The sequence below is a fragment of the Oryza sativa genome, chromosome 10 (assembly GCF_034140825.1).
Source record: "Oryza sativa Japonica Group chromosome 10, ASM3414082v1".
Taxonomy (NCBI): domain Eukaryota; kingdom Viridiplantae; phylum Streptophyta; class Magnoliopsida; order Poales; family Poaceae; genus Oryza; species Oryza sativa.
The window spans coordinates 6,970,587-7,042,675 of record NC_089044.1 but is presented as its reverse complement, the minus strand read 5'-3'; the positions used below and the strand labels follow the sequence as shown (position 1 = coordinate 7,042,675).

General features: G+C 43.1%; 2 protein-coding genes and 2 long non-coding RNA genes across 7 annotated transcripts; 2 read left to right on the top strand and 2 right to left on the bottom strand.

The window, feature by feature from the left end:
- Positions 1-15,969: 15,969 nt before the first annotated feature.
- LOC4348255 (uncharacterized) lies at positions 15,970-25,798 on the bottom strand. Its single transcript, XM_015759370.3, has 6 exons — positions 25,244-25,798; positions 24,893-24,945; positions 23,571-23,608; positions 18,255-18,573; positions 17,706-18,016; positions 15,970-17,099 (listed from the first exon to the last, which is right to left on the bottom strand). Exons 1-6 carry the CDS (start codon positions 25,605-25,607, stop codon positions 16,490-16,492), a joined length of 1,695 nt encoding a protein of 564 aa, XP_015614856.1. The 5' UTR covers positions 25,608-25,798; the 3' UTR covers positions 15,970-16,489.
- Positions 25,799-27,887: 2,089 nt separating this feature from the next.
- LOC107278478 (uncharacterized) lies at positions 27,888-29,767 on the bottom strand. Its single transcript, XR_001540425.3, has 2 exons — positions 29,309-29,767; positions 27,888-29,216 (listed from the first exon to the last, which is right to left on the bottom strand). It is a non-coding gene; the product is annotated as an uncharacterized lncRNA (long non-coding RNA).
- A 17,696-nt stretch (positions 29,768-47,463) lies between these two features.
- Positions 47,464-49,212, top strand: LOC112936684 (uncharacterized). Its single transcript, XR_010737065.1, has 2 exons — positions 47,464-48,151; positions 48,594-49,212. It is a non-coding gene; the product is annotated as an uncharacterized lncRNA (long non-coding RNA).
- A 5,154-nt stretch (positions 49,213-54,366) lies between these two features.
- On the top strand, positions 54,367-58,001 carry LOC4348253 (uncharacterized). 4 transcript variants are annotated; one of them, XR_010737243.1, is made up of 6 exons: positions 54,407-54,510; positions 55,899-55,935; positions 56,015-56,227; positions 56,331-56,603; positions 56,675-56,835; positions 57,698-58,001. XR_010737243.1 is itself a non-coding variant. In XM_015757675.3 (5 exons), the coding sequence occupies exons 1-5, from the start codon at positions 54,385-54,387 to the stop codon at positions 57,705-57,707; spliced, it is 783 nt and encodes a 260-aa protein (XP_015613161.1). In that variant the 5' UTR covers positions 54,367-54,384; the 3' UTR covers positions 57,708-58,001. The 4 variants fall into 4 exon arrangements, 3 of the variants coding, with proteins under 3 accessions (XP_015613161.1, XP_025876363.1, XP_066161133.1); XM_015757675.3 differs by lacking the exon at positions 55,899-55,935 and having other exon boundaries at positions 54,367-54,510; XM_026020578.2 differs by lacking the exon at positions 55,899-55,935 and having other exon boundaries at positions 54,367-54,510; positions 56,675-56,850.
- Positions 58,002-72,089: the final 14,088 nt, after the last annotated feature.

Sequence of the window (72,089 nt, the reverse complement as noted above, 5' to 3'; positions counted from 1 at the left end):
TTGTTATCACTCCGCCACCATCACGAGACCCACCGCCTGCTACCGTCTCCGATTGGGCCTTTCCCCGAATGGGTGTACCTAAGAACTGTTGGAGTCCGGACAACTTTAATTTGTTAGGCCTCGGCCAACTCCACCTGGACCGGATTGTTATCACTCCGCCACCATCACGAGACCCACCGCCTGCTACCAACACCACGGCACTGATGACACCTCCGCCGCCTCGTCGCTTGCCCTTGTATGCCACCCACCGTTAGTCCACCACCTCTCAGGCTATCCCTTTAAACCCGATCCCCCATTCCCCCTCCTGGTGCCACCCTCCCCCGACCCTGCCCAAAAACCATTAACCCTAACTTATCACCGCGCGGCCGGGAACCGCACACGACTTCTCTCCCTAACACGAGCACGCTAATTAGGATTCCTACTCGACAACTGGCCAGGTGGTTGTTAGCTGAGTCATTATTGCACACATCTAAAAGTAAGAAGTAGTAAGGCTTAAGCAGGACTACGCAAGCGGATATTCGTGGCCAAAATACAGCTGCGTGTATAGTGATACGGTTCTCGCTCGGAAAAAATATTGTATCCATATGGATCTAATTGATCACACGTGTGCCGCAAAGACTTGTTTCTTCTTTGCCCAGACGTGTGCTCTTTTTGTTAGGTGTTCTTTTTATAACCGTATTTTTATTAGGTGTCTATGAGAAAAACATGCGTGTGTGACTTAAAGGATGGCAGAGAACAGCCATCTCACATACTCACGTACGTAAGGATTGGTTTCCATGAGTTGGGACTTTGTTGGTTACGTGTTCTTTTATGAAGATTGAACAGAATATGTTGAACATACGCGTGGACTACCTACAATTCCGGTGATTTATTGATGAGTAAATTTCACAAAACTATAGATACTTTGATCAAATTATCACAAAACTACAGATTTAAGAATGTATTTCACAAAACTACAAAACTACAGATTTAGAGTTAAATTTATTATGGAACTACAGATTTAAGGTATTATATCACAAAACTATTGATTTAACAACTATTTTATTACAAAACTACACATTTAAAAACTATTTTTTATCACAAAACTACAAATTTTATAACTTTAAATAAATAATAGTGCTATGATCTAAACTCTAGAATATGTAGTTCTTTAATAACTTAATCACTAAATCTGTAGTTTTATGATATGGTGCATTAAATCTATAGTTCCATGAAAAGTTTAACACTAAATCTGTAGTTTTGTGATATACATTCTTAAATCTGTAGTTTTGTAATAATTTGACACAAGTATCTGTAGTTTCGTGAAATTTACTCTTTATTGATTCCGGGTTGTGGTAATTTCTGAGATGACGGTGATAACTGAAGGACCATGAAATATCACTGGTGGAGAAATCCTTTATACTCCCGGTTCGTAACCCCCCTTTAGTCCCGGTTATCCAACCGGAACTACGAATCCGGGACTAAAGATCACCACTATCTTTAGTCCCGGATGAAATAACCGGGACTAGAGATGATCTTTAGTCTCGGTTGGTAACACCAACCGGGACTAAAGAGAGGGTAGCGGCAGTCTCATTAGGTCTCCTTTTCTTTTTTTTTCATTATTTTTTAGCCAGAGTTTAATCCCTATATTTTCTCCCAAATCAAGTGGGATGCATATTCCCAAATCAAACCCCAAATCAAAGTAACATCCAAAACATTCACATCACAAATCTTAAATTACCTGTACACACAAATCAAATACATCACAAATCTTAAAAAAATTACACACAAACCAAATGCATCACATATTATACATCTCAGATCCATACAATAAATCACAAAATTATACATCTAAGTGAATCACAAATTGTAAAAAAAAAAAAAAGAATGGATGCGGTAGCGCCGCTTGCCGCCGTTCGCTACTCGGCCTGCGTGCGGCCCCGCCGGGCGCGGCCCTGCCTGATGCGTGCGGGAAGGGAGGAGGGGGAGGAGGCGGCCCTCGCTGGGCATCGGATGGGAAGGGAGGAGGGGGAGGAGAGAGGGCCGGGATGGGAGGAGGAAGGGGAGGAAGGGGAGGAGGAGAGGGAGATGGATCTGACGAGAGGAGAGGCCGGTTGTTGAGGAGATTGAGGCCGGTAGTGGGGGAGAGAATAGGTAATAGGGATTATATACTACTACGCGTGATTTTAGTCCCGGTTGGTAATACCAACCGGGACTAAAGTGGTGATCTTTAGTCTGGTTTGTGACACCAACCGGGACTAAAGATCCTCGCCCCTCTGACAAGGGACTGACAGGGGATGAACCGGGACTAAAGATGATCTTTAGTCCCGGTTGGTGTTACCAACTGGGACTAAAGATCGTAGAATGGCTATGGGGTTTTAAACCGGGACTAAAAATCATCTGTAGTCCGGGTTCTTTTTATAACCGCGACTATTGTGGTTTTGGGGCGACCGAGGAAAGATCGGTTTTCCAGTAGTGTATGTATGGTACTCTACACTAATCACTCAGTTGTTATCTCAGTTTCAGTTTCCATTCATCTAATATATAGTTAACAATCGAGTCACTTAAATAATCTTGCTTTTTTAATAATAGATATTAAACCCGGGCTTTGCTTCAATTGAAGCTACAGCCACTTATTACTAAGTTATTAGCACGAAGCCCAAATACAACAAAAATAAAAAAAAGGAAGATGAAAAGCAGACACAACCACACCAGCCAAAGAAAAATAGCAACTTATTCAAAGTTCAAGTCTATTACTAAATCTTCATCCATAAGTTAACGAAAACTAGCATGACTAATGACTCTAAATTCTGGCATGCGGCACATATGACTTCCATTTACTCTTTACACCTTTAAACACTACTACGAAAACCATTCTGCCGTGCAGTCCAAAAGAGGTTTTCGCGTGCGGCATGGCAACCCGCACGCGCCAAATGGTCTGCGAAAATCGCTATTTTTCATGCTGGTGGCACACCCGCACGCGAAAAATCTAATTTTCACGTGCGGGTGCTTATGTCGCCCGCACGCAAAAATAAAAAAGGAAAAAAATAAATCCAAAAAATAAAAAACCCTAACCCAAGAAGCCGCCGCTGCCGCCCTAGTGGTCGCTGTCATCCTCGTCTTCGCTGTCGCCGGGTCTACCCGCTCCTGTCACCGTCGCCGGGTCTACCCTCTCCCGTCACCGTCGCCGGATCCGCCGCCGCCACGCCTCCCCACCGCCCACCGGCCACCGCGCCAGCCCGCCTGCCCGATCGGAGGAGAGGAGAGGAAAGGAGAGAAAGAGAGAGAGGGGAGCGAAAATAAAAGGAAAGGAAGAGAGATGAGGTGAAAAATTTGAAGCGAGCGAGTGAGAGGGAAAAAAGAGAGAGGTATTTTTGCGTGTGGTCCACTTAAGAGCTCTGCCTGCGAAAATAGGCTCATTTTGGAGTGCGGTCCACTTAAAAGGCCCGCACGGAAATCGATTTTTCCATGCGGTCCTCTCAAGAAGCTGCACACGAAAATGGAGGATGATTTTCACAGACGCGAAAGAGGTACTTATGCATATCGATTTTGTAGTAGTGAAAGCTGGCCCCAGAACCAAAGCCAATAAGTTGCTCTAAATAATACCTGTACATAAGATTTATTTGGAGTCTTATCAAAAACCATATCATTTCTATCCAATATAGAGTAGATGCTTCTATCAAAATATATCAAAATATATTGGCAAAATTTGCCCTGGGACACCTAGAAATTGTGTAATTGGCTGGGGGACACCCGAAAGGCGTGAATTTGCCTGAGGACACTCTAAAAGTGTGGTAATTTGCCACAGGACACTGGGCACATTAAAATATAATATCCACTGAATTGATGAGAGAGAAACCGCGTAAAATGACAGTTTTGCCCCTTCTCTTCTTCCCCTTCCGCTCGGCGCTTCCATCGACGGCACGCCCGCCGCCGCCACCAGCGCAAGCACCAACACCAACCACGGCTCCATCCTGTGTTGCATGTGATCTGAAATTGTTCTCCGCGCGCATAAATAAAGCTAGCCAAAACACTGTCTGATGATCTCCAAATCTCCACCATGTAGCTGGTTACAGGAACAGCAAGCACACTGCCAACAGCTTAGCTCCGTGGCATACCTGTGCTCCGCCCGTGCTGTGCCTGCGCCTCGCCGCCGCGCGTGTGCCACACCGCCATGCCTGCACTGCACCCTCGTGCGAGCACCACGCCACCGCGCTGCACAGCGCCTGCGCTGCCCTTTACCACGCCGACTGCGCAGCTAGGGTTGGGATGGGAAATTTTTCACGAGAGAGAGAGATGGGGAGGAAGGGAAGGGGCTCCTCCACAATCTCCGGTCAAGCAGAGCACAAGCGTGCTAGCTCTCCCGGTGGCTTGCCTCGCCGGCGGCGGAGACGGCGACGGTGCGGCGCAGGATGGAGCCGCGGGTGGTGTTGGTGCTTGCGCTGGTGGCGGTGGCGGCGGCGGGCGTGCCGTCAATGGAAGCGCCAAGCGGAAGGGGAAGAAAAGAAGGGGCAAAACTGTCATTTTACGCGGTTTCTCTCTCATCAATTCAGTGGATATTATATTTTAATGCGCCCAGTGTCCTGTGGCAAATTACCACACTTTTAGAGTGTCCTCAGGCAAATTCACGTTTTTCGGGTGTCCCCCAGCTAATTACATAACTTTTGAGTGTCCTGTAGCAAATTTTGCCAAATAAATTTCTTAGCTTTAAAATTCATGACTATCAGCCAATCCCCAAACATTTGAGAAAAATTATGTGGTTTTTGCAAGAGAAAATCACTTCTATACCCCTGAAATTTAAGCTAATACCTTCTATGCCCCTGAATTTTGCTTACTTTCTTGTATACCTCCAAAATTTGAGTTTTGATCCCTTCCATATCCATCACATCTGTTGACCGTTAGTTGACCGTCTAATTTCTATAAAAATGACCATTTACCCTTTGGATGAACATAGAAATTCATGAATTGCATTATTAAAAATGTAAAAGTTTGTCGTAGGAGATTATTATAGTTATCAGTTTGTTGTGCGCTGCATTATTTATCATAAAATTATTTTTTAGATAAAGAAATAAAAAATGTATTTATTTTTTAAAAACGTCATAAAAATGATGAGCATTCATACAAAGATAGGACTACCAATGCTCACAATAATTTTTTTATGAATACTCCCAATCAAAAATATCCATTGTCCTATTAAAATTTCAAATAAAAAATTTAATTTATTACATTTGTTTTATTTTGTAAATTTATGTCAAAATTTTCTGCACTAATTATAATTAGTCTCATTAGTTTCATAAAATGCACATATTGTGCACTTAAACAAAATTTTCAATCATTTTTTAAGCTTATATTCAAACCTAGAGCATCAAGAGCAAAAAAGATATTTGCAACCAAACATAATATAATATAATATAATAGTGAAATGAAGGTAAATGTAACGATAGGGGCATGGAAGGGATCAAGTTGAAATTTCAGGGGCATAGAAGGGATCGGGTAAATTTCAGGGATATGAAAAAAATTGAGTGAGTTTTCAGGGGTACACAGAGATTACTCTTTTTCAACCCAAGAGAAATAAAGACGATTCTCCAAACAAATTTAGCAACATGGCTTTCAAATAATAGATATTGGACAGTCTCTTCATGCAAACAAAAGCAACACTTTGTACTACTATTATTCTAATTCCTTTTATTAAATTATATTTGGTTAACACTACCCCTTTAAGCAAATATCATATAAAAATCTTTATTTTGATAGACATCTTTAATTTGTACATGACTGAAGTAGAAGAAAACAACCGGAGGTTTAAAAAACTGTCTCAGAAGCAGTTGAGATACACAATATACAACCAAGCATTAGCAAGATTTCAGGAGGGATATAGATCAGTAGTAGTAGCTAGGGAGAGCAGAAGAAGGATGTCAAAGCTCTACAAGTACTACCAATTAAAAGGGGTTGTACATGTAAAGTACAATTTCCTTAATCATCTGAAAGTATGCAAGAAAAATCCGGAGGCTACTACAAATACACATAATTTCCCAAAAAAAAAGGCTGGTTCAGTTAACCACAGGTGAAACGTTAATTCGTACATGGTAAAAAAAAGCAATTGAAACATTATTTTTTTAAACACAGTGAAATATATGCTGAAATATTTTGCTATCACATATGAAACATTAAATTTTAACGGTTGAAACACATTTTTTCTGTGATCAGTATATAATCAAATATAACGGAGTAATCGATCGTAAATCGAATAATAATTTAAGAAAAAAATAGTTTAATGTTTGACAATAAGATGGTTAATATATGAGAAGGAAAGAGAGACACATGCAGTGCTTTCATATGGAGTACGTACATAGAGGTAGTAGGAAGGGCTCCCAAAAGTCCTTTAGCAACATACATTCTAGTCATCATTTAATTAATTATCAGTTGAAATTTTGATCTTGGAACTTCAAAAAATCCTTCCACGAATAATAGTAGAGAATAAGCTCATTTTTTTTCTTGTTTGAACTTCAAGGGTTTAGAAAGTTTATGGCCAACGCTTGCCCACATTTCATCATGCTTTTTATTCGTGCTCTACGACTACAAGTATCAACGATGAAACGTGCCAAAAGGCAGCAAAAGGAAGATCAATCCTCTATTAACTTTTCTTCAGCAAAAGGATTAACGACATTGTATTTATTATGTAGCTCATCCAGACATATTGATGCAAAAGCTTTCCTTTACTTAACTCTTCTTATTTTCACGTGATCTTCCTTCTCTAGTCTCCACATGTCGTGCTACTGCTTTGCTCTCTAGCTTCTTTTGACCTTCACAGTCATAGCTAGGTTTCTAAACTCTCTCTGGTACCTTTATTTTCTCCTACTTCAATCATCTACAAGACAATTTAATTGACTTAGCAACTGCTCCATCTGTTTCATATTATAAGTAGCTTTAAACTTTTTCTTACTCAACTTTTTGTAAGTTTAACTAAGTTTATTAAAAAAATAGCAACATTTAAAATACCAAATTAGTTTTGTTACAACTAAATTTTAATATATTTTGATAATATGTCTATTTTGTATTAAAATATTGTTATATTTTTCTATAAACTTAGTCAAATTTAAAAATATTTAACTAAAAAAAGTCAACTTATAATATGAAACGAATGGAGTACTACTTTGATGAATGCAAAACTGGGGTAACTAGAGACGTGTTCGGTAGTACGTGTTGGGAACTTCTCTCCCTTCGTACAGAGAACATGGTGACTCATTAAAGCGTGACTAATTAAGTATTAGCTAAAAAAATCTTGAAAATATATTAATATGATTTTTTTCCAAACAACCTTCACATAGAAAATTTTTGCAATAAACAAGGCACTATGTATCTATATGGCGCCATATTTTTCATCAAAAAATAGTCAGAATGTATTTCCATTGTAAGTCCCTAAAATTACATATGTAATTTTAATGTATTTACATTGTAAGTCTCAAAATTACATATGTAAGTTCTAAAATTACATATGTAAATAGTATGTAATTATAGTGTAAGTAGGGAGTAATTATATAACACTAACTATTTTATCCCTCTCTCGTTACGTGTTCTCATTTATACGGTCTCTTACTTTGACCAATGTGCAACTGTGTACGAGCATGTAGCAGTACCCAATGTAACACATCTGCTCGGTGAAGTTATCGTATTTCTGGTGGTTATGTACAAGAGCACGAATCTCGGCGTCAATCGTGTCGGTCAAAGAATCGACTGAAATCAAGGTAAAATTGTGGCGCCACAAATTTAGCAGAACCGTAAAACAATCCATTTAACAGTCCAGGAAGCGTGTGCGTAAAAAACGAGGGAGTAGAAGTTGTGAAAGGAGAGAAACAAACTCAGCCTAAGGCTATGTTTGAGAGAAAAAGATTAGAGAAGATTGAGAAGATACCTAAAACGAGATGAGCCACTAGCTATAATTAATTGAGTATTAATTATTTTAAACTTGTGCAACTGAATTAATATGATTCTTAAAGCATCTTAACTTTAGAAATTTTTCTAACTAGCTAAATGCCCGTGCATTACAACGGGTGAATACAAATATTTGAAATTTTATATACGATATGACTGAGTCAAATTTTTAAGATTCTATCCATCTGTAATTTCTGGAATACTTACTTTAAAACACAACAACAGGTCACTGGTGATAACTTAAAAGTTTGACCGAATCTTGGTCTAAATGTGAAAGAATTCGTCATTGACACAAGCTACTATCGCTATGTGTCCATCACCAACTGAACTATGAGACCTTGTGTGTATAGTCGAGAATTGTGAAGGAAAGTTAGCATCATTTGTACATGTTGTTCAGTTCATTACTAAAAGCCATGCATAAAAAATATGACATATTAGTAGAGAGGTTAAAACCAAAAGAGAACTGAACTGCTCTCTATATGAACTACGCAAAATAACAATCTATAAAAGATGTTGAATAGACTCATTTTTCATTAAAAAACAGCACCTCAAGCTGCCATTCCAATTCCGCCTCGCCAAATTATCCTTAGTTAACACAACCCCTTTAAGCAAGTAACACATGAATATCTTAATCTTAAGTGGCATCTTAAGCTTCCAAATGCACCTATTCCTCTCGATACAGCCATTATTGATTAAAGCTAGGTACATTGGCCTTACCGAGAACATACCATTCTGATGAAAATTCCATCTAAAGATATCAGAAGAAATATTCAACTAGATATGTACAATAGAAGCACACGACTCATGCCAATAAACAAGATTCTGACCAACTAAAGATCTTCTAAAAGAAGCATTAAGCAGAACAGAACCCATGACAGTGGCAATAGAAAACGATTTCCTTCGGACAATAGCGTATAAAGATGGATATTTATCCTTGAAGGCCAAGTTGCCTAACCATTTATCTTCTCAAAATCTAATTTATTTCCCATTGTTGACAATCCAAGAATCCATATTTAAGAAAGTACTTTTTACATTCATAGGTCCAACCAAAAATGGGAGTTACCGTTTCTTGCCAACTTGGGTTATAGACTCATTATAAAGATATTTTATCTTCAATAAGTCTTGCCAAACTCATTCCTCATTAATTAGCTTAATCAACCATTTACTTAAAAGACATTTATTATGTATTTCCAAATTATGTATCCCAAGACCCCCCGGGTCATTGGGTTGGCAAACAATATCCCACCTAGTCCTAGTGAGTCAATACTTTTTCTTATGATCATCCCTTGCCAAAAGAACCACGATGTATAATAATCAATTTTTCGAAGAACCCCTTTCGGTATCTAAAAAAAATCATAAACATGGCTAAACTCAAAAGTACAGCATTAATCAAAACCAATCTACCACCAATAGACATATGCTTGCCTTTCCAACTATTAAACTTTTTTTCTCAATTCTTTCTTCAATAACTTTCCAATCTTTATTAGAAAGCTTCCTAAAATGCATTGGAATTCCTAGATATTTAATAGGAAAAGAACCTATCAGACAGCCAAAGATATTAGAATATTGATCATAACATTCCTTCGCCTGACCAAAACAAAATAATTTACTCTTGTAAAAATTTATTTTTAAGCTAGATAACTTTTCAAATACAGGTAAAGTCAATTTCAGATTCTTTGCCTGTTGCAAGTCATGCTCCAAAAAGATGATGGTATCATCAGCATATTGCAAAAGACAAACCATCATCAACAAGATGACCGTAACTAATCGCATCTACAAAAATCAACCATCCATTTTCCCATACCGTTCCTTAAGAGGAGCGCAAGCAAAAACTATTTTCGCAGGTATGCAAAAATGAGTCTATTTTCGCAGCCGGGCATCTTAAGGAGCATTTTCGCAAGTGGGCCTCTTAAGTGGTCCGCATGCAAAAATACCCCTCTTATACATAGATTTTTTTTCTCCCCTCCACTGTCCTTTCCCTCTCACCAATTCAAATTTTTTTTCAACTCCTATCCCCTCTCTCTCTTCCTCTCCTCTTATTATTCTCTCCTCTCTCTCTCTCATTCTCTATCCCCTCTCTCTCTCTTCCTCTCCTCTTATTATTCTCTCCTCTCTCTCTCTCATTCTCTCCCCTAGTCTCCTCTCTCACTCTCTCCTCTCACTCTCTCTCTCTCTTCATCTCCAAGCATGAGTGGACGCTGACGAGGAGGCGGGTGGCGGTAGGGAGCGACCGCGATGGCTGGCGGCGGATCCGGTGGCGCCGCCCTCGGAACCGGTTGCAGTTGTGGTGACGATAGGCAGCGACGGCGGGCAGCGAGGGCAGTGGATCGGGTAGCGCCGCCCTCGGGAGGTCCAGATCCGGTGTCGACGGGCTCGGCCTCCAACCCCACAAACCTCACCGCCTCTCCTCACTCTCTCTCCCTCGTCTTCTTCTATCCCAGTGGCCGAAGGTTGCGGGATGGTGGATATGTCAGCCATGGATTCGACTGACGACAGGAACATCGGTGGCGGCTGCGGCGAGCTCGAGCCATGGTGGGGCTTTTTTTCTGGAATTTTATTTTTTTCGTGATTTTTTTTGTTTCCGCATGCGGTCGGCTTAAGCGCCCACATGCGAAAATCAGATCATTGGCATGCGGTTGCGCCGTCCGCATGCACAAATCATCTTTAACATACGTTTGGATGCATGCAGGCTATCCGTCCGCAAGCAAAAATTGATTTTGGCCACATGGGAAAACCAAATCTGTAGTACTAGTTACGAAATAGATTCTTTCATACAATAGTGTGTGCGCTTGTATTGAATAACATGGGTCTTGATGCGAACACACTCGCGAGGGGTGGCTTGATCTTCACGGCAGTAGGTTCAAGATAGAGAGTGCCAGTGTAAACCGAAACACAAGAGGGTAACTAGCTGTGAGCAGCAAGAAGATAACTAGCTTTATACCTGCCAAGGTCGGATACGACCAAGTGGTGAGGGTGAGAACGATCTGAAGCCTCCTGGATTCCGACCCGTCACACTGAGCAATCACAGAACCACGATCCGAAATAACTAGCTTTAAACCTGCCAAGGTTGGATGCGACCAAGTGGTGAGGGTGAGCACGATCCGAAGCCTCTTGGACTCCGACTTGTCAAATTGAGCAATCATAGAACCGCAATCCGGGACTAATCCACACAATACGGTGCAAGCTGAACTGGAAGCCGTAGAGCACAAACTAGGGGGCACCAGAGGAGCCTTCTTACAAGTCCAAAAGAACTCACAAGAACAAAGGGGTAAGGCATTTATGCAATCTTCAGCAATCTCTTATATATGAGATTTTCAGTTGAACAAAAGTTGTCTAATGGATGGAGTAGAGGAGTATTTATACTAGGAACATCCCTCCTAACTGAGTGTGAACATAAGAAGACACGTTCTGGTCATCAAGGCTAACATAAATGAGAATGCAAAGAGTTTTCTTGGGTTCGTGCACAGCCCTTCAGCTCCTGCGCGGTCTTCAGTAAAAATGGCATAAATTCTTATTGGAAAATGATATTGAGGTGATATTTGATGCATTGGAAACTAGACTTTTCCCTCTTTCCAACCATGTATGCCATGCACCCGGTCTCTCGACTGGCTGGGTCGTACAAGCCTTGAAATTTGAGCCTTTGCACCATAAACCATCTTCTTGTTGGCGTAAACAGCTGCTGGTTGGGCATGGGTTGATTCCTCCTCGATGTTACCCTTGTCGTCCTCAACGTAACTCATCCTTCTTGGCATAGTGATGATGTCCTTGGGCGTAAACCTTGGTAATACAAAGATAGAGCATTTAGGTAGTATAAAATTCTCACTAAAATTTGGGTTAAGTTGAGCAAAGAGCGAGTTCAACTCTTGTTGTATTATCCTAGTACAGCTGCGCATGATTGGACCATGATATGCTTGATCGTTCTTGCGGAGATGTGATCCATCAACTTGGTTTACGTCATCTTCATTTTCTTCATGTGATGTATGACGTAAACCATCACCCTTGTTTACGTCAAGTGTAGCTGGGATGTCCTCATCAGGTCTTGTAACGAAAAAACTTTTCTTACTATGGTTATTTGTTCTATTTGTGTAGAGATTCGAAGCTAACATTGATCAATACAGCAAGGATTGGGTATGTAAAGAGCAGAGACGTGGCACACGTGCATTGCATGAAAGAATTGATGTATGAGTATGTAAGTCAATATATGCATGAGTCCTACAAATCGCAACAAGAAAATTATAAAGAGGAGAGGAGATCGAATTAAAATTATAGATGTCACCGTGAATTTTCTTTTTCACGAGGAAACTGCATGCTTCAGAGCGCCAGGGCTATCCAGCCAAGGTGGCCCCATGGGGCATGACCAGTGAGATAGTAAGTGGCCTAGCTAGAGAAGCAAGCCCAATTGGTGGCGATGAGCTGAATGAAGGCCGAGCCGGTTAAGGAAGGAGCAATATGTGACCATGGCTACTATTGATATAACCATTGTTTATATCATAACTTAACTGGGAGACATTAAGATCAAGTTATGAAATCCAATTCAGCCACTAGCAGCAGTGCTGACGTCAAACGGTCACCAAATATGCATACGAGATATGTTTTGGGTCCATGAGTACTTAATGGAAAGCTCTCGGAGTCTTCTTTCCAACGGTTCCAACTTCATCTCGAAATTCCATCTCGGTTGACCGCAATCACATAAACAAAATGTTGCATCACCTATAATGGACTTATGGGATTGTAACTTCATCTGGCGCCCCATCCTAGTGGAGCATGATCCTAAAGGCCCTAGGTCATTCTCCCATCTCCTTAAATAGTTAGGTACCCCTTTAGGGTTTCTCGAATTTTGTTTAGATTAAAGTTTAGACATTGCTACGTACTTACGCGTGTCGGCTAGACCGTGTAATTACTTGTCTTCGAGAACCCCAATTTACCATTTGTAGTCAATTCCTATTTGTAATATCATATTGTTTTTATCTTATTTTTACTTGTTTCTTCTATTTGCTTGTAGGAATAAGGATAATTTGCACCAGAAAGATCAATAACCTATGCAGAGGTGTATCGATCGCTAAGGTACAACACAACACTGTCTCGTACGGTTGTAGTCGCATCATCAACGTTTCTCTCAAATCGTAGTTATCATCAACTTACCGAAAGATCGGGCAAACTAGAACTGTGAGCATATCAAGTGAAGCTCTTCGTGTGACCTAGGTATGAGACCGAATCGATCACGGAGGTGATGGATGAAAAAATTCGGCAGAAACATAGCGAAGAAAATACTATGTATCAAGCACAGCGCGATGTACGAAAGGATTGGCAAAAATATCTTTAATTTTTATAATAGTGGAGAAAATCACACGGTATAAGTAGTTCAGGAATGTGCGCAGGAGCTATCTCACAATAGAGTGATTAGGAACACATATTTTACCGTCCTTCACACTGGTGGAGAAATCGTTTTAACTCCCGGTTGGTAACCCCCTGTAGTCCCGGTTTTCCAACCGGGACTACTAATCCGGGATTAAAGATCGCTATTTTTAGTCCCGGGTGAAATAACCGGGAGTAAAAATCCATTTTAAGTCCCGGTTGGACTAAAGATGAAGCCTTTTTAGTCCCGATTGGTAACACAAACCGCGACCAAAGATGGAGCCAGGGTAGGCCACGGTTGCTCCTTTATTTTTTTATTGTTTTTAATATATTGATTTCACTTCATCCCCCATCCCCGAATCATGAAATCCCAAATCGATTATCTCCTCCAAATCCTCAAATCGATCATCTCTAAATACATCACAAAATCTTAAAAAAGAAATTACATCACAAGTTCTACGAAATTCATCACAAATACATCACATATTCACGTCACACACAAATCAAATCAAATACATATCAGATCCGAATCAAAAATTCTCAAAAAAAATTAACCCAAATCCAGCAGCCGCCGTGCCGCCCACTGCCGCGCCAGCCGCCGCCGCGTGAGGCCGCCACCTGTCGCGCCGGCCGCCGCTTCGCCGCCGCGAGGCCGCCAGCCGCCAGCCGCCGCCGCGCCGGCCACCCGGCCCTCCGCCGCGCGCCCCCGCCGCACGAGGCCGCCACCTACCGTGCGGCCATACCGCCGCGCAGACCGCCGCCTTCCGCCGGCCGCGCCCGGCCCTCCGCTATCCGGCAGCCACCGCCGCGAGGCCGCTAGCCGCCACCGCGTGCCGCCGCCGCGTGCAGAGAAGTGGGAGAAGTGGGGATAAGGGGGGAGGGGGAGAAGGAGAGGAAGAGATAGCATGAGTGAGGAGAGGAGGAGGAGATAGAACCGGGAGGGAGGAGGAATCTCGATCCGATCCGCGCGCACGCCTCGATCTCCGTGTATGCCGATCTTTTTTCCCGGTTGGTGTTACCAACCGAGACTAAAGAAAATATAGGGGTCTGACACTGCCTACCCTTTTTTAATTGGAATTAAAAATGATCTTTAGTCTAAGTTAATAACATCAACCGGGACTAAAGATCAAAAAGTACCCCTAAGCTTTTAAACTAGGACTAAAGATATTTTTTTAGTCCCGGTTTTTAATAGAACTTTGACTATTGTGAAATTTGGCCGACCGACCAAAGATGGTTTCTCCAGTAGCGTCAGTTCTCACCGTGGTTTCGGAATAACCGCTACCCATATCAATAGATAACCAGATAGTTACTCAATACAGTCCACCGATCTGTTCAAAATTCAGTCCACCGATCTGTTCAAAATTCAGTCCACTCTTCAAGGAAAAAAAATGGTAATCTACGTTTAGTGCAACGCATGGAAAAGCATGTGTTTGGCAAATAGGTTATGAGAGGTGAAATTGAAAAAAGAAAATAGATAAATAGCTAGGATTAAATGAGGTGTGAAAAATACATAATTATGATACAATATTACCCTTTGAAAAGTAGGATATTATTTTCTTATCTCATTTATCAAACAAAGCCTACGCTAGGTTCTCAACCTGTCGATGCCACCGTGCCAGGGTGAGCCTGCCGCTTCCGATGCTGGCGAGCCAGCTCCTCTGGTGCCAACGAGCCCCCCAAATACATCCTCCCCCATGTGATGTGATGGTAGATGTGTAGTGGAACAGGACAGACTTCCGCCTTGTCATTTAGATTATACTTGTTATAAGCTGAACGGCTTATGAGTGATTAATAAATAATTTGTAAATAAAATTTGTATACATATCCTTACGATTTAAAGGCAAATGATGAGAAATAAACTATGATACAACAATACCAAAATAACTCTAAAATTAAGTCTTAAAATTTAAATTTTCACGGCTGCTTAAACTGAAGGGGAAACGATAAGAGCAAGACATTTTGCTTATCTACTTCCTTTAGGCCGGGCTTTGATTCTTTGGTTGTGGAAGGAGCATGTCATATACGTGAGTTGATACTGTAGAACTCGGGCTCGATTTGTTTCAGCTTAAAATTATTATAATATAGATTATTAAGTCAGATTACAATAAATTGGATTAAGATTAGTTATTTGCTAGCTGTTAGCCACTCAATAATCTAGGAGGTTGTTTAGATGGGGCTAAAACTGTTTAGTCCCTATCACATTGGATGTTTGGATGCTAATTTGGAGTATTAAACATAGACTAATAAAAAAACTAATTTCATAAATGAGAGCTAATCCGCGAGACGAATTTTTTAAGCCTAATTAATCTATAATTATCAAAAGTTTACTGCAACATCACATTATCAAATCATAACGTAATTAGGCTCAAAAGATTCGTCTCGTGAATTAGTCCAAGAATATGGAATGGGTTTTGTAATTAGTCTATATTTAATACTAATTCAAACATCCGATGTGATAGAGACTTAAAGTAAGTCCCTGTTTCCCAAACAGCTCCTTAAAAAAAAGCACGTGGATTACCAGATTAGAGTAATATAGCTTATAGATTATAATAATCTTATCATAATAAGCTATCTGTTTATTTATTTCAGCTTGCTTCTAATAATTCAGATTATAATAATGCTAAGCTGAATTAAACAGGGCCTAAGTTAGGCTCAAATTAGCACAGACATTGAGTAGATGTGTTGCCGATGGCACAAAGCAGAAAGCCAGAAACAGTAGTTCTCTCGATACAAGTTCACAAATGAACTCAGGTACAAGATAACCTAGAAAAAAAATGATAGCTACAGAATATCTTACAAGACGACCTCGTATGATTTGACTTATCTTACAAGACAACCTCGTATGATTTGACTTAATGAAATCTGTGTTAGGGCTATCCGTAGGACCTCAATCTGACAGCTACAAAATGTTCTAATACAAGATAAATGCATCCACCACACCGTGATTTTAGGATTTCAGTTTGGCTAACCTGACTACATTCAAGAAGAGGAAAATATCTAAAGTTGGCAACTACTAATTACAAGCATCTCACCTCAGAATATAATAGGCTCTGTCATGGCGTATTCCCGACTAATTCCCATGGTTGAATGCACCATGAATACGTGCCAAGATCAGCAATCATTTCCCATTTTGGTCCATACCAACAGTAATCAAAGCAGAAGCGGAATGCAAGATAATGATATCTTGAACAGTTTAGTCAACCAATATAATTCTGGTAACTGTTTATTCTTCCACTTCAACTAGTCGCCCACGTACCCACCTCATTTTAGACTTCTGCACAGGTAGCGTGTCATCCTCCTGTGGCTCGTCAGGATAAATTTCTGCTACTTCAGATGCAATTTGGTCAATTGTTATTGATTCATCATTAACCATTAATTGATGTGCGTTAAAATCTTTCATCCTGTGATTTTCGTTCACGTCTTGAATAGCTGAAGAAGCGGAAGGAAGCAGATAGGCTCTTTCCATAGAATTTTCTATTCTCTGATAATCTCTAAGGTGATCTGTTTCAGTGAGAGTCGACACGTCAAAATAGAAATCTCTGCCATTAACATTGCTTGGAGGAAGCTCCATCCCATTGACTGGTTTATTCTCTTGCTTGATCACGTCATTTTGATTTGCCATGTCGTGATTGTGCAAATCAGACGCACCTGAGTCTTGTGATGCATCATCAGAAGCACTATCTGCAGGCCCTTCATCATCAACGTGTTGAAGTGATAATCTAGCCTCTGTAACAAGCTTTCTAGCTTCTATAAGTGATGCTTGAGCAAAAGGGCTTGTGGAAGCAACAGTCTCCAGAGCATTTGCAGCCTTCTCAGCTTCTGCAATCAGTGACCTAATGACAAGGAATATAATCAGAAGCCACTTGAGTGACAGAATTAAATGTTTTAAGTGCAACCCAACAAGTGCAAACTTCAGGCATTATTTCTTAAAAAACATATCCCTGGATGTACAGATAGCATGTATAGTTTTTCTGCTCAGCAAACAGTACCAAATAACTGAAACAGGAAATCAAGTGCATAGTGCACTAAAATATATTCAAGTCATAATGATCTGTAGTTTTACATGTTTTAAGATATTTAGGTGTTCATATTAGAGCTTTTGAATTTTTTTTCCCATAAGTACTTATTATGCGTGTACATCTCTGTTTTTCATCTGCAAAACTATAATAGTCAATGTATCGAACAAGATGAACAAACAAAAGAAAATACCCTTGGTATGAACAACTTTTTACGTGAGAATAGTAAGCATCAATTTTCAGGGAAATATGCCTTTTGACTGACATTTCACAAAATTATTAAGAACAATCCAATCCAGTTAGAAGAACTTGTAAGCGCGAGGAGAAAATTTGCAATATAAAAAAAAATATGTTGCCAAAAAATCACCAGTAGTGGAAAAATGTTGATCCCACCCAATTGAACTATGGAATAAGCAGACATACCTAGCCCTTTTAATAGCTTCTTTCTTTTCTATTTCTAGGGCTGCCCTTTGAGCTCGAATCTTTGTTATCATCTCTAGTTTTTCACCAGCCATTGGATCTTTGTAAGGAGTTGCACTTTTCTTTCTCTTAACTGTGGGAGTCGTTCCACATGCATCCTCCAATCCAGCTGATCTGGATTGAATAGGTTTCTTTTTCACAGTATCTCTCTTTGAACCAGGTTCTCTGGCAGATCTTGGCTTTCGTGGTACTTTAGTTCCAGAAGATGTTCCATGGTAGCTAGCAATTCCACTGCATACACGTTCACGGTATTCCTACAAGAAAACAGATAAGGCACTCATAAAACTAGATATTTCTCCTTTATGCCAATTTCCATATAGATTGCTGGTGTGTGATCCATATACTCCTAGCTATATGGAGTATTGGAGTTAAGACTATTTAATCCATGTAACAAAGCTACAAGGAATGGTGTAAGATCAGTTCAGAGCTTGGGTATAATATTCAAATGAAAATGAGAAACATGTAAGAGGAAGGTATTGCTATTCTCTTTACCTTATCTAGCCACTTCGCAGCAATGGCTTCTGCAATTTTTCTCCGCTGCTCTGGAGATTTTGGTGCTCGTCGATTACCTGTTGGCCGAGGCATTGATCTTCTTTTCTGGACTTTTTCCAACCACTCCTGCCGCATCTGCTCAGTCAAGATTTTATATGAATTCCATTGTAGGGATATTCCACCAGCAAAGCCCTTCCTAGCAGCATCTGCTATCATGTCTCTCCACTCCACAAAGCAACCATCCTGGATCATTAATTTCTGTAAACGCAAGTTCCATCCTCGCCTCACTCCCATGGATATCTTTATTCTTGTCTCTTCGCTATATTAAGAAGAAATACCTATCATTAGGATTGGTTCTATGACCCCCTGGAGCTATCACATTTACAGCTTGACATACGCAAATGGACCAACAAGTTTTGGGTTAATCAAACCATAATGAGCAAGCAGATTTACTAAAAGCTCAGTTGAGATCAAAATTTGTCCCTCCCATATAATCGGAGGGATATCTCTAGACCTCTGAATGTGGTTGAAGGTAACCCATTAGAGTATTAAGATAATGATTAATATTCACATAGTGATGCATATCTCCTTTAAATTTTATGTACCTTATGGCAAAGTGACCAGTACCTAAATGCCAAGGTTCATCTGATATGATTTTGGTGTGACCAATATGCACGTGTGGAGCTGCTTTTGGATCATTTCGAAGAATACATATCATCTATAAGGTGAGTAGGTCACACATTTAATATTTTAGAACGAGTGATTTTACAGTCCTTGATAAGGTACTGGAGGTAGCATTAACACTATTTGAATGCAACCTGGTACCTCCTATAACAAAACACAATATTAGCTCCTGTTACGCCAATATTAGCGAGGTACCTTTCGAAACCTCCTTAGGGCATGTAAAATGGGACAGATTTATGTAGCTGCCTAATGAGAGAAAGATCTCTCCGTAGGAGCCTTAATCTGGAACAGAGGCAGCTATTCTTTAGGCGCCTGCCTCCTCAGGTTTGCTTTCCATGCATTTGGCCGGACGGTGATGCATCCAATGCATGCTCAAGCAGCAACACACACACCCTTGGGAATCGCCCCTAATCTCCATGGTGGCAAAAAAAGAAAAATAAACTTCATCCATGCGCCCGGCAAAGAGTCGTGCTATACATGACCTTATGCACCATGAAAAATCTTAGACCAATCCAGTTCCCATGTAATATGTTTCTAACTTAACACTGTGCACGTTCAATAACCTATTGGAATGCTAATGTAGGTTCTCCACCAAGGATGAATACATGCCAATATGCACCAAAGAACCATACCAATCGCCAAAACACTGTCAACCACCTAGGCATGTCCAGCATACAATAATACTTAGGCTTCCTCCCTTAGCTTGCATAAGAGTAAAATTAGCTTCTATGGCCACCAAGGTTTATCTGGAACTCTAAAGTATCAAAACTAGACTATAAGGCATTGCCAAGGGTGGACATCCCATTATGGCAGGCTAGGGTAGTTACTCACCGAAAGCGGGAACCACCTCCATAGTGGATTAATGGCCTCCACCATGCAGCATGGACCTCGAGAGTGGGATTCTGTTGCGTAAGATGAAGGAGAACTCCACCTGAGCTATGCTCTAGAATATGAGCTGAGTTGCAGGCCAAAGTAATTACACAGAGGCGACACTACAAACAAGAAGCAGGAGGTGCAGCCTCCAGGACCCAGCACCAAGTTTAGGAGGCCGAATAAAAGATAAGAGTATAACTGAGTTATTCGGTGGGAGAAGGTACCTGTTAAAGCAGGTACAATAGTACTATATCAGCAAGCTATACAAATGCCACATCAGATTTTTGCGTGAGCTGGAAGAGAGAGGAGAGGAAAGAGAATAGGACTGGGTGACTAAATTAGCATGAACTGCAGCACAAGCTAAGCTACGATGAAGGGGTAGACCCCAGGGGCGGGCCCACCATGATTCATGGGTATTCAGTTGAATACCCAAGATTTTTGACAAAAAAATTCATATATGTAATATATATTTCATATGTATATGAAAAAAATATGTAAAATAGACTTGTTTCTTCAGAGAGGCCCGACTTAGCACCATCCTATCCCACCTCCGTCCTCTCCTCGGCTGGTCGGCCCATTGGCCCAATAGCCCATATCAGCAAAAGGGAATAATGAAACCCTAACCTCTCCTTCCCAATCGATCTTCTCCCTGGCGGCCTCCCGACCCTGATTCCCGACTCCCGACGGCGCACGGGCACAGCGACAGCGGACTAGCGGAGGCGCGTCGGGGTCGCAGCATCGCCTCCCAACCCCGACGGCGGCGGTGCCCAGCTGGCTGCCAAGCTGCTGCAGCTTCACGGCTACCCAGTGGCCACGCCTGCGCCCCAGGGGCGGGCCCACCATGATTCATGGGTATTCAGTTGAATACCCAAGATTTTTGACAAAAAAATTCATATATGTAATATATATTTCATATGTATATGAAAAAAATATGTAAAATAGACTTGTTTCTTCAGAGAAGCCCGACTTAGCACCATCCCATCCCACCTCCGTCCTCTCCTCGGCTGGTCGGCCCATTGGCCCAATAGCCCATATCAGCAAAAGGGAATAATGAAACCCTAACCTCTCCTTCCCAATCGATCTTCTCCCTGGCGGCCTCCCGACCCTGATTCCCGACTCCTGACGGCGCACGGGCACAGCGACAGCGGACTAGCGGAGGCGCATCGGGGTCGCAGCATCGCCTCCCAACCCCGACGGCGGTGGTTCCCAGCTGGCTGCCAAGCTGCTGCAGCTTCACGGCTACCCAGTGGCCACGCCTGCGCCCCCGGGCTGCCGCTTGCCGCGAAGGGCGCCATCCGCCCATCCCCTATGGCGCCCACGCGCCGCCGCCCCTGTGGACTGTGGCGCCCAGGTGCCCGCGCAGCCACGCTTGTGCTCCGGCCTCCTCTGTCGTCTCCACCACTCCACCGCGCCAAACGCCCAGACGGCAGGACCCAGACGAAGGTAAAACTGGTTAGGAACATTTTGGTAATTAGGTTCGAATAGGATTTAGGAATTTCGGATTTATAGTTCCTAGTTGAATCCAGGATGGTTCATTTTATTTAGGATTTGAATCCAGCCATACAGGGATGGTTCATGGTTTATGGATGAACAATTGAACTTTGAAACTTGTGATTCACTGATTTGTGAAGCTTTGTAGCAGAGTCAGTGCACATATTTAGCAGAGTTAGCATGGTTAATACTTAAATTAGAAGACCATAGTGTTGTTTTGTAGGTTTGAAACATGAAGAGGAAAGTGAAGGATAAAGACATCGTCACTTATTTTCAAAATATCAAGAAACGAAAAGTTTCTCTCTAAATTGTAAGATTTCTTATCATTTTTTCCATTTTCTATGCTTTATAAATCTGACATGTTTTGTCAATTAATACTTTAGTACTGTACTTTAAAATATGCTTAACATATTTAATTTATGGTCAATTCTATGAATCTATGACTTTACGACGTCATGCTTATACCGTTATATATTATACAACTATTAGACTTTGTGTTGGAAAAAATTATCTCTTCCAATTTCGAATACCCAAGTTGAAAATCCTGGGCCCGCCCCTGGTCGACCCCACCTTCCTCCTCCCCAATCGATAGCTGAAACAAGGTCATGGTGGGCCTAAATTGATCAATAAAATAAAGAATGTGGCTGTAGAATAGAGCTCATCTATTGCACCAGCTATCTACTATGTGATCAATAGATGACGTAGATATAATTGGAACTAGAAACTTCCTTTCTTATTAAACTTGCTCTTAGTTGGTTTCTAACCTACCCCCCCCCCCCCAAACACGCACACACACACTCATCAGCAGACTGTAAAAATGGCACATCAGATTTTGGTTAATGAATCACAAGCAAGCAATGTAGCAGGTGGCGCTAGCACTGGTACGGCAGTGACCAGCGGAGACAGGAGGCCAGATCCATACATGAGTGCATGTGAAGCCATGATGGGTATATTCCTCATTGTTGTCTACACCAATGAGATCCTAGCATTTAACGTGAGTTATCTGGATGCATCACATTAGTGCAATTTGACATGTGCTCTATTTTCTCTTTGCATGTTATATGCTGCCAATAGAGTCGTCAAAGGCTAGACAGTTTTAAAGAATCTCAAAAATGTGTTGGTCATGATCTATAAGTAACTGTCAAATAAATTTGATTATGTCTGATTACAATGTAGCCAAGGCATAACGGTAATGGAAATATCAAATTATCAATTGTAATTAATGTTTAACTTCTGTTGAAGTGTGGTGAAAGCTTCAATAGTGAGGAATTCTTCTACATACTGCCTTCAGCACATGTTTGCATACAGACTACAGTTGTTCATCCCAATTAGTTCCATGTGGTAATGTGCTTGTAATACAAATACATGTTCATTTTCAGATGCTTTTATGGTGGTGGATTGTGGGTAATACACTTTGTTTCATTGTTGTCAAGTCGTAAAGTTGAGTCGAGGTACCCCCTACACCGACTTGGCTACTGAGTCGACAAGTACACAACTAGTCCATGATTTGGTCGTGCGAAAACAGAGGATGGACTATATAGTCTTTACAACTGTGCTAGCCCAATATATGATAGAAACTATGGAATATGGAATAGCCAGCAATAACATAAGTCCTAAAGTACTAAACACAATAGGCCAATTAGCATGGTGAATTGGTGTTTTGGGGAAAGGCTAGTTCCAGGCTTGCAGCACCAGCAATTTGGAAGAAGTGGGAGCCAGGGAGATGGAAGAGCAGAGGAGATCAGAGCACCAGCATTGGAGGAGAGGCTGAGAGCAGGGGAGGAGGAGGTTGGTTGGTGACGCTCCTCTCACCCCTGGTGCACTCCTCTCTGCTTGATGTTGGCTAGGGGAAGTGGAGGCTAGGGTTTACCTCCCAGTTGCTATAGTATCCCTTCCCGTAAAGCAATAATGGACTAGCCGCCTAGGCCCATCCATGTTTTCACTGCCGACCTAACCCAAGGCCCAACACTCTATCTGCGAACACATTGCCCACCTAAACCGACTTTATGACTAATCGTCTGATTTGATAACAATTGCTTTGTTTATGCTGGCAAATCAGCCATACCTAAAACCTAGTGCTGGGTTCACCACTGGGAGTTGCTACCAAGTAGAACACGTGCCAAGTAATGCAGTCATACTTAGAGAAGAATAGTGAATCCTTTACATTTGTACGTGGATGTGTATAAAATACCTTCTTCAGTTCAACTGTAATCATAGCTTTTCAAATTAAAATGCACGCATATAACTTAAGAGCAAATAGTATCCTACCTCTGTGCATGTCCCAGATGCATCAACTTTTTCTTAACCTGCACAAAAAACACTTTAGGCAAGCTACACCATTGATTAAATAGTTTATCATATGAACTATAGTCAAATATAATAGATATGAAAAAAATGATAACAGCGATCCCAACAAATAATCATATAGATAAGCATGGTTCAAAACTGAACACAGGACTGTTGCTGGTGCACTCATGCATTGCACCACTGGGAACTAGTTTGGTGTGATCCTTTGCAGTTGGAATATTTAAGTTACTTTTGGGATTGAAGTTGCTTATAATAACCTCAATTGGGTGGATCACATTTCGATATATTCTGTCTGGGTACTCAACTAGCTACACTTTCTTAAGAAATTGGAAATGATTGTCTTTTTACATTAAAAAACTATGATGCAAATTGTGGTATGGCAATCTTCATAATAAAATATAATCTAACTAACTTTGCTCTGATTAACTAAACCAAATAAGAGACTATTTCCTACTTTTCACATGAACTATAAAAATAACTGCAGCACAATAACCATTGTGCTTAAACTGTTGGTCTGATATGTTAATTACCACATGCCCTTAATGTGGCATTGTATCTTAATTTTATGCAACATAAGTCGCTTAGCATGGTTGTAAAACATGGGACAACGGATGGCGGAAAGAGATGGGGACATGAATAGTCTAATTTAAACTGCCTTCGTCTTGATTGTAATAAACATGATGAAATGAAATGTTACTACTATAATATTGAAGTGTAAGTATGGTAGTCATGTACAGTTTTGGCAGCATTTATATAAAATCACCAATAGCAATGCAAAACCAAAGCATTTGAAAATTTTAACAGATGGAATTATAACTTTCAGATATGATATATTCCACTAAGCCATCAGAAATTTAGTGGTGCTTTTGCACCACAAGCCTAATAGCTATACACAAGTCCAGCAGCAACACTTGTTACACCACAATGTGAGATAAACTCAACCATAAGATGATAAGAGTAGAGATGCTATGCTTATCTAACAAATAACATGGTAGACTACATTAGTCACTAAAATTTGGCCCTGCCAACAACACTGAGAGATGCAAACTTACAGCTAGAGACCTAACTTTCTTTCGGATGGAATTATGTCCCCATATTTGATCATATGATGCTAATACTATGTGCTTATAGAAATCTAGTCTTGTTCAGGCAGACTCTTTTTTAATATTATCATCAGGACTCCTAGATCTATGGAACTTTGCACAATTTCTAAGGCAAGTCAACTATCCAGTAAATGCATGACACTACTAAATAACAACAATAAAAATCTTACATGACTTCACCTTGGGATCCTGCATCGCAATCCTGGTTCTCTCCCGAATCCTCTGCAGCGTCTCTGTATACGAAATTGAATTCAATAACCCAGTATAATTTCTTCAGTTGTGAATCATTGTCCTTGCAGTTATTTAGTTTTCTTTCTTTTTCGAAAAGGAGTGTCATTGTGAGTCTTCATCCTTGCAGTTATTTAGTTTTCTTTCTACGATAGTGAATCCTGAGATACTCAGCCATGAAGGACGTTTAAGACATCATGCGGCTAATATACAGATTCCAACTAGTCCGTTCTCAGCTCATCAACAATTGAATCAAGCATTTCTCACAAAAGAAGGTCAGGGAGATAAAACAACAGCTCTTACCTGGGGTGTGCTTCCTGCCCTTGTTCCACGGCGTGTTCCCCTTGTTCGCCTTCGAGATCCGCATCCGCCTCAACCTCTCCCTCTCATCCACTGCATCCTCCTCCTCCTCCCGCTGCTGCTGCTGGCCCGGAACCCCCTCCACATCCCCCGGAAACCGCACGTCCGCCTCCTCCGCGACGCGGTCTATTGCCAGGGCCGGGCCAGCCTCCGCGACCACCCGGACCGCACCGGCGCAGCGGCGCCGCGGCGGCAGGAGGCGCAGCACCCGCCGCCGCTGCGCGTGGGAGGCGCAGGGCCACGGGGGCAGCCGCGGGAGCCGGGGCCAGGACGAGACCGCGTAGCAGCCCTGCAGCTGCGGCGCCATCAGAGGGGAGGAGCTCGCCGCCGCTTCCCGCCGGCCCGGCCGCCTGGGCCTACGCGGAAGGGCTAGACGGCGGCGGCGCGGCGAGGCGAAGGCGAAGTGGAGGCGGGGGCGTGAAATGGTGGAATCTGGGTGGGGAGAGTAGCGTGGCTCTGTGCGTGTGGGGCGCAGGTGGAGCGGAGCGGGGATAAGACGGGGAGCGGCGAGAGGGGGACTGCGAGGGTTTAACGCACTGGCTAATGGCTATTGGTCTAGTAGGCTGTATTTATCTGGGTGTGAAGTTTCAGCGTGTCACATCGAATATACATACACATATTTAAAGTATTAAACGTAGTCTAAAAATAAAATAAATTACAGAATCCGTCTGTAAACTGCGAGACAAATTTATTAAGCCTAATTAATCCATTATTAGCAAATTTGTCAAATGTTTACTGTAGCACTACATTGTCAAATCATGGCGCAATTAGGTTTAAATGATTCGTCTCGTAATTTACATACAATCTATGTAATTAGTTATCTTTTTGGTTTATATTTAATACTTCATACATATATCCAAACATTCGATGTGACAGGATGTAAAATTTTGCCATGGGATCTAAACAGGCCCCTAGTAGTGGCTAAAATCGACTCACTTTTACACGGAATATATACGAGAGAAAATTTTATAAAACGATAAATGTTTGGTATAATTATTAGAAAATTATAAATCAATCATATAACTATAAACTTATGGTAAAAAGAGTTAGAGGTAATATAATTTGCAGCGTTATCCTAATGAGGAGTTTTAAAAGGTAAAATACATGACTGCTGGTTCTTAAACTTTAGAACGCGTTATTATTTAGATCCATAATATCATAAACCACGTATCTAGGTACATAATATTAGTTTAACTTGTCACCTATAATCGAAACTATTTTCACTTGGTATGGAACTACGACATGACTATCCAATCTAACTAAAATTTTGCATTCGGCCCCCTCCGAAGCCTCCGTAAAAAAAAAGTGCATTTATTCCCGGCATACATATCATCACCACCCACCTCCCTATAGCAACAAATATATTCCCCCGAGCCTGTTGTGGTTTCAATAGTTAGAGGCTCCGCTAGCGGAGAAAGACAACGTGGGTGGGAGAGGTGATCCTCCAAATCTATTGTGGTGTCGTTATTGTTGAGAAGGTGGGTGATGGATCTCAACTTCTAGTAGATGACTCGGAATCGCCGCCTATTTATCGTGAGTTTTATTCACCCATATATACGTAGAAGATGCTTTATAGTAACGTTGGTTTTTTTCCATTTTTGCAACTGAGTCGTAATCTAGTTGCATTTATCAGCCAAGCTACACTATTTATGGTGTTATCTTCTGCCAATTTGAAGACGTTGAATTGCTTGGAGAAGACGGTGATGCCAAGCTGTAGTTTTCTTCATAAAATAGGTGTCAAATCAGTTTATACACGTAGGGCCTATCCAGATTATAGCCAAAATAAACCTTACCAAATTCTGGCAATGCCAAAATTTTAGCAAGTTGGCAATATTGCCAAATATCTAGTAGAATTTGTTATGTATTTACTAAATTTGGAAAAAAAAAATTAAGCGTAGATAATTTTTTTTGATAATTTTTATAAAAAATGGTATAACTAAAAATAGCATAAATCTAAACAGCCCCGTAGTGATTGAATCAATACAAACATGTAGTTTTGGACCCTTGTTAACTAGATCCATAGCTTTGTGATAACATTTCAAAATATATGTTTATTTTGAAAAGAGGTAATATCCTTTGGGTATGACTTTGTGTCTTTTTAATAGTATATGTTCCATTGGAGTATATAATATTTTTTGCTAGGGAATGGTATATGTTTTTTTATCTTGTAGAAGTATATACTACTTTTTTTTCTTTCTTGTAGAAATACATACTACTTTATCTCGTAGAAGTATGTACTACTTAATTTGTATGCTCTTCTTCAGGTATTTACTACTTTTTCTCTAGCTGTATATACTTAATCCATCGTACATGATTTTTTAAGTTTTCAGTATATACTAAATCGATCGGTTAAAGAGTATGTACTGATTTTTCAAGTATCCAGTGTGTATTAAATCGATCGGTTAAGGATTATATACTGAATTTTCAAGTATGCAGTATATATTAAATCGATCGGTTAGGGAGTAGTATGTACTGTTTTTACAAGTATATATCCAGTACACTGAATCCCTTGTTGAACCAGTATATGCTACTTTTCTTACGGGATCTGGTATGTAGTACAGCCATCGTTGATACAGTAGAATGTATATACAGGAAACTTAGGCCTCTCACAGTGCAGCTTACCATCATTCTATTTCATACAGGATGAAGATCTGGATCAAGTTTTTTATTCCCACAGTGCAAATAGCCTCACGAGTGACTTACTTCTTCTTTCAACCCTTGTAACTTTCCATTTCAGCCCTCACGTGTTTATCAATTTACAAAGAAATCCAAATTTTATAGTAACCACCCTAAAATCGAGAGAAGAATATAAATCTCCACCCATACTACTTTACCCAAATCCCCCAACTACTCCTCCCTCACGGTCACGCCGGCTCTCTCCCCTCTTCTCTCCGCCGGCGCTGGCTCCCCTCCTCCCTCCGCCGGCACCAGCTCTCCTCTCCTCCGGCGAAGGACGGCGACGAACTCGGCGAAGAACAGGGAGACTAAGCAGGAGACTACACCTTATTAACTTATTAACTCAGTAGGCAGAGCATCAAAGCATGCATTCATCGGCCATTGGACTGTCGACCTTTTGGGAACTCCAAGAGTATAATATTATCCTTCCTCAATTCATATCCATGCAAACAACAAAGATCTCAATTCTTCAGTTCATATCCATGCAAACAACAAAGATCGCAATTTTAATGAAATGGTTAGCTGCTTGCTCACCTTGTTACTGCAAATGTTTACGAAGTTCATCCCATTATGTCCGGGGAGAGGCATTAGAAAATATACAAAATGTACTTCAAGGTATTGCTTTAGATCGATTGAAGCACTAAAACACATAAAACTGATGTTGCTTCAATGACAACAGTGGTGCAATATTAGACAGTACTGATGCTCCCTGTCTATACCAAAGAAGCTCCCTGTGTCATCCATTGAATTAGGATGCAGAGAACTCGTTCGCGAAAAAAAAACGTCCGCGATGCAGAGAACAGAAGATTGACCTAAATTGCAATTAAGATGATCGTGCTCAAGAAAATAGAGGTGGGAAAGGGGTAGTAAAGGGTGCTTGGGAAAATCACAGAAATGCACACGTTGAAACAAAAACAGCTATCAAGTGAGTGTCAGAATAATCACAGCATATATATCAATGTAAATATTAGACATCTAAATATCTAAACCCCATAACAAATGTTGGTAATTCAGCATCAAGAAAAATTGAGTGCACATAAGAAATCCACTTGCAAAGACAAATCTTCTTGGGGAATAAGAATGACTAACCAGCATTGCATCAAACACCCTCTTGGACCGGAGTATTAATGATCATTTTGTCCCTAGTAATCCTCAAAATAGATTGACTGGGAGGCACTAGGCATGTAAATTGATCGGCTCGTAACTCGATGTCTTGCTTCTGTTCTGGATCAGGATGAAACTACGAAACAAAAAGGGACAAAACAGATCCACATTATTTGCACTCCACATTCAGAAATTGACTTCAGGAAAGGGGATAAATTGATTTTGTACCTTCACTGCTGAGAGAGAGGAGAGATCGACCAGCCCCATCGGCGGCGACAGCGGCGGATGGGGCCGAGGTCAGCTCCAACCGCGGCGGTGGGGAAGAAGCAGGCTCCGGCGGCGGCAGAAGAAGATGTCGGCGTGGGCAGCGGCTCTAGCGAGGATGTGGCGGCAGTCCACGTGGAGAAGGGGAGGACTCCGTCATCGCCGCCGCCGTGCCGGCGCAGGGCCAGGTGGTGGCCGCCTCCGCCTCCGATTCATTAGGGTTCGCGGCGTGGGAGGATTGGGAAAGTTTTTCTTTTTTCCTCCGAGGTGGTGTTCGGCGGCGGCATCGCGGCAGGGAGGTGAGGAGCGAGGAGTAGCGAGGAGCGCGCGTGGAGCCGTGGAGTGCGTGGCGGAGTCGGCTCCATCGGGGGCAGGCCACGGCGGGAGTCATTGCGCGGGGGCGAGGAGGAATACGGTGGAGTCATCGTGCGGCTTAGGTGGGACTGTGGGTCATTGCGTTGGGATGGGATGCACGGATGAGATGAGATGACCAGGCAAATGGACGAATGAGATGAGTTAGGATGATTTGGTCTGTAGGATTGGAGGGGTGCAACTTCTCCTTTTTATATTAGTATAGATATAGATATATATGTTCATATTAAGCTCAATTCAATTAACATGCTCATCCCTTGCTCCGCGTTATGCTCACACACTCTAAGTTACTCCCAGATATACATACATATGTTATATTCTATTGTTCTTAGGTTTGCCATGGCCACAACCATATGTTGCTGCTGAGTCACGTAAAAAACGCAAGGCAACTATATATGATTCGCAAGAGAGAAGAAAGTAAGATAGATTATTCTACATTGACAGACTTTTATAGCAACTTCCTTTTTGTTGATTTTGTACAGCTTTTGTTGGTGTTGCAGAGCTATATGCTGCTATTTACTCCCCTTCATCTCGATCTGTTCGGCGTCGCATAATCCCAAATGATAATGCTGTACACCAATGCAACAATGTCATACACAACTACCACAACAGAATCTGTCATCGGCTTCTCACCAAGGTGACGATGGTAACTAATTGATTTATTTTCAGTTTTCTGTGATCCACTCCGATGACATAGAACTGTTTCCTCAATTCTTCTGGGTGTCTTTTTCTTGCCACCAGATCTTAGGCAACCATTTCCCGGTCGACACCACCGTAAGTTTTATTATTTTATCAATCTTTATGTTGTAATATCCATTATTTTTTTTAGCACATGAGGAACATACATGATATGTGTGTTTCTAATATGTCTAGGGGATATATCTCCTCATTTTGCCTCAAACTCATAGTTGGTTTTACTCGCCAGCATTCACCTACAGACGTCATGCTTTTCAACTCCGCGGTTCTCTCTTGATGTTTGCTCTATGATCACTCTAGTGCTTGAGAAAGAGGTTTCGTCATAATGATAATTGCCACGGCTCAGCTGATTCATGCCAATGATCGCCTATGTATGGTGATGAGAACATACCATATTGTTCATTAGGTTGCCACATATTTTTATCTATCTTACTTTTTTATTTATGCATTTTCCACTCAGGCACTATTTTTTCACCTTTACACCTTGGAGGACCTAACCAGACATGCAAGTATTGTGGTGCTCTCTTTTGGTATAAGGAGCATGTGTGTGGTCAAGGATAGGCAGCTTCACGTGTGTACAACAAATGCTGTAGGGGAGGAAGTGTTCACTTATCGCCATACATATACCGCCTCCAGAACCATTGCTTAGTTTGTTGACTGGACAAAACCCTGCATTTTCTACCCACTTCTTTGATAATATTAGGCGTTATAACTCTATTTTTGCTATGACAACTATGGACGTGAACATCATACGGTCTATTAATGATGGAGGAGGACCTTATGTTTTCAAGATTAGTGGGCAGCTATGTCATTGGATTTGATCTCAAGAGATGGTGCTAGGCCAAAATATTGTCCGCTATACATTTTTGATACTGAAAATGAGATCCAGAATAGGATGTCGGTTCCATGCATAAGTGGTGGTTTTAAACCAAATGAAAATGTCATTTCATCTTTGATGAGGATATTTGATAATCACAACCCGATTGTGAGTGTTCCGAACTGCTCGGGATAGATTGGCTAACCAATCTGAAGACAAGTATTATGTCAAGCTATTTGTTGTGCCCAATCAACATGGTGGTGTGTATAGTGCCCCTGTTCCATCTAAGGTTGTTGGGTTGGTGGTTAATGATTTAATGAAGGCCATGATTTAATAATATTTCTCATCTACAAAGGATAAAAGAATCTCATTGCAAGTTTATGGCTATGCAATACCCTCTGTTGTTTCCGTATGGGGAAGATGGCTTCTACAAAGATCTCAAGTACCGTCAATGCCAATGATCAGGGGCTATTAAGAGGAAAAATGTCACCAAGGTAGAGTATATTGCATATAGACTACATGATAGAGCTGATGACTTTAATACTCCTTTACGGTGCAAGATACTGACTCAAGCCTATGTTGTTGATGGTTTTGTTGCGTCGAGGATGGTTGCTTGAGCCATTACAGGAATGAGTCATTTCAGAAGAAATTTAGAGCTAGCCCATACAATTATTTGGTTCATGCTGTTAGCATTGGCATTACAGAAGGATCAGCAGCAGAACAAAAAATTGTTTTGCCAGCTTCATTTACTGGAAGCCCACGTTATTATTATCAAAACTACCAAGATTGTGTTGCACTTTGTCGTAGGGTTTGGGTGCCCACATCTTTTCACCACTTTCACATGCAACGCTTCATGGCCAGAAATAACACAAGCTTTAGCACTCATTCCAAGGCAGCACTCCTCTGATTGACCTGATATTGTTGACCGTGTTTTCCAAATGAAGCTAAGAATATTTATGGATGACATAACAAAATACCAGTTTTTCAGTCCTATATCTGGAAGTAATTTCCATAAATCCTTAATTTTGTCCACAATTTCTCATTTAACATGCCAGTTTTTTAAGATTTATTTTATTTGCCCAGTTTTCCCCTTCACTGCTTCTTATTTGCTTCTCCTTTTTTTCCTTTTTGTAGTTCTCTAGACAATTGAGTTCCAAAAACGTGGATTATCCCATGTCCATGTAATCATATGGCTTGAAAATAATGGACCTCTTGATGTTGATTGGATTGATGCCTTTGTACCTGCATAGCTACCGGACCCATCTGTTGATCATATTGGTTATGAAGCTGTCTCCAAGTTTATGATACATGGCCCTTGTGGCAGTTCAAACAAATCGTCTACTTGCATGAATGATGGAAAATGCAGTAAGTTTTATCCTAAAGAATTTACAGAAAAAAACTATGGTGTTGTCGGGCGTGTTATATATGCTCGGCCAAAAAACAATATTACCACAGAGAAAGGTGGTGTAGATGTCGATAACAGGTATGTTGTGGCCCATAATGTTGATCTCTTGGTTAAGTACCAAGCACACATCAATGTTGAGATTGTTAATCGTGATGGAATGGAGAAGTACCTATTCAAATACACAACCAAAGGTCCTGATTGTGCTAAGGTTGGGATACGGGATGGAGGCAATGAAATACAACAATATCTTGATTGTAGGTGTGTAACACCTTGTGAAGCTGCATGGCGCCTACTGCAATTTGACATCCACCACACTGATCCATCTATGGAGCGCTTACCTGTGCATCTCCCACTCGAAAATAGTGTGGTATTTTCTGAAGATGACCATCTGGACCAGGTCATTGAAAATCCACGTAGCACCATCACCAAATTGACTGCATGGTTTGATGCTAATAGGATATACCCACAAGCTCGCCAACACATGTATGTGGAATTTCCTGAGTTTTGGACATGGCATGGTGATGGTAAATATTGGAAACAACGCTCTCAGAGCCATAAGGGCAAGGTTGGTCGCATTGCCAATGTTGGACCTAACCAAGGTGAGCAGTTTTACTTGCGTATATTACTGCATGTTGTCAAAGGCGCTCAATCCTTTTCTGATGTACGCACTGTTAGTGGCATTCAATACCCAACTTTTCAATCTGCATGTGAAGAAATGGGGTTACTTGGCGATGATCGTGAATGGTCTCATGCTATCACTGATGCAGCACAGTGGGCGCTTCCATATCAACTTCGACAATTATTTGTCATGATGCTTCTATTTTACCAAGTATCAGACCCAGCCAAGTTGTTTGACAATAATGTTCAACTAATGGGTGAGGATTTTGCGTATCGTGTGTGCCAGCAGACACCTAGGATACATCAAAATATCCTTCAAGAGCATATCAGATTATCCACCCTAGCTGAATTGGATAGATTACTAAGAGATGTAGGATACAGCTTGGATCACTTTCAGTTACCGCGGCTAAGCCATCTTGCTTTTCCACCATTGGAGAGTAGGCTTATAATGGATGAACTTGCTTATGGAACAACTGAGGTGAATGAACAGCTCAATTAATTAAATCCCAATCAGATGCGTGTTTGCAATGCCATAGAATGCTCAGTTTTGAATAATTCTGGACAAATATTTTTTTTATTTATGGATATGGTGGAACAGGGAAGACATTTCTATGGAATGCTCTGTTGGGCAGCATTAGAAACAAAGGGAAAATAGCCTTGGCAGTGGCATCCTCTGGTATAGCAGCTTTATTACTTCCAGGAGGCCGTACACCACATTCATGCTTTAGAATTCCTCTAGACATCCAAGATGATTCTATGTGTGCTATTAAGAAGAACACCCATCTTGCTGAATTGATTCAACAATCATCTCTCATTATATGGGATGAAGCACCTGTCAACCATAAACATTGCTTTGAAACATTTGATCGCACCCTTAGAGATATCATGTCATCGATCAACCAGGATTCAGTGAGCATGCAATTTGGTGGTATAACAGTTGTCTTAGGTGGAGACTTTAGGAAAACTCTACCAATTATTCCTAATGCAAGAAAGCAACAAATCCTGAATGCCTCGATCACTCGCTCCCACTTATGGAAAATTGTGTGGTGCTTCAATTAACTGAAAACATGAGGCTCAATTGTCCAACCTTTTCTTGTCCAACCTTTTCTCATCAAGACAGGTCTGAGCTTGAGTTGTTTGCAACATGGCTTCTATCTTTGGGTGATGGTGCTGTCCATGATAGTGCACCCGCTGATCGACCGGACACCAGCTAGGTGGAAATTCCATCATATCTCTTACTACCGGCTGAAGAAAGGAACTTTGCAGGTTTGATTTCTTTTGTGTATGGTTCAATACCACATGTATCGTAGCTACCAAGCTACTTATGTGAGCGTGCGATTTTGGCACCAACAAATGAGATTGCTGCTGCTATAAATGCACAAATTATTAACCAGATAGCCACTTAAGAAATGTCCTACTATAGCTTTGATAGCATTGATGATGCCACACCAAACTACTGCAATGTGTAGTCTCTTTATCCTCCAGAATTCCTTAATACAGTACACATGAGTGGTTTGCCGGATCATCATTTACAACTTAAGATTAGTGTCTCCATGATGCTTCTTAGGAATCTAGATCCACCAAAGGGCTTATGTAATGGAACCCGCCTCATTGTTACACAACTGACTCATCCTATAATTGAGGCTCAAATAATTACAGGAAAATGTAAAGGATCAAAAACTTATATCTATCTATTATATACTAAAAGTCCATTAAACTTCCTAAAAACGCTCTCAAGCCGCCACGTGGCTTTCTAAAATGTTCTCAAGCTGCCATGTGGCACAACAAAAGAAGACGAGGACCCACAAGTGCATGTTTTTTTTTCCTACGGTAGTTACAAGTGGCCATGTGGCACAACAAATATTGATAGTCTATGTGCATCCTAGCTATGCAGAGGCCGAGGGTGGTCTTAGAAAAATTGTATCCTCTCGATGTAATTGTTTAAGATCAATAAAACTCTCTTTATCTAAAAAAAAGTTAAAAGATACACCGATGGTAAGATAGTTTCTAACAAAACTGATTCATCTAGACCACTAGATCTAACCAAAAACAAAAATCCGAAATCCTCTCCCTGGGCTCCCGCATGTACACATGCACCTTTCCTTCCCCTGCTTTTTTTTATTTTGTAGTTAGAAGATATTTAGTGCACTTTTATGGTAATAAAGAATTTTTTGCATGTTCCATACACACATTCTCAAATACGAATTGATCTTTGTAGTCTTTATAAATAAATAAGCAAACTTTAAATGATTATATATTATATATCCAATATATGATCTGTTTAAACCATTGTATATTTTAAGAAAATCAAATTCATTCATATTGACTATTTTCAAGAAAAAATTGAAAATATACATTAACTTTAGCGTTTTTACAGTTATATACATGCTTTTGAAAAAAAATTGCAAAAATATACGTGTGCCGTGGAATGGAAATGCGGGACTGGTTGTTTGGCACAGCGCGAAGGTGCGGGACTATTAGGCGGAATAATCCTGCATTGTGGATGAATAGTACCGCGTCGGTCCCACGGGTCAGCCAAGCGGCACCGCGAGACGGCTGCACGCGACCGAGCCTCATGCATGCACGTTGTATTTCTTTGCATCTTGGCCAGTGTCGCATTGCCAGCCCGCGGAATTGTGCGGTACCGCGTAGCCAGCCCGCAGGACCGACTTAGTGCCATCGGTCCCACATATTTCCACCGCGTCAAACACTCGACCACACGTTTTTAGCCTACGGCATGTATATAATTAAAAAACATGTAAGGGTATATTTTTGCAATTCTTCTGAAAACATGTATACAATTAAAAAAATAGAAATATTGTATAAAGTTATTACATGTTGGACCCACCAGTCATAGCCTCCGCAGAATTAAAGGAAATAGAAAACATCTCATTGAAAATCAAATGCCAAACCATATTTTTATTATTTAAATTGTTGTACACATTACTATTACTCTATACAGTTACTGTTAGACACCTAATAGCTTTACAAACTTAATTAATTATCTAATTAGTTGAAGAAATTAATTAGTGGCGGTTTACTTTTTGCCGTTTCTTATGAAGTGAGGATGACCTTGAGGCTATATATCCAGGGGAACCAACTAGCGTGTTACACGTAGTGTCTTGTGAATTGTGACAAATTCTTGGCGTGGATCTTCATGCTATTATAAATAAACAATCATATATGGTCATAGCATATAGGTTTACTTAAACGTCGTGGGAACGCTAGAAGATTAGGGGCGCCACGTCATCGATTTTTGCAAAAAAACCCTTCCCCATTCGGTTAATTATGCACCGGTCCCCGCTGCTATCCACCGTCCGATCTCGCCGTAGGGTCGATCTGGCCGTCCACGTGTCCCGCTATGCCGGCCCTTCCACGCCCGTGCGATCGTTGGATTGTGGACGGACGGCCTGGATTTCGCGAACCGGTACAAACCCTAGCCGCCCGTCCTCTCCTCTCCCCACGCGCGTCGGTTCGTCCGCCTCTCCCCTCGCGTGCGCCGTCGCCGCTTCCTCCTCTCGCGTGCGCCGTCGCCGCCGCAGCTCCCTCTCCTCTACCGTGCTGCCGCCGCCGCTCCATCCCAATGAGCCGCCGGATCTCCCAGTGAGGAGGCCGGGGCCGCCGGATCCGGTGACCCCGGTCTCCTCGCTGGCGGATCCGGCGCCCAGACGCCCACCTCCTCCGCTCGCAAGCGCCATCGCCGTCACCGCCGCAGCCTCCCTTCTCCTCTACCGTGCTGCTCCGGCCGCTGCCGTGTCCCTCTGCGGCCGCCGCACTTGCTCCCGATGCCACATGACAAAAGTGGTGGCTCCTTCGCCTTGGCCTCCTCCGCTCTGTTCCTCTCCTCTCTCCAGCTCTCCTCGCCCTCTTCTCCTCACTTCTTTACACCTTCAACGTGGGCTCGCCCCGCCCTGCCCTCTCACGCTCTCCGTCACCGCCGCCGCCACCGCTCTCTATTCTGCCGCCGTCGCTGCCCTCTCCTCCGATGCCGATCCCGATGCCGCCGCTGTCACGTCCTGATAAATTCATCCCGAAATAAAAATCATTCGCTAAAAGGAATAATAGAATTAATTAAAATTCGAAAAGAAATTGGAAAACACTAAAATACATACAAGAAAAATTCAAATGTGGCCCGGAGAATTTTTGTTAAATTCCCCTTGGTCAAAAAGGAGCCCTCAAATTTTAGTGGAATTTTCAGAGCACAAATAATAATTGAAAAGAAATAAACAAAGTTGAAAAGGTTTATAAAAAGAAAAACCCTAAAAGAAGTCTTTTTCCCCCCCCTTTTTCCTTCTTGGGCCGGCTCGGCCCAACTCTCCCTCCCTCTCTCTCCTCTCCCCCGCGGCCCATCGGCTCCTCCCTGCGCGCGCGCCGCTGACAGGCGGGCCCGCCCGCCACCCTCGCTGACGGGTGGGGCCCACCTGTCATCGCCTTCCTCCCGCCGCTCCCGCCGCTCGCCCGTGCCCTAGCGCCGCCGCCGCCGCGAATCTCGCCGCCTCCCGCCGTCCCCGCGCGCCATAAAGAGGGGGAAAATATTCCCCGTGATTCCCTCTCCGCTTTCCCCCGCTTTTCCCTCTCTCTCTCCCTCGGATCCGTTTGAAATCGTTCCCGTAATCGTCGCCGGCGTCATCAATGGCGGCCGAGATCTCCGCGGCCGATTCCTCTCTCTCCGGCCGCGTTCTCCCCCTCCCGTTGCTATATATTCGTTCCCCGAGCTCCGCTCTTCCGTTTCCGCCGCTCGCCGCTCGCTCTCGCCGTCGGATTCGTGCTCGCGCCGTCCTCCTCTCTCTCCGCCGTCACCGCCGAGCTCCGGTTCGCCGCCGTCGTCGCTCCGGACTTCCTCCCGACTCGGCGTCGCCTCCTTCGGCTTCGCCGCGTCGTCGCCGACCCCGTCCGCTCCTCCATTTCGCTCGCCGACCGCCGGAACGCCGTCGTCCTCGTCGTCCCGAGCCGCGCCGCCGCCTTCCTCCGTTTCGGTCGCCGTTCCCGTCGTCGCCGTCGACCGGGGTGAGCCGTGGACCGCTCCGTTCGCTTCCCCCTTCCCTCCTCTCTCTCGGGTGCCGCTCCGCCGCGCCGTTGGTCGCCGGCGGCGACCATCGGGGCGCGGGTGCGCCGCCTCCCGTCGGCCGTGCCGGCGAGGCCGCCTTCGGGCGCGCCCCGCGGCTGCCAGGTGGGGCCCGGCCGTCAGCCGCCCGCGCCCGCGGGTGCGGCTGACGCGTGGGACCCACGGCGCCGACCGCCGCCAGCCGCGTGCTCCCGGTCCACCGTGGACCGAGAGGCTGACGCGTGGGCCCCACTCCCGTGGACCCGGTCCGCGCGCCCTCTCCCCTCGGCTGACGCAATAATTCGATTTTAAATTAAAATTTAAATGAAGAAATTCGTAAATATCCATTTAAAGAGCATATAAACTTCAAATGGCCATAACTTGGCCATTTGAACTCGGAATTGGACCGTTCAAGTCTCTAATTTTTCCTTAAGAAGTCAAGAACCCATTTTTGTGCTTTGTTTCTGCTGTTATGTGGAGTTCATTAGAGTAAAAGCCTTTTTCTTTTCCGTTGGTCGTGTAGACGCTGCAGCTTCGGAAGATCCGCTCTTCGTGGAAGTCGAAGCCGTCGGTTGGGAAAGCGAGCAAGGCAAGTCACATCATCCTTGAACATGTTGAATCCCAGTTTATAAAATTATTTTGATTTAAATTATTGCATTATCGCTTTATTTAAATTCCCGCGTGATCACTGTTTTATTTAGCCATGCCTATTTACCTTTGTTATGACCTTAATATTATTGTTATTGATATTATTACCTTGTTCACCCTAGATTAAACAAAACCCCAACTAGTGGGTATTCTATTCATGGTTCCACTAGTATGAATTTAGGTAGATGCTTCGCTGATTAATAGGACAACATTAGGTGGTTTTTATAACTTTAGACTTTGGGAATTCTCATATCATTTGGACACTATGGAATGGTTGGCTTATGTTGGAATTGGACACACACCTCCCCCTCTATTCAAAACCCCCAAAATGGTTTTAGGCTGGGCTCGAGGTGCGTGGTTGGGTTTTGTTAGTCGTACCTCGAGTACTATAAGGATTAAGCTCGGGCCTCTGTTGCAAAGCACTACCGTACTTCCACATGTCTAGTGGGTAAGGCTTAGTTTGTGGCTCAGTCTGGTTATAAACAAAAGTACACGGATTGGAGATGGATGAAGTCGGGGGTCGATGGACATTCTCCAGGGCAAATGAAGGCTACACGAGCTGCGGCCCGGTAGTCGAGATGTCATTGCAGAGGGTTGGTGCCCTGCTGCTAGGGGGCTCGATCCTGCCTACCTGTCCCGGAGGTTCCGGCCGTAGGGGGGTTGGGTCGGTACTCTTGTTTATGGCTAAGATGGGTTGGGAACTATGTCACGTCTTCCGTCCGTATACCGTGGTGGTATGTGGCACGTGGTTGCACGTGAGGAAGATGTGTCTTGTGGGTAAAGATGTACACCTCTGATCAGAGTATAATCTATTCGAATAGCCGCGCCCTCGGTTATGGGCAAGCCGAGCAATGTACCCAAGTCAGTGTTTTAATTCTTAAAATTTGCTCAACAACTAAAATGTGGAATGGTTGGCCTGGGTTGGCTTGGGACGAGCTGGGACCCAGGGTCGGGTTGCCAGTTCGGTCTGAATCATCGTAGGCCTTGGGTTAAGGCAGGTTCGTGAGGGTTCACGGCCTTGTTTAATAATACTGTGTAGCTCTAGGATCGTCTTTATAAAATGGCTTTGGGCAACTAAGTGACTTTTAAATGCTGCTTTTCTGCAAAACTTAACCCCTATATTATTACCCCTTGTACCCCTTTGCATTAATCATGCATCTGCCGGTGTGGCTTGCTGAGTACTGTGGTTGTACTCATTCTTGCTCAATCCTTCCCCTCTTCAGTAAGAGAAGCTTTGGAGAAGAAGTCTTAGGTGGAGTCTTGGCTTATACCCCAGTTGAGCGCCTGTGAAGATGGAGCCGTAGGCCCGCTAGTCCGCTGCTGTTTATTTTTGATTGTCAGGCCTTAAGTGCCTTTGTAATAATGTAAATATTATCGATATAATAAAGATGTGTCTTTTATATCATGTTTGTATGGTGTACCCCGGCTTTTCCTGGGACGGGGATTAATACACTAGCGTTCGGGAAAATGCAATTTTCCCGGTCGCGACAGCCGCCTCCGTCCAAACTGCCTTGACTGTGTGCCAGGCGTCGGCACAAGCCACCGGTGGTACTTGCCGCCGTCGATCCGCAACCCTACTCTTCCCCTCCACAGGTTAGTCCTAAACTCCATTGCTCCCCATCCTCCATGTCCCTCTTCTCTCTTTTCCCTTGGAGGTAGGTGCAAGGAGCATTTGTTTTTGTTTTTTTCTCTTCACAATTTTGTAACCTAGAAGATAGGATTACTAAACCATTGTGGATCCCATAATATTAAACATGCCAGTTCTATTGTACTTTTTATATCTTGATGAATGTGTATGATGATTTACTTGATACTACTTTGATCAAACACACATATTGCTGTCATGGTCTTCTTGGATGCTATATTGCTATTGGCCAACTTAAGATGCTTCAATTAGGTCTTTTTAAGACTTCATCAGAATAGTTGCAACTAACAAAGTAAAAACCAGCAACTTAGATGGTCCCTAATTCGTCACATTAAATCTGAATGCAATAAAATTTGTGAAGAGAACTTGTGGATTCAGGAAGTTGCGCTTCCTTTTGATTCACTATCGTGGCCTACCCACTCATGAGTGGACTATATATATGTGTACATGATCTATTTTATTATCCTTGTGATGGTCTGCTGTCATTGTGCTCCATATGGATAACACAAAAACACACACACACAAAATATAGAAGCATCGCCTTGCAGTTGCACTTGCCAATTATTGTTTCTATTTGGAGGTTTCGATGCTCTTTTGTTGTAAATGTTTAATACTATGTTGCCAAATATTGTAGCTTCTATTTGGATGTTTGGACAACGAGGTCGACGCTGGCAAGGCCGTGCTCGCGGCGTCGCTTCCTGGTACCTCCAATTTCTTCTCTAGCCCTTACATCATCTCTTTTGCCAAAGATTTCCTTCCAATCGGCAACCCTTCTTTTGCAGTGCCAACAAGGACGCCCCCATGTGGTTCCCTGATTGCAGTTGGGGCTTTCCTGCATTTAATCAAGCCTAGGATACCTTTCAAATGTATGCAATGATTCTCTTTGCTTGCCAAGGTAAAGTTCCTTTTTAGACTGCTTTGAGATTAATATTTATGCTTATTTCTTGCCTGCATAAGATGTACACTTAGAAACATAAATAGTGTGGATCCATCTCAAAGCCTTTAGGATCATAGTATAAATGCCCTACTGTTTTTTATTACTGCTTTTTAAGCTTCAGGTATCCCCCCACTGCATATGAAGTGTAACATGTCTATATGAGTTCTGTTTTTTCTCCATAAGAATCAATTACTTTTTAAAACAATATATAAAATTATAAAGTCATCATGACCTATTTAGAACTGAAATTTTAGCTATCATTGACCTATGTTGAAGCCATGGGACTTTTTTTGGTTTACACCACCTTGCATGAGGTGCATATTAAAGTTTGTGTACCTTAATTTGGTTCTTCCTCTTAGCTAGAGGTATAGTAAGACATACTAGCTAGGAGGGCCTACGATCCATTGATAATGTCTCACTTAATGCAAATTAAAAGAGTCTTAAGCGTCTACAGATGTCTCCAGATTTTAACTACATTGTGCTAGGGTAGAATGAATCAGACTTGACCCTGTTAAATCATTTTTTTGCTCACAGGTTTACCTTGAAATAATTGTTTTCTTTCAATCTTTATTGAATAAATGTTTATGGTTTTACCTTGAATTGTTTTTTAATCTTTCATTAAATAAATGTTTATGTTGCAAATATCCAGTGTCAGGTGATGGTTCGGCTATAATATACACTAGCTTGCGCCCCTTTTTGTCTATGATATGCATTTAGACTGTTGTAGGTCACTGGCACAGGTTCATCGCAGCCGCCATCGTTACCTGATGATTTGCTGCCCGGCCTTCCCGTCTCCAGGTCAGCTGTACATCACCCCCCTCCCCAATTTCTTCCTCCTTGGCATAGGTGACTTTCAATAGTCCACCAAGGAGTGATGGCAGGATAAAAGTGACACTTCTCTACTATGCTGATCCATCCCAGAAAGCTTCTTCGACCACTACATTCTATTTTGCATTGAGGTAAAGCCAGTATAGAAACAACAAGTATTCTCACCCGCTTTAGCATATTGCTAGCTTTTTTGAGTACTACAAAATTAGCTGTGTTGTATATATGTAGAGTTCAGGTTACAGTTTCCAATCCAACCATACGCTCATTCATTTCTTCCTTAGAATGGAAATATTTATGTTGGAGCATTTTCAGAATTCGAACAAGCAAAGTTCTGTATAGTATCACAACTACCTAGCATCAGTGATAAATATAGATGATACTCAAAGCTTTTTAATTAGTATAGTATTCCTTTTCACCAGAGTTGATATGGGAGAGAAATTATAGAACTCCTGGAAAGTGATGTAGTTTTTTATAGATGTGGGATATTTAAGTATCTTAATTTGTTGATTTAAAATTATTGTCATTGGCAAGCATTGATGATATATGTCATTGGTAAGCATTGATATGATCGTTGCTTAATCTCTTTTCCTTAATTTGTATTGAAAGACTACTAGGAAGTATTCAATTCTTAGCACTACTTAACACTGATCCAATACAAAGATGATCTGATTGTTCACCATCAAGTGAACACTGTAGTTTACCAATACACAATGTGTTGATTTCTCTACTTTTAGATATATGTGCCAAAGCAAACTTGCAAACAGCCTTCTGTTGTGTGTACAAGTTAATGGTAATTAAGTCTCTTCAATATATTGCGACAGTTATGCTTGATACAATGTTCAATTGTTAATTCTCTTGAACCAGTTTGAGCAATTATGTATACTCAATTCAGCGGCATCATGGTCAGGCGCGGCGTAGCGCGCCAATATTTCTAGTCTAATACAAAACGTGAAGTCTGTAATAAGAGGGGGGGAAAAAATCTTAGAATGGTATCATTTTTCTACATTATACTATGTTCCTTATCCGGAATCTATCTTTCATAGCCAACAAATTTAAAATACAAGACATTCAACATCATGATATATATAGGTAATAGGAAGCACGTAGGTTTCATGAATGAATCATGATAGTGAAAACAGTCATGTGGTGCCATTAGCGACATATCAAATCAATCACTTAAATTTGTGGTATACACCATATGATACTCGAGAAATATGAATTTGGTACAGCAGATTCCATTTGGTTGTAATTTATTACTACCTCAGTTCTCAAACAGATGTTACTAGAATGTGCGCAATTAAACCTCGAAATATTAAGTCGTTGGTAAATAAAAAAATGGTTTGATATGGAAAAAATGATACTAATAGATTGTTACTACCTCAGTTCTCACATATGTGTCGTCCTAGAAGTGTGCAGTAAAACCTCAAAATCTTAATTAATAAGAAAACTATGATTATATGAAAAAAATAATATTGATATATTCGTCATGACAAGTGCTTTACTATAGTTATATTTTTATTGCTTTTCTAAATATATAGCTAAAACAGTAATAATGAAAATGAAACATGTATATTGGAGTGTGCGTCGATGTCCAAAAAAGAGAATGGAGGAAGTAAAACACATGATGCCTTTACCCTATACTGAGTTGAACACTCAATACAATTATGTTTTCTTCCCAAATTTTAGAGATCAAAAGCATTTCAAGAACAACTGATATAACATAAATATCCAATGTTCCATAAGAAATGGAAAGGAAAACTGGAATTTGAATAAAATTTGGGCTAAATTTAAACAAATTTTGTTGAATTCAAAGCCAATATAAATTGCAGAAATCAAAACCACTTTAGCAGGACCAATATAATTGAAATATGTTATTTTTATAAATAAAATCTTACAAAATATTATAATTCATACTTTTTTGGTCAAATTTCAACAACTCTTCTTAAAAACCTATGTGAATTTCTTAAATTATATAGCTCAAAAAGGAAGATTTGCTAAGTATTCCAATAAAAACATATATAGTACAAATAGTAGTTCATAGGAACCAACTCTATTGTCGCATCACAATAGTTTCCTATAATTCAAGATTTCTTGGTTTTAAGTACAAGACACATTAAATACGATGCCCGCGCGTATGTGCGGGCTTTCTTCCTAGTTATACTAAAAGTCCACTGAACTTCCTACAAACGCTCTTATGCCGCCACGTGACATTTCTACAAACGCTCCTAGATCGCTATGTGGCAATGCCTAATCTCACCGTTGATTTTCACTTAAATCGGTGGACCCCATAATTTAAACCATTAGATTAGATTAGATTAGATGTATTTTATTTAAAAGAAACTAATACCTTATTGTTAGCCAAAAAAACATAAGTACTCCATAAATACGTACGTATGGCTAAAAAAGGATAAAACTTAACTACTGTTCATTGGTTCGCTGAGAAAATAAGGGCCTGTTTGGTACAGCTCCAACTCGTAAATATAACTCTAGGAGTTGAGTCTGGAGTAGAGTTGTGGAGCTGTCTAAACCCAGCTCCACAACTCTAGTACATTTTGTGAGAAAGCTCCACCCAACTCCACCCCAGTTTTGGTGGAACTGAAACTGTTTGGCTGAGCTCCAGCTCTAGGAGAGGTGGAGTTGGAGCTGGAGCTGTGCCAAACAGGCCATAAATATAAGTATGTAAAACTGGGAAAGAGCAACGTGCCAGCGCATTTATGATAAAAAAAAATTAAAGCAACGTGTGAAAAAATAAAGCCAAAAAAATATATGTACATAGTACCATCGAAACAAATCGAAAATAGAATTTTCTACATATAAAAATAAATTATATTATTTCACAAATATACATCAACTAGACCTGACATAAAAGAATATAAAATATCAAATTAACATTCTATAAGCATTCACATTTGAAAATATTTTTAATTAATATATTCGATTTTGTGATCCCTTTGTACTCCTTTAAAAAACATACATGCGTAGTACCATTGAAAAAAATCGATGATATTTAAAATAGAATTTTCTACTATCTAAAGATAAAATAAATTACTCTATAAATTTAAACAAATATCAGTGTCGATCCCTTAGATTGGTGAACCCAATATTTACACATGGACTTCCTATAAAAACAATAAAATCAAAAAAAATGCCTATCATTGGAAAAAGATCGATGGCCTTTTGAAACAGTGTTTTCTACTATTTGAAGATAAATATATTACTCTACAAATTTATGTAAATATACATAGTTAAACCAGATTTATATTATAAATATGAAATATCCAATCTATGATGTTTAAACGTTCTATCATAACATAGGAGGCTGATATATATAATAATTAATGCTATGATATTTTTTTATTTCGGATCATATTTTGGGGTGTCAAGTATCACTTGACGATATGCAATGCCAATTTAAATCTGCATATGTAAAAATAAAACAACACAATTTTTGTTTTATTTTACACCATTAGATTAGATTTATTATTTAGAAATAACATATTTCTCCTATATACATAAACATAAGAAATAAGAAATATATAACTGTTGACCCGAAACCATACGTACATATCATTGAAAACAAGAATAATGCTCATGTATCTTTTGCCAGAAGAACAAAAAAACCATATGCATGTACTTCGATAAATTAACCTAAAAAAACGACAATCATTAAAATAAAATTTTCTACAATTTAAAGATAAAATATAATAATATATAATTTACGCAAATATAAATATAAAATACCCAATCAAATCTTTTTAAGCGTTCAATCTTTTACATTATTTCAAAATTATATATCCAATTTGTGATTCCATTGTATTCTTTTAAATAAATAAACTATTAATGTCTGTAACCCTAAATACATCACAACATATGGAGCCGATATGTAATAATTAATGTTATGATAATAATTTTACATCATATTTTAGTTGTAAAAAACACTTGATGAATATACAACACTAATTTAAATTTAAATGTACATACGTATTCTCTAAGTTACTAAAGGTGTATCATGTGATTAAAAACAATCGGTGTTGAAAACAAACCAGACACCGAACTAGCATGCAGTACACTTTGTCAAAATATAATATGGTATTTTGGAGATTATCGTGATAGTATTTAAAAAATCACTTTGTCTCGGTTACGTATAAATTCTTCTATTGTTTTGGGATAAAATTTAACTCCTTCAATTTAGGTGACGGAGGGAGTATAGAAACAACGTGCAGTTGAACTGGCAGAATATTTGTGACATTGTAGCATCTGACTTTTCTGTTAATGAATTATTTCAATAGATTTTTATTGAATATTATCTGCCCTTATGGGAAAAGATTTGTACTCTCTGACCATTTATGCCCCTATACAGGATGAGCATTATTATTGGATAAGCTGGGAGACACTCCTCTTCCAAAGTATAAGCTTCTATCCTTATTTAACAAACTGAAGTTTGAATATGAATGCTCAACGTTGATAGTGACCTGCCCATTGTTTTGTAGCTATCGTATGATATTTGTTGTTTTTATCATGCAAGATGATTACTGATTAGGATACTATTAATATGCACGAATGAGCTAATCTAAATTATGATGTCACTGATTTATTTATGAACTGATTGTTTTTTATATGCAGGCGGGCCGCGCACCAGCATCTAGTTGGATATTAATGCGAGTTGTTCCGGATAATTCCGGTTAGTGCGGCGTAATTAACTAATACGACTTTTTTTTAACCAAAATCGAAACGGGTTCTGTATCTGGATCCGGTAGCGTGGATCGATCTGCTAGTTGCGGATGAACGGTGGATGAGATCAGGAGTACACATATCTATATATACACACGCGCGCGTAAACAAATGCACGTATATGGCTCCTGCCAAAATATTAATTAAACTAGATATACCAAAAGGAATGGGTCTGTTTAAACTTTAAACTTCATTAAAAGCGGCACTAATCTCTAATACCGAATTCTGGGCGGATTCCCGTGCAAAAAGCCCCGCCACGTGGCGCACCGCGATTCTAGCATTTGGTCCCCACGCGCGGCCGTCGGATCGCTGATCGACGGTGATGGTTCGCTGTTGTGGACCTCGTTGTAATATACCATGTTTGAAGAGTCTTTTTGCAGAAGCAAAGCAATCCCTATCCACCCATCCTCTGCTCCCTCATCCCCTCCCGTGCGCCGCCGCCACAAACCTCCGCCCGTTTCGCCCGTTTCGCCCTGATCTCTCCACCGGACGCGCTCGTCCGCGGCCTCTCGGCGGCCACCACCGGCTACGGCCTCGCGGGGCCAGGCAGATCCCACGGCGCGCGGGAGTTTCACCCGGAATTGGAGGAGGCCGAGGACTACGCGTTTCTTGGACGTGAGGTGGATGAGGCTCGCCACCGGCGTGGAGTGCGTCCACAGCACGGCTGCGGCGGCCGTCGCGCGTTCCTCCCAGAGTCGCGCGACGAGGTCGACGTCACGATGACGAGCTATTTCTACCCTTCCGTGCCGTCTCTCTACCCCCTCCGCCTCCACTTGCTGCGGCCGCGCGGGTACCTGCCGAGCACGGCGTCTCCGGCGTCGACCATCGTGCTGCGAAGGTTAGCGCATCCTCCCTCGGCGAGCGCCCTGGCGACAAGCGCCGGACCACCATCGCCACCCGGAGCACCGCGTATACAGCGAGCGCGCGCGCCAGCCTTAGGTTGGTCGCGGCAATTACGGCGTTGCGCGCGACAGCGACCCCCGCGACGAGCCTGCGCGCGTCGGCCGAGCGTGACGATTAGCGCCCTGGCCAAGAAGGCGAGCAGACCCGATGGTCAACCATTTGTGTGAGTTATGTCTTTTTGTTGTTATATGAAGGAATTGTGTATCATATTTTCAGGTGCCCTGTTGCAATTGAAGTAATGGAGGATAGCTTGCTATGCTTTCAAACTTAGCTCGCTAAGGCATCGTTCGTTTAGGGGTGATAGGGGAGATTGGCTCTCGTTTTTCGCGCGCACGCTTTTCAAACTACTAAACGGTGCGTTTTTTGCAAAAAATTTCTATAGGAAAGTTGCTTTAAAAAATCATATTAATCCATTTTTAAAATTTAAAATAGTTAATACTCAATTAATCATGAGCTAATGGCTCACCTCGTTTTGTGTATCTTCCCAATCTCCTCAATCCCCTTCTCCTCAAACACTCCCTAAGTGTGCATAAACTTGTCACTTTGTCAGTAATCTTCCTTAGATTATTTTGAAATACTCCTACTGGTTATTGTTGGCTGTGTAGCGATTTGCTGTTTCAAACGAAACGAAAACTGAGCCGGAGGCCCCAGCATTGCCTTTGACGCCTGCATTGACTTCAACTGATAGAGCTCATCAAAGCCGCTCCTTGCTGCTATGGAGAACTCAACTCCGCTAATTGCGCATATGCCAGGGGTGCCAACGAAACGAGGAGGCTGTCCAAAGCACTCCAACTCCGTCACCGCTTCTGAAGGAGTTCATCAGTTCAATCGCTGTGGCTGGGTAGACTGCTTCAGCGATGAGCTTGGGAATGAGATTTTGGGGGTAGGGGGGGGGGGGGGGGGCTAACCCCAAGATTGGGTGGCAGCAGCAGATACTCAATCTGGAGGTTTATTTGAAGAGTATGGAGCTTGTGCGTGAGCAAATCATTACTGCGCTAGAAGATCTGAGGTCTTCTTCTGTTGTAGAGTGTGGCATTAGTTTATGCATGTATTATAACATTCCGATTTGTATTCTTGGATCTAGCTTAGCTGCAGGTAGTTGCCCATAAGGTTAGAGGTCAGAACATTGATATGTAGATGAAATGAGGGTCAAAGCTGGTCAAAACCTGTAGCTACTTTGTGATGTGATCTATCTTATAATTTTGAGATGCACTTATCAGAAAATTGAAATGGACCTTTATCAAAAGCTGTGATCATTTCAGGTTTGAACAATGTATGTCTATGTAATAGACAGTCTATATTTATGTCTTCGATAATTTACAGTTTGTCATCCATTGAGAACATGGAGATGCAACTACGGAAGTAATTTACTTATGGAATTAATCAAGCATGACATACATTCCTTTTCCAGTTTGTATTCTTAACTATACTGTCCCTTTCCAGTTAGCTGCTATTTTTTTTTCTTATATGCTGAAGGTAATTTTGCTTGTAATGCTCTTAATTAGTCATGCCACATGTTTCAACAGATATGTTATACCCTGGCCTTCTCACTACATGGTAAATGAAAGCACTGAGCCAACACTTGGAAGATGCAATGCAAACTTCCATGAAGGAAAATAATATCTCAGTTTTCTATTGGACGAGTTGTGATTACAAAGGAATGTATGTCATGCTTGTAACAGAAACTGTTCCTTGAAAAATTAATGTCTTCACATTGCATATCATTGGTTTGGTTTGTGCTGAATATACAGTTTCTTTTATAATTTTGCATGAAAATATGTGAGAAATTGGACCAACAGTGCAATACTCAGCTTTCTATTGGTTTGTCCCTCAACCTGGCATTCACCTTTCATTCTATTTGTATGAAGTGAATAGCCAAAATGTTGGTCTGTTCTTGCTAAACTTGAATTTTTATATTAGTGCACAACGAATTTTGTTAGGTGGTTGTGTGATGAACACAGATAAGGCTTATTTTGAAGTTCTCTATTCTGTTTAGTGCATTCTAAATTTCAGATATTCACATAACTAATTCATACTCTTCATATATACTGTCAATTGCTGGAAATATGGGAAACATTAGCAGGGAATGACCTGATGTATGTTGTTTACAAATTTAAATTTGCCAAACAACAAATGTTATTTGTTTACAACTGCAAGGAATGACTTGCCTAAGTGCAAGCAGGGGTAACAAAAGAATCTGCCAGCTGCCGCAGCTAGCAATTGTGTCATTTTTGAAAGTTTTGATCACACTTCGTCTATTTATAGCGATTTTTTTTTACCTTCCACGAGTTATATATAATTTGCAGAGCACAACTGCACTTCAGTGATACAATGACTTTTTAAGATGGCAGTGAAACTGTGGAAATAAAGGTTTGTTGTTGAACGCACCTGATCATGTGCTCTTCCTTTTTGTCCTTAATTAGCAACTTGATGGTCCATCCTTAATACGTTCATGTGGACTATCCCATTTTCAGTTTAACAGACACCTGTACTCATTCGGTTGGTTCTATACACATGTTTGAAAAAAAATAGGACATATTTTTTCCCTGAAATGTCTACCATAGGGAGGTGATGCCAAGATGTTCATTTCTTTCACGCGGGAGTGCTAGATGATTTCCCAACTAGCCCCTATTACATTTTATTGCCCCTTTATTAAGCCTCTAGCTATAACACTTTACACACACCAGCTTAATTATCTAGCCACAGGGACAGGGAGAAGAACTCTATGTTGAGCTTATTGTGCCATCTGTTCCATCTTCCATCATCAATCATTAATAAGCATGGCTAGGAAGTGCTCTAGCTGTGGAAAAAATGGGCACAACTCCAGGATTTGCAGTGGCCAAAGAGTTCTAGAGCATAGCAGCAGCAGCAGCAAATTATTCCTGCACATAATCGATTTTCGCAAGGGAAGTGAATACTGCTGGTTCCTAGCAAAATCACAAGTTGTTATGGACCTACGGTGCATAAGCCGCATGGAGATCTTTGGAGGGGTATATAATTGATTTTTCTTAATGTAATAGCTACTGTTAATTTCGACAAATTACATTGGTCCAATGTCAGTTGAGCGCGGCAAGGCCGCGCCGTTGTTTCTAGTAACTATCTTAAAATTTCCAATAATTTTTAGCATTTTTATTAAGGACTAGAAATAAGTATACTACAACACGATTTAGAAAATAGGTACACAAGTTGTTATTAAGTATTACCTTTAATATATAGTCTCAGTAACATTACTGGAACTGATATTTGATGGGTCATGCAAAATCCACATTAGTCCCAGTTCGAGTAGGAACCGGGACTAAAGATATTATTTAGTCCCGGTTTAAAATTTTAAGATCTTTATCGACCGGGACTAAAGATCATTTTTAGTCCCGTTTCAAAATAGGTCAGGTGTCCCACCAACTCCGAGAATAAAGATAAATGCACCGTATATAGGGCCTGTTTTAGGGAGCTTAAGATTCTGAGAAACAGCTGCTGAGAAGCTAGCTGGTGAGAATCTAGAGAAGCTGGGAACTAGAACTCAGCTTCTGACTTCTAATTCATTTTCTAGATTCTACAACTACAGATTCTCAGAATCTAGGTAAAAAGCTGGACTGTTTGGGGGAGCTTCTGGCAACTGGAGATTCTAGGAGAAGCTGCAGCTGCTAAAAGCTCCCCTAAACAGGCCCATAATCCCTAGCACTTATCCTCATCTCCACACAAACTACTCCTCATCTGTAACTAGCTTTACTCCTCTCTCTCTCTCCTCTCTATCTTATCTCTATTCTCTCATCCTCTTATTTTCTTTTCTAGCTTCATCTCTAGCGGCGAGGCGCAGCACCGGGCGAGCGCGGCGCCGGGCGGCGGCGGCGCCTGTGCGCGGCGCCGGGCAGCGGGGGCGGCCAGCACTGCGCCGGGCAGCGGCGGCCAGCGCGGCACCGGGCGGGGGCGCATGCGCGCGCTGGGAGCCATGTCGGGCGGCGGAGGCGGCCAGCATGGCGCCAGGCAGGGAGTAGCGCCGAGCGGGGAAGCCTGCACGCGCTGGGCGGGAGCGGCAGCCAGCGTGGCGCTAGGCGTGGATCAGCGTCGGGCGGTGGCTTGTGCGGAGAGCGGCGGCGGCATGTGCGAATGCGAATTTTTCCTGTGAATTTGTTTATTTGTGATGTGAATTTGTTCACACTGTGGATCTGTGAATTTGTGATGTCAATTGGAGTATGTTCATTGGATCTATGAAGTTGTGGATGATTTTCTGACGTTTTGTGAATGGGATGATTTTGTTGTTGAGATTGGTTTGAAATCAATATAAGTAGCAAAAAATAATAAATAATAAAATAAAAAAAAGAGTACAGTTGGGAACTTCAGCCACGTGGCTGATAGATTTTTTTGTCCCGGTTCGTAACGGGACTAAAGATGAATTTTTGGTCCCAGATTCATGGTCCCGGTTGTATAACCGGGAGTGAAGGCCCTTTTTCTCTGGCAGTGAAGTTTGAATCTAATTAAATTGGCATATATAAAATATTTATGACGAAATCTCATGTACTCTTTGTATCTAAGAAACATGAAATCGAGGCTATATGATCGACCTTTACAAACACCCCTTTTTACCCTAGACACATGAAATCGAGACTATGTAATGGAAGATATACACCATCGAAGAAAGATTGGCTAGCTAATTTATCCTGCAAGTAGAAAAAAGAAAGAATGACCTGTATCTCTATAATTCACTAGTAAAAAAAACATATGTATAGTACTCGAACGATCTATACAGACGGATTCCATGATCACCAACAAAAATCAATATGAATGAAGTAGCTCGAGGAAGAACATAGATTATTGGACCCATATGCTACTACAAATGTAGCAAATCAGAAAAATACCACTACTATTCGCGATATCCGTTTGATGCCACTGAAATTTTGTAAAATTACAACCATACCATCGCCATCCACTTTTCTATCATTCCCGTTGGATCCAAGTCCTGCTCTGTTGCCGCCATGGCCGCCCTCCTCCTCTCATCCTCCTCTTCGTCTGGTCCTCTCCTCCTCTGCTCGACCGGCGGTGCAGCCCTTCCGGTCACAGGCGTCGTCAGAGACCACCACGCTCGTCACGGGTGTCGCGGGCTACATTGGGAGTTTCGTCGTCCATGAGCTCCTCCGCCGGGTCCACCCCATGGTTGTCATCGCGTGCTCCCAAAGCGGCTTGCACGGCTGCAATGGCCCTGACGAGGTGGTCGCGGACCTCACCCCCTCCCGCGTCGTCTTTTCCGACGTCACCGAGGCGGGCACGCTCTTCGCTGAACTGTCCACCATCGCTAGTGTCTCAATGCTGGCCGCCGATGTTCATACACGCATGAATCGAAGCCATTGAATGGGTTCTCCTTGACCTCCTCTACCCGCCGATGCCGACCCCTCCCTCCGATTCGCCGCTGTTCAACAGTGTCGTCCTGCCACCGTCGGCCGTCCGTCCTCTCCAGGTCCTTCCATCGCCGCCCTCTGCAGGTACCGCCTCTTCCCGCACCGACGAGCGGTGGGAACGGCGAGAGACGGTGGGACCTCGGGAGAGATCCCCCGCACCGACGAGCAGCGAGCGAGCGGCGGGATGCGCGTCCCGCTCGCCGCCGCCCTCGCCAAGGAGCTCTCCTCACATCGTTCCCCTTCCGCATCCACCATCGTTCCCTCCTTCTCCTCTGGCGCAGGGTAGCTGCTTGGAGACAAAGACGGCAAGGAGATGAAGGCACCGTGGCAGAAAATGTGACAGAGACGACGGAAATCGTGATGGAGTGGCATTGTTCTAATTTTAGAAGATTACAGTGGCATCTATCCGATTTCATGAATAGTAGTGGCATTTTTTGAATATGGAATATTTACGATGGCATGAATCCAATTAACCCTAGATATAATAGAGTAACACCCTACATGGTGGGTGAATGCGAAAAATCGTATTTTACCATGGTAATGCAACATTTTCCTCCATCAATATACAACGGTACATAGTCTGTTAGTGTATTTGTCGCTCTATATATATCCCAATCCCAACGTGTGACACGTTATTTTCCCAATCACAATTCACGGCAAAAGTAGCCAAGGGTGAGAGAGCGATGGATGATCGAGTGGTGCATAGACTTGTCGACACGGACTGGGAAGGAGCGTGCATGACGTCGTTGTTTTGCTTCCAGTGTGCCTCAGCTGTGTGCAGCCGCTGCTGTGCTGATCACAGGAATACTCATCATGATCAGGGACCGTCACCAGCGCGGGTATACTACTGTTGAATTCTTACTTCTTTGACTTCTTGTTGAATTCGACTTCTTGGACTTGGACACGTAGGATTAGTTGGTCGCAAACTCGCAAAGAGAAAAAAAAAAAAGGTTCCGCTTCTTGCGAATTGGTTGGTCCAGGTGGCATTGAGAGAGTAAATGAGGCCATGAGGGCAGGGTGGGTCAGCCGCGGCCAGTACCTACCACGCGAGAGCTTTAGACACACGCAGACGCGTACACGCGAGGCGGCGGTCCATGTTCGCGGCGGCGCGGCGGGGTGGTTCGTCTGCGAGGTAATCTTGCGCCGCCTCGCCCCGTTCACCCGCTTGGGCCGCGGGGACGCAGCCCGCAGCCACGCCAAGCAACGCGGAGTTCTTGGAGTTCTTGGGGTTCTTGGGGTTCTTGGAGTTCTTGGGGTTTTTGGGTTCTTGGGGTTCTTGGAGTTCTTGGGGTTCTTGGGGTTCTTGGGGTTCTTCTGTTAGGGTTAGGAGTTCTTGAGAAGATTAATTAAAATGAGGTTTACAGATTACATATTAGGTGTGGGAATTATCAGAGAGAAAAAAAGAGCAAAAAGCAGAACAAACCAAAACAGAAAAAGGGAGAATTTACAGATATATGTACATGTAGCATTCTTCTAGGAAAGCCGTGAGCACCAAGATTGAATTTTTTGTTTATTTGTTTCATTGGTCCTTAGGCTCCAGAGCTGTATGCATGGTGTCTGAGACCTGTTGAATACTTCATTGTAGACTGTCAAATTGTCTTTCGAACACCCGGTTGTTGCGTGCTTTCCATAGAGTATATGCGCAGGCAGCAAACCAAACTGGCTCAATTCCTTTCAGTGTTTGATTTCTGTTCATAATTTCCTGGAGGAAGGCTGAGATAGAATCTGAGTTGTTGGCTAGCGGTAGTAAATTCAATTTTTCCCAGAGGCTATTGGCCTGTCTGCACCCTCTAAGATGATGTGGTCAGCTGTTTCTAGCGCAGGGCACAAAGAGCAGTGGGGGTCTTCGTTCCAGTTTTTGTTGACCATATTGGCTTTGGTGTTTAATCTGTCCCTGAATGCCAGCCAGAGGAAAACCTTGCCGTTTTGTGGGATGGTGTGGAGCCAAATATAATTTGCTGGAATCCAAAGTGACCCATGAAAGGACAGCAGACGATAGGCATTTGCTGTTGAGATTTTAGGTACCGGGTATGAAAACTCTCTTGCGTCTGTTTTGTCTGGGTAGGGGCGGTGGTTTTGCAGGATTTGCAGCAGTGCATGTAGCTCTGACTCTGCTTGGTAGGAGAGGTTTGGATGGAGCTGGATGTTCCAGGAATTTTGCCTGTATTGCGATTCAACCGTGCAATCCTTGTGTAGTGCAAAAGAGAATAAAACTGGGAATGCGAACTCTATGCGCTGGGGTAGCCATTTATCTTTCCAAAAGAGGGTTGTTTTGCCGTTGCCAAGTTTTACCTGGGTCGTGTAGCTTAGAATCTGGAATTGTGACTGGATGAGCTTCCAAGTCGGTGTATCACTGGCCCTGGGGTTTAGCTGTATTGCGTTTTGCAGATATCTTTCTCTAAACCAGATAGCCATTGGATCATCTTCTGCAGAGAGTACCTTGTTTGCTAGTTTTAAGAGTAATGCTGTGTTATGCGTTCTTAAGTCCTTGATCCCTAATCCTTGTTGTTTTTGCAGCAGTAGTCTTCCAGGCTACTAGGCAGTGCCCTCAATTTTGGTGATTTTATTTCCTGTTAGCTCTAACATTCCTGTTTATTCACTTCTTATTGACAGTTCTTGACCTTTTCTATGTACAGATCAGTACAATCTCCTTCACTCCTGCGATCCGATCGCAAGACGCGATCGGATGTGGATATAATTTGACAGGGATTCAGAGAATTAAGATGAATGGTGCTTTATGGATTCCTATTCTGCCCCCTCCAGTTGTTGATGCTCGTTATCAGGGACTGTGCCTACAGTGTGGCCGCCGCATTAAGGGCCGATCTAACCTCTGTTCCATTTCCTGCAGAGTAATTCCTTTCTCTTTTTTGTTGCTCTGCTTCTGTTGTATTATTGAGGTTACCTCATTTGCATGTCACTAAAACGTTGAATAAATTTAATGTTGTTATGCAGCTATTGCGGGTGCATACCGGAGCTAGGCGAGGTATGGCTCAAAACCTGGTGGAATTTTCAGAGTCTGTTGGACAGCCGATCCATCAGCTGGATCAGCTCTGTGGGCAATGCCTCCGGTCCTTTTGTGGTGTTTCCTGTCCGAACCATCTGGTCCACCCACACCCCCAGGGTAATCATGCTGCAGGACCTGATATAATTACTATTGAGCGTTTGAATGGCTGGTTGGTCATAGACCAAGAACAGCTCCCAGTGGAATTTGGCCAAGATATTCATGTGAGTACTTAATATTGTAAGTAAATAGTTTCCTGTGTTGTTCGCGTAATTACTTCTAAATGTGATTCCAGGTAATGGTTGGAGAGGACGGGCGTCACATGCTTCCTATTAAGCGCCTCCCCGCTGAGCATGGAGATGGGCATGATGGATTAGTAGAGCCAGATTGGAATCTTTGTGCTCGTGCAGGGTGTAATGAGATGTTCAATGGAAATGCTGTGTGTTGCTGCATGAGGTGCTTCCATTTACTGTGAGGATACCAAGTGGATGTGATTAAATAAGTTTAAGAAATACCCCTGTTTTATGTTGAAATGTGGTTGATGCAAAGGAATTTGCTTTGTTCTACTACTTTTATGTTCATAAAATTTTGGTTAAGAAAAGATCAAATGTAGGGAATTTTCTTGAACTTCTTCAGAGTGTTTACCTTTCTTGATTGTTTCTTGGCCTGTTGGACTTGTTCTGGCAAAACCATAGCTTTTCAGGTGACATTCAATGACAGATTTAATGAATGGTCACTTACAATATGTTACTGGCGTACTGCTAGTCAAAATTTGTCAAGTACCCAAAAAACTTGATTTCAATTTATTTAGAACTATTTAGATATATATCTTAAGGAATAAGAAGAGAACAACAGTTTTTGGATGTATCCATTGTTTTTCAGGTATGTTTTTGGATATAGATCATAAGCCTATGCAATTCTTATGTTGAAGTGCCTAATGTAGCATCCAAATTCGATGGTTCAGGTTGGTCTCATGACCATGAACACTGTTTCAATAGAACACCTGCATTTCTGTGAGAGGATGAAATTAAAATTGAAGCTTACACCTTATTTTGGGAAATAGCAGTTTAACTATACTTAAATTGCTTAGGAGAGGTTGGAAAGGTAAATAGAGGGGTTGCAATGTTGCTCTCAAGATGAGACTCTGGATCCTCTGTTTCTAAAATACCCTTTGGTTAAATTTATCAAATATAATTTATAGCACTTCTGGAGTAAGATTGATATTATCTCACATACATTTGATGGCTTAGCCGCTGGTTTATTAACAGTCTGCAAAAGCTAATCAAGTTTATTTGTTCTTGGATTTCTTCCTGTACAGTTCTGCATAAGTAACAAGCAAGTTAGGAGATGAACAAGACGAAGGTTGGCTGTATTCTGGAACAAGATGGACTTAACACAGCTAGTGGAGGTCTTGATACTTTGATGCCGTGGGTGTGTCCTTTTTTCTTGTTTTCTAGCTGACATGTCTATCAAGAATAGTTCATGTCGAAACTAGATTTCGGCAATAATAAAAGGGGGTGGCTATCAAGCTGGAGAAGTGTATGGGTTTGGAGACAAAGGATTTATACAGGTTCAGGCCTTCTTATTCAAGAAGTAATACCCTATTCCTGTCCGGGGATGAATCCGCCGAGTGTCTTATTGATTGTATAATTTGGAGAAAATCAACAACTGCCCCTAGAGGCACCCGGACCCCCCTTATATATGGGAAGGAGTCCGTGTTACAAAAGATAATCTATATCCCTAACGGAATATGCAGATACAGATAAAATACAGTCGTAACCGACTAAGTCTCAAGGTATTTCCTTGATGTACAAGTTGAGAAACAAACCCGAGATACAAATAAGATATTCTATCTATATTCGGTATCCTATATTCAGTCCAAATATCATCGCCGTGTAGATATGGGATATCCATAATCTCCACAGTAGCCCCCGAGACCTTTGCAGTCAACCATCATAGCCTTCTCAAAGATAATAATCCGAGTGCTTCAAACTTTTCATGCCAAGGCCTGCCGAGTAGCGAAGACGAAGACTGTAAAGGGCGAAAAGATAAAGAATATGGTGCATCGAATAGATGCACCTAATTAGGTGTAGCCCCCAACTATGTGATTAGTTAACAAACTAAACATATAGTTGAGAACAAAATAATAGCACAATCGTGCATCATATGACAAAAGCATACGCGGCGCCTAAAGAGGCATTCTAGCCGACTGCTTTTTAGCCATAATAAAAGGAATCCGAGTGGTTAACACTCTAAAAGGTCCACGAATGAACACACTTGACAGGCATCCGAATAAAAAATTCTAAAGATTACCCACCAAATATTATAAAAATTATGGTAATGAATAAGTCTAATAGCCTAGGCTATGACTATTTACCATAATGAAAACAGGCATATAACATACCAGGGAAATGACTATGGTAAAAACAAGCCATTCCAAGTTAACCCAGACAGCTTTTGTAGCCTAAAAAAGCTTACAAAAACAACATAACACCTTTCTGTCGGGCACCTTTTAATTTGCATTGCAATAATTCCAAAGAATTATATGACCGCGTAAAAAGGATTTTATCAGCATTGGGCAACACTATTGTGCGCATAAATTGCCAAAGCAAAAAATGCCTAAGTCCCTAAGGAGCACAATGGGCCACGCTGTCAAAAGTACTGGGCTGAGGTACTGTTCAGGCCTAAGCCCATTCGCACCTCCGATACCCTTAACAAGAAATTCCGAGACCCAAGCGTCACTTCGTCTTCCCCGCCGGAACTCTCGCCATTTTCCCCACTCCCTGCTACAGTACAGAGCTGCGCCGGCAAACTAGGGTTCACCATTCCACTCAAATCCACCTTCGAAAAGTGCATCAAAATCCTTCCCGTGATCCGCCGCCTCAATCCCTCACCTCTCCCTAGCCATCCCTCGAATCAAATCAGCGCATTCGGGTAAAATCGATGGCGGAAGAGAAAGAAAGCTTTGAAGGCCAATGGACGCCATCCGACGTGACGGAAGAGAACCTGAAGGAGATGGTGGCGCACGGCGTTCTCCCGGCCAAGGAAATCATCGGGTGGTGGCCAGCGTGCGGTGAGGCTTTTCCGTCCCCCGATACACACGAGGTTGTAGTCTTTTCCCATTTCTTCTACGGCGGCTTCGCTCTTCCGACCTCAAAATTTTTCCGCGGGATATTAAGCTTCTATGGAATCAGCTTGCATCACCTAAATCCAAATTCCATAGTCCACATCGCCAATTTCATCCATGTTTGTGAAGCCTTCTTGGGAATTAAACCCCACTTCGCTCTGTTTCGCCGAATCTTCTTTCTCAAACCCCAACCGAACAAGAGTAAGCCATGTGTAGTTGGAGGGGCCGGATTTCAGTTGAGAGGGACTCTGAGCCAGAAGTACTTCTCGATGCCCTTCAAGACTTCAAACAAAGGGTGGCATGCGAACTGGTTTTATGTTCAGAATCCCGAGCCTGCTCTTCCCGAGTACTCTTGTCTTCCTCCAGTGTACCAAGATACTTGGAACTCTCTTCCAATCGGGGATGAAGCTGCCCAAGCCTTGGAGTTGATGGATCGCATGCTAAAACTCAAAGAACAAGGCTTACAAGGAGAGCAGATTATTCGGCATTTCATCAAATGCCGATTGGCACCAATTAAAGAAAGATCCCGTACGGCATTCGAGTTTGACGGCAAGCATGATCCTAATCGTGAAGAACCAGACTCTCTGGATTTTAAAATCATGAAGGAGAGAATGTATAAAATCTTCTCAAATGCTATTGTCGTCAGCTACTCACATCAGCTGCCAGTTGTGCCATATAACGCCTTCAATCCGCCTCCGCAGGTATGTATCCGAAATCTTCAACCCATGATCAAAACATAACCTTGTCTTCATGTTGAGTTAACTAACCGTGGAGGCGTCTTATTCAGGAATATGCATTGATGAAATCTGACCCCCCAGTCACTCAGCGCCGGTCTCCTCGCCAGCACTCCGTTCAGGGAGGTGGAGGGCCAACAATCAGATCAGACCCGCAACCTCAAACCTCCAAACCGACTGGGCAGACAGGTTCTCGCAAGAGAAAGCTGGTGCTTAATGACGACGAAGGCGACGACGGCAACAAATCTGGGGACAAAGGCACGCCCAATAAACTCCCAAAGCGAACCACTCCCAGGAAAAAACTGGCTGGCCGCCCAGTGCCAAAGATTAGAACATCTTCCAGGTATAAACCTCTTGGTGCCATTTCCCTTCGACATGCTTCTCTCATAGAAATAATACTGAATATTGAAAGAACACTTTGCAGGAAACCATCCGACATAGATCCAACTGGAAAAGATCCTGATCCGGCTGTGACAGAGCCAAGTTCATCCAAGGATTCTGAGCCGACTGCCGAGAGCCAGCCGACTGGCGCCCATACTTCAGGTAATAAAGCCGATCCGAGTGACCAGCCTCCGACGGGAAACCAGTCGACAGCAACTGAAACTACAACAACCCAAGAGCCCCCGACTGGAAACCAGTCGGATGTAGGTCCAGATCAAGAAATTCCCGAAGTTGAAGCGCAGACGACGACTTCTCAAGAACCTGAGGCTGGCAACGACTCGATGATTGGGTCTCCAAATAAAGAACAAGGATCACCCCACGCTCAGCTAGGAACACCCTCAAGTAACTCATCTTCTCAAGTGATGCCGATTTAAATAACTTCAGCTTATTCGTCTAATATCCTGGAAATACATCAGGACCACCAGGCGATGACGAAGAAGAAATTCCTTGCATAAAGGCGGCTGATAACTCTCGTCCTCCTATCTTGCTCAAATGGTGGGACGAGAACTCACAAGCTGCCGGCATCGTCATAAATCGTCAAAAAGAAGATGAGGAAGTGTGCCAGCTGAAGAAGGCACTTGGAGAAGCTACTCGCATTGTGAATGTAAATCTTCCGGGTGACTGCCTTTGATGACTTTGTTTTCTCTTCAGCAAATCTAAACCATGAACCATCATGCAGAGAATCCATCTTCGCAATGAGGCCAAGACTGCAACTTTAGAAAAGCTGGTTCCTCATTTGGGAACTCTTGAAGCAGTTAGGGACCAGCTACACGAGGCCAAGGAGCTCGCCAAAAAGACAGAGAAGGAATTAAGGGACCGAATTGCCCAGCTCCAGGATTCAAACTTCGAGCTGAGTGGTTCATCAAAGGGTAATCTCTATATCTGTCCCATTAATTTACGCTGTCGTAACTGTATCCTCAACCATTTGGATTTCAAAACAGCGCAAGCCGCCAGGATGGCTCAAATGGAGAAACAAATTGAAGCCCTGGAAAGAGACAAGGTAGAATTGGCTGCGCAAAGGGACTCGGCCTTGAAGGAAGTTGAAGGTACCACCAGCTGACAATCTGAACTTCTCTCTTTGTAATGCAGTAGATTTTGATCATAAATGTGTTTTGTAGACCGCAAAATCAAATCTCAAGCTCAATTTGACGTCCTGGTTGGTAAGATCAAGAGGCTTGAAGGAGCAAGAGATGAAGTCGCTAATGTCGCTACACCACTTGTCCAAGCTATGTTCCTCAATAACAGTGGTCCGAGTGCACTCGACGCAACCGAAATCTTCGACAAGCTGAGAGTTGCTCCGGATGTATATTTCAAGAATATCAAGAAAGCTGGAAGTATGGGAGCTAGCATGGCATTGGCGATGACCAAATCCTTGTACCCAAGGATTGAAATTGACGCCATTGATGGCTTTGCAGACGGGACAAGCGAAGAAACTGCTCTTGATCTTATCAGCAATGCTCAAAACGCGGCTGACAAGATTGCAAGTGACGTTGTAGACCAATTCCGCAATACCGACCTTCAGCCAAGTAGTAATAACTCTGATGATGAAAAGACTGATTCTGACTGAGTATAAATGTAGCAAATGGAGGCATAACTTGTACAATACTGGTGTATTTATGCTGTGCTTGATAAATCTAGCCAAGTCTTTGATTTCTTAAAAGCTTTTATCAAGCTTTGTTGAGCCTAAAACCCAAAGAAGCTATTAAAAACTTTCAGTCCTCGCAGACTAAGTAGAAAAACCAAACAAGGCAATGATAGACCAAGTAAGCAAATTAAATTAATAAAAAATCACACTCCATTATTATGATGATAGCCCCCGACTGACAATGTCAAGAAGAAAACTTGATGTTGACAGTCAAGATAGGGAAGTACAATGATAAGCTTAAGCGTAGAAACGACGAAGATGTTCAATGTTCCAAGAGTTGTCGACAAGTGTACCGTCTTCGCGCTTGAGTCGATAGGAACCTGGCCGGGTGACTTCAGAGATGATAAATGGCCCTTCCCATAGAGGAGATAACTTGTGCTGATCTCGTGTAGTATGAATTTTCCGCAAAACCAGGTCGCCGACTAAAAAGGCACGGGATCGAACATTGCGATTATGATAACGCCGCAACCCTTGTAAGTATCGAGCCGACCGAATCAAAGCTGCTTCGCGGACTTCTTCCAATCGGTGCAAATCATCCACTCGGTCCTCTTCGTAGCGTTCTTCGCGGAAATTACGAAAGCGCAAAGACTCGAATTCGACTTCACTCGGCAACATTGCTTCTGCCCCATAGACAAGGAAAAAAGGTGACTGGCCTGTGGCCCGACTGGGTGTAGTACGCAAAGACCAAAGTACTGATGGCAGCTGTTCCACCCATTTGCCGGCATAGGGTTTTAGCCGGTCAAAAACTCGCGCTTTAATCCCTTGAAGTATCATGCCATTGGCTCGCTCCACTTGTCCATTGCTCATGGGATGTGCCACTGAGGCGTAGCAAATCTTAATTCCAAAGTCTTCACAAAAGTCTTTAAAAACTCCGCCAGTGAATTGTCTGCCATTATCAGTGATGATCCGATTGGGCACTCCAAATCTATGCACAATGTTGATGAAGAAGTCTCGAGCGTTATCTGCTGTGATTGTGACAACCGGTTTAGCTTCAATCCACTTGGAGAATTTGTCAATGGCCACAAAGAGGTGCGTGTAACCGCCGAATGCCTTTTTAAACGGGCCAACCATGTCAAGCCCCCAAACCGCAAATGGCCAAGACAGTGGGATGGTCTGCAACTCTTGAGCTGGTAGATGAATTTGTCTGGCGAAAAATTGGCAACCTTCGCACGTACGCACAATTTTGTCGGCGTCGGACACTGCAGTAGGCCAAAAGAAACCCTGCCGGTAAGCTTTGCCGACAATGGTGCGTGCGGCAGCATGGTTTCCGCATATCCCAGAATGTATGTCTTTCAGCAATTGTCTCCCTTCCTCTAAAGATACGCAGCGTTGCAGAATCCCTGAAGGGCTTTTCTTGTACAACTCAGCGTCATGCATAACGTAAATTTTGCTCCGCCTTGAAATTCGCTCGGCTTCATCTTTGTCTTGGGGGAGTTCTTGAGAAGTCAAAAATCGTATGAGGGGCTCTCGCCAGTTGGCTTCAACCATAGCTACGTCATGGGTGCCCGCAACTTGAGTAGTATCTTTGTGAGGTACTGTCGGCGTGTAAAGGTGTTCGACGAAAACATCGGAGGGCGCCACCTCGCGCTTGGATCCAAAGTTGGCAAGTCTGTCGGCGGCTTCATTGTTATGTCGAAGAACATGACTGAGCTCGAGTCCATCGAACTTGTCTTCCAATTTGCGTACCTCTTGTCGATATGCCATCATGTTGTCGTCAAGGCAGGACCACTCTTTCATAACTTGGTTGACGACCAGCTGTGAATCGCCTCGAACTATTAGACGCTTTATCCCTAGGGAAATTGCAATCCGCAGTCCATGAAGGAGCGCCTCATACTCGGCGACGTTGTGGGATGCCGAAAAATGTATCCAAAGCACATAGCTTAATCTTTCTCTAGTTGGGGAAATCAAAACTACTCCTGCTCCAGTGCCCGAAAGTCGTTTTGATCCGTCAAAATGCATGGTCCAGTGCTCCATCTTCTCCGCGGGGGTATCCTCCTGGCACTCGGTCCATTCGGCGACAAAATCAGCTAACGCTTGGGACTTGATTGAAATTCGGGGCTTGAATGATATGTCCAAAGACATCAACTCCAAAGCCCACTTAGCAATCCGTCCGTTTGCTTCGCGGTTGTGCAGTATGTCACCGAGTGGAAATGATGTGACCACCGTTACCGAGTGACCTTGAAAGTAGTGAGATAGTTTCCTGGTAGTAATTAGAATACCATATAACAGCTTCTGAACCTGAGGGTACCTCGTTTTGGAGTCGGATAGGACTTCACTGACAAAGTAAATCGGTCGCTGGACTTTCTGGACATGGCCTTCTTCCTCGCGCTCAACGACCAACACTGTGCTCACAACCTGGGAGGTGGCTGATACATACAGCAGCAACGGCTCCTGCGGATGTGGTGAAGCTAAGACTGGTGGCTCGGTGAGGAGTTTCTTGAAATCTTCGAAGGCCTTCTGTGCTTCGGGTCCCCACCGGAAATCATCTGTTTTCTTCAGTAGCTTAAAGAAGGGCATCCCCCGTTCGCCAAGTCTTGAAACAAATCGGCTGAGCGCCGCCATGCATCCAGTCAGCTTCTGAACATCTTTCTGGGTACTTGGTGGTTTCATGTTGAGGATAGCAGTAACTTTCTCCGGGTTGGCTTGGATGCCCCTATGAGACACCATAAAATCAAGCAGCTTCCCTGACGGTACTCCGAAGGTGCACTTTTCAGGGTTTAATTTCATCTTGAAAGAGCGGATGCTCGCGAAGGTTTCTTCTAGATCCGAGATCAAATCATCCTTTTGCTTGGTCTTGACAACTACATCATCCACATAGGCTTCAACGTTGCGGCCGATCTGCGTTGAGAAGCATCTCTGGATCATACGTTGATAAGTTGCTCCTGCATTTTTTAGTCCGAACGGCATGGTGACGTAGCAGTATGCTCCAAAGGGCGTGATGAATGAAGTCTTCAAGCAGTCGGATTCCTTCAGTCGGATCTGATGATACCCCGAGTAACAGTCCAAAAAACTGAGAAGCTCACAGCCGGCGGTCGAGTCGACTACCTGGTCAATGCGAGGCAACCCAAAAGGATCTTTAGGGCAAGATTTGTTGAGGTCAGTATAATCAACACACATGCGCCATTGCCCCGTTTTCTTCCGTACTAGAACCGGGTTTGCCAGCCAGTCGGGATGAAGGACTTCTTTAATGAAGCCTGCCGCCAACAGCTTGGTTAATTCCTCCTTGATCGCGTCCTTCCTGTCTTGTGCGAATCGGCGGAGTCGTTGTTTGATAGGCTTGGCATCTTCTTTGACATGTAAGGAGTGCTCAATCACCTCTCTAGGAATACCGGGCATATCAGATGGTTTCCACGCAAAGATATCTTTATTGTTCTGAAGAAAGGTGATGAGCGCGCTTTCCTATTTACAATCTAACTCGGCGCCTATTACAGCAGTTTTAGTAGAATCAGAAGGATCTAGGGGAATCTTTTTAGTCTTGGCTTCGCTTTCTCCACTTTTTGAGATCTTGGTAGCGGGCACTTCTCCTTCGCTCGCCGTGGCTGTAGCCAGTCGTATATCCTCTCGGGCAGACGCCATCTCGCGGGTTTGGGCCATGTCGCAACTCTCCTTGTCGCATGTGACGGCTTGTTTGATGTCGCTCCGTAGGGATAGGACTCCTCGGGGACCAGGCATCTTCATCATCATGTAAGTGTAGTGCGGGACGGCCATAAACTTAGCTAATGTCACGTCCTGATAAATTCATCCCAAAATAAAAATCATCTTCTAAAAGGAATAATAGAATTAATTAAAATTCGAAAGAAATTGGCAAACATTAAAATACGTACAAGAAAAATTCAAATGTGACCCGGAGAATTTTTGTTAAATTCTCCTTGGTCTAAAAGGAGCCCTCAAATTTTAGTGGAATTTTCAGAGCACAAATAATAATTGTTAAGAAATAAACAAAGTTAAAAAGGATTTATAAAAAGAAAAACCCTAAAAGAAGTTCTTTTTTCCCCCCCCTTCCCTCTTGGGCCGGCTCGGCCCACTTCCCTCTCCCTCTCTCTCTCCTCTCCCGCGGCCCATCGGCCTCCCCCGCGCGCGTGCGCCGCTGACAGGCGGGCCCGCCCGCCACTCTCGCTGACGGGTGGGACCCACCTGTCATCGCCTTCCTCCCGCCGCGCCCGCCGCCGCTCGCCCGTGCCCTAGCGCCGCCGCCGCCGCGGATTGCGCCGCATCCCGCCGTCCCCGCGCGCATTAAAGAGAGGGGAATCACTCCCCGTGATTCCCTCTCCCGTTTCCCCCGATTTCCCCTCTCTCTCTCCCTCGGATCCGTCCGGATTCATCCCGTAATCCTCGCCGGCGACATCTATGGAGCCCGAGATCCCCGCGCCCGTTTCCTTCCTCTCCGGCCGCGTTCTCCCCCTCTCGGTGCTATATAATTGCTCCCCGAGCTCCGCTCTTCCGTTTCCGCCGCTCGCCGCTCGCTCTCGCCGTCGGATCCGTGCTCGCGCCGTGCTCCTCTCTCTCCGCCGTCGCCGCCGACCTCCGGTTCGCCGCCGTCGTCGCTCCGGTCTTCCTCCCGGCTCGGCGCCACCTCCCTCGGCATCGCCGCATCGCCGTCGACCTCGTCCGCGCCTCCGTTTCGCTCGCCGACCGTCGGAGCGCCGCCGTCATCGTCATCCCGAGCCGCGCCGCCGCTTTCCTCCGCTCCGGCCACCGTTCTCGTCGTCGTCGTTGTCCCGGGGTGAGCCGAAGACCGCCGTTCGCTTTCCCCCTTCTCTCCGCTCTCTCGGGCGCCGCTCCGCCGCGCCGGTGGTCGCCGGCGGTGACCATCGGGGCGCGGGCGCGCCGCTCCCGTCGGCCGTGCCGGCGAGGCCGCCTTCGGGCGCGCCCTCGCGGCTGCCAGGTGGGCCCGGCCGTCAGCCGCCCGCGCCCGCGGGTGCGGCTGACGCGCGGGACCCACGGCGCCGACCGCCGCCAGCCGCGTGCGCCCGGTCCACCGTGGACCGAGCGGCTGACGCGTGGGCCCCACTTCCCGTGGACCCGGTCCGCGCGCCCCGCTCCCTCGGCTGACGCAATAATTGTTTTTTTTAATTAAAATTTAAATGAAGAAATTCGCAAATATCCATTTAAAGAGCATATAAACTTCAAATGGCCATATCTTGGCCATTTGAACTCGGAATTGGACCGTTCAAGTCTCTAATTTTTCCTTAAGATGTAAAGAACCCATTTTTGTGCTTTGTTCCTGCTTGTTATTTGGAGTTTATTAGAGTAAAAGCCTTTTCTTTTCCGTTGGTCGTGTAGACGCTGCAGTTTCGGAAGATCCGCTCTTCGTGGAAGTCGAAGCCGTCGTTTGGGAGAGCGAGCAAGGCAAGTCACATCATCCTTGATCATATTGAATCCCAGTTTGTAAAATTATGTTGATTTAAATTATTGCATTACCGCTTTATTTAAATTCCCGCGTTATCACTGTTTTATCTAGCCATACCTATTTACCTTTGTTATGACCTTATTATTATTGTTATTGTTATTATTACTTTGTTCACCCTAGGTTAAACAAAACCCCAACTAGTGAGTACTCTATTTATGGTTCCACTAGTATGAACTTAGGTAGATGCTTCGCTGGTTAATTAGGCAACATTAGGTGGTTTTATAACTTTAGACTTTGGGAATTCTCATATCATTTGGACACTATGGAATTGTTGGTTTATGGTGGAATTGGACATACACCTCTCTTCCTCTTTCAAAACCCCTAAAACCTGTTTTCGGTGGGGTTTGGGTGCATGCCAGTTGTGGGAAGTAGCACCCCGGCCACTATAAGGATTAAGCTCGGGCCTCTGTTGCAAAGCACTACCGTACTTCCACATGTCTAGTGGGTAAGGCTTAGTTTGTGGCTCAGTCTGGTTATAAACAAAAGTACACGGATGGAGGTGGATGAAGTCGGGGGTCGATGGACATTCTCCAGGGCAAATGAAGGCTACGCGAGCTGCGGCCCGGTAGTCGAGATGTCATGGCAGAGGGTTGGTGCCCTGCTGCTAGGGGGCTCAGTCCTGCCTGCCTGTCCCGGGTGTCCCGGCCGTAGGGGGATTGGGTCGGTACTCTTGTTTATGGTTAGGATGGGTTGGAAACTATGTCACGTCTTCCGTCTGTATACCGTGGTGGTATGTGGCACGTGGTAACACGTGAGGAAGATGTGTCTTGTGGGTAAAGATGTACACCTCTGATCAGAGTAAATCTATTCGAATAGCCGAGCCCTCGGTTATGGGCAAGCCGAGCAATGTACCCAAGTCAGTGTTTTAATTCTTAAAATTTGCTTAACAACTAAAATGTGGAATGGTTGGCCTGGGTTGGCTTGGGACGAGCTGGGACCCAGGGTCGGGTTGCCAGTTCGGTCCGAATCATCGTAGGCCTTGGGTTAAGGCAGGTTCGTGAGGGTTCACGGCCTTGTTTAATAATACTGTGTAGCTCTAGGATCGTCTTTACAAAATGGCTTTGGGCAACTAAGTGACTTTTAAATGCTGTTTACTGCAAAACTTAATCCCTATATTATTACTCCTTGTACCCCCTTGCATTAACCATGCATCTGCCGGTGTGACTTGCTGAGTACTGTGGTTGTACTCATTCTTGCTCAATCTTTCCCCTCTTCAGTAAGAGAAGCTTTGGAGAAGATGTCTTTGGTGGAGTCCTGGCTTATACCCCAGTTGAGCGCCTGTGAAGATGGAGCCGTAGGCCCGCTAGTCCGCTGCTGTTTATTTTTGATTGTCAGGCCTTATGTGCCTTTGTAATAATGTAAATATTATCGATGTAATAAAGATGTGTCTTTTATATCATGTTTGTGTGGTGTACCCCGGCTTTTCCTGGGACGGGGATTAATACACTAGCGTTCGGGAAAAGGCAATTTTCCCGGTCGCGACAAGCTGGTATCAGAGCCATCTCGACTGTAGGATAAGCCAAGTGGATAAAACCTAAGGACATATTTTATAAATAAAACTACTTGCGAAAGTTCCTTTTTCTCCTTCCCCTAATGCTATTTGCAAAATGTTTACTCCCTTCTTCCTTCTTCGGATTTCAACTAGTACTAGATGGTCAGCTTTGCGAAGAAGAAGATGTCGCCAATTGTTTGCCGAAGCTCCGGAAGACTGCAGGATCCGCTAGCGAAGCGAAGGAAGCAGTGAAGCCAGCTGTGAAGCAGGAGCGAAGATCTTGGAGAACCCGTCGCAGAACCTAAGCCACCCTTTAGTGTTTCGTTTGTCGTGTGTTTCCTTGCTTGTGTGTGTAGCGCGTGGTTTGCATCGGTGGGTTGTGATGTAACCATGCTAGGTTGTTTGCTTAATCAACTTGCAGAATAAGCCTAACATACATCATAACAGCAAAAGACTTAGATCTGTTAAGGTCCTATCCTTAGTTTCTAATCTGTCTCTCCCCTTTGTTTTCCCTCTCTCCCTCTCCAAACCTTTGCAACAGATGGCTGACAATGAGAAAGGCAATAAGGTCAGAAGTCAGGACATTGGTACCTCAAGCTCCCGAGTGAATGAAGCACCAGACACCAGTTGTGTGACACTGGTCCAACACCTGATTAACCAGAACCGATTGCTTATAGAGATACTACAGCAGCATCAGACGCCGATTCTGAACCTGAGTCAAATACAACCTCAAGTGCAGTTGGAGGCAGTCCAAGCACTCACACCACAAGACAGCATGCCGCCAGCATCCCGAAGGACCCATGGTGACGTGCCACCTGTTGACCCAAAAGAAGCAAGTAACATTTGCTTTACGTGTGATGAGCAAGGGCACTATGCAAGGGAGCGTCCTCAGCAGAAAAGAAAAACACCAATGCGAACCGAAGATGAAGTCCGTAAGATGATCATTACCAGCACAGAATGGCCTCCACCAGGAATGACAAGACGTCAGAGAAGAAATACCTTCCGAGGTGCACCACAGTTGACAGAGCATCTTTTAGCTAATGGAGGTAGAGTGTCTGATAGTGAAGATTCAGATCAAGTCTCCTCAGATGATGAAGATGAAATGGAACGTAAGGCATGCTCTCGTTGTGGAGAAATCGGTCATGTCGCCAGCTCGTGTGCCACCATATGCGTTCATTGTGAGGAAGACCATCCACCCGACAGGTGTCCAACGAGCAGGATCACTTGTTTCTTTTGTGAAGGAACCGATCATGTACCAAAAGATTGTCAATTCAGTTTTCTGCTGACGAAGAAGATGGTCAACCAACCCGCCAGTTCCAACGGAGAGAAGCATCAAGGCAACACCAATCCTCGCCAAGATTACAGTCTCAGCTTAAATCCAGTGCCAGGACAGAGGAATCAAAATGAGAAAAGGAAATGCCGAGTCCGGGAAGATATCTGTTGCTTCAATTGTCAAGGAATGGGTCATTTCGCCGACAAGTGCCCCAGACCAAGAAACATAGCTGCCAGCACGTCAGTCCACGCAACTCCTTGCAATCAGAAGCTTGCCCCTCAGCGAATTGTCATCCATGCAGCCCGAAGCAGTCCTATAGACCGCGTTGCAACAGCTCCAACTCCAGCGAGTGCATTACCACAAGGTGTCAATGCTCAATTTCAGCCCCAGCCATCAGTTTACAAGACAGAGGCCAGTATTGGCATTGTACCTTTGGATGTTCCAGCACGGCAGCCAAAGAAATCAGGTATAAGATGAAGAACCCGAGCGTAAGAAAGTTATTGTCTGTTACAAACTATAGTACCTGTTAAGGAAGCAGACCCGCCAGTCGCCGAGTGGTCACTGGAGCAAATGCAGTACCTGATAAGCCTAGCGCTAGTCAGAAACAACCATAATACTCTTATATCAGTGTTCAAATACTTTTGTTTTATAGTTGTTCCCGTCAATCATGTAATAACAGAGAAACATGAGATTATGAAGGAGTTTGATAAGTTTATGAAGGATCCATGTTAAGATTGCAAGTGCTGTGAGTTGTGTACATTTTGTTGCTGATTAGGGAGACCTAGGGTCTCATTTCCGTAAGCTCATAATCTACTATGAATCAAATAACCTAGCGATTGATGGCAAAGAAGTAGGTCGAAAGGGGATTGATAAGAGAAATCTGAAAAGATTACGTCAGGGTTGAATGTGTAAAGGAATACTTTGAATGCTAAATGATGACAACATGAAGAGAATAGTGGGAAGTAAACCGAATGAAAAGAAGGTGAATCCGAGTTGTCTGTTCGTGGGAGCTATTCCCAGTTTTGAACCAAGAGATATGTTCGAAGTTAGTCTATAGAGGTCAGATTAAAATCACACCTAACGACGAAGCTTCAGATTTGGCAGGATAACGATCAAACAATAAGAAGTCCAGCAGTAAAGCCATTTGGGAAGACGTCAAAGCATGTCAAGTGGAATAAGTTGGTTCGGTTGAGAAACATAATTCAAAGGCAAAATTATCGACCCTCGCATCGAATAGCAGAAGTAGCTAGCACCCGGAGACCAGGAAAGCTAATATGAGGCAGTTTGTGGCAAGTTAGAAGTAAATGACAAGCCTGATATCCTTATGATGACAAGCATGGTATCCTAGTAATGTCGAGCTGATCTCGACGCATGACATGAAGTGGGTAACTTGTATGAGGTTGACTCCAAAGATATGAACTATGCAAAGTTCTGGAACTGAAGCCCCATCTTCAAGTGCCGCAACCCAGTCGAAGTCAGCTAAAGGTTCAACCAGGGACAAGTCAGGTGAAGAGAAGATTCCATCTGCAATAGGAGATCGAGCCAAGCAATCCAGAGTGGAGAAGTTTTGCTAGGCAAGTTTGTTATA

Coding starts and splice junctions, on each gene's coding strand:
- LOC4348255 (XM_015759370.3), bottom strand. CDS start 25,607: ATGGCGCCGCAGCTGCAGGGCTGCTACGCGGTCTCGTCCTGGCCCCGG. Junction 24,946..25,243: donor GGGCAGGAAGCACACCCCAG/GTAAGAGCTGTT, acceptor TTTCGTATACAG/AGACGCTGCAGAGGATTCGG. Junction 23,609..24,892: donor TTGCGATGCAGGATCCCAAG/GTGAAGTCATGT, acceptor TTTTTTGTGCAG/GTTAAGAAAAAGTTGATGCA.
- LOC4348253 (XM_026020578.2), top strand. CDS start 54,385: ATGAGGGCAGGGTGGGTCAGCCGCGGCCAGTACCTACCACGCGAGAGC. Junction 56,228..56,330: donor TCTGTTCCATTTCCTGCAGA/GTAATTCCTTTC, acceptor GTTGTTATGCAG/CTATTGCGGGTGCATACCGG. Junction 56,604..56,674: donor AATTTGGCCAAGATATTCAT/GTGAGTACTTAA, acceptor ATGTGATTCCAG/GTAATGGTTGGAGAGGACGG.